Source organism: Rhinopithecus roxellana, chromosome 9 (genome assembly GCF_007565055.1).
Source record: "Rhinopithecus roxellana isolate Shanxi Qingling chromosome 9, ASM756505v1, whole genome shotgun sequence".
In the NCBI taxonomy this organism is placed as follows: domain Eukaryota; kingdom Metazoa; phylum Chordata; class Mammalia; order Primates; family Cercopithecidae; genus Rhinopithecus; species Rhinopithecus roxellana.
The window spans coordinates 123479486-123551574 of NC_044557.1; the positions used below are offsets into that span (position 1 = coordinate 123479486).

At 42.3% G+C, this 72089-nt stretch overlaps 1 protein-coding gene across 3 annotated transcripts; it reads left to right on the forward strand.

Annotated features, from left to right (window-relative positions):
• The first annotated feature begins 28899 nt into the window (after nt 1-28899).
• On the forward strand, nt 28900-32953 carry HEY1 (hes related family bHLH transcription factor with YRPW motif 1). Of its 3 annotated transcripts, none has more exons than XM_010378490.2 (5): nt 28900-29396; nt 29677-29752; nt 29873-29968; nt 30232-30313; nt 31193-32953. In XM_010378490.2, the coding sequence occupies exons 1-5, from the start codon at nt 29308-29310 to the stop codon at nt 31774-31776; spliced, it is 927 nt and encodes a 308-aa protein (XP_010376792.1). In that variant the 5' UTR covers nt 28900-29307; the 3' UTR covers nt 31777-32953. The 3 variants fall into 3 exon arrangements, with proteins under 3 accessions (XP_010376792.1, XP_010376793.1, XP_030793829.1); XM_010378491.2 differs by having other exon boundaries at nt 28903-29396; nt 29873-29956; XM_030937969.1 differs by lacking the exons at nt 28900-29396; nt 29677-29752; nt 29873-29968; nt 30232-30313 and adding an exon at nt 30330-30756.
• Nucleotides 32954-72089: the final 39136 nt, after the last annotated feature.

Sequence of the window (72089 nt, forward strand, 5' to 3'; positions counted from 1 at the left end):
AGTAAAACCAACTATATCTTCTCAATGAGACATTATAGTAAATGGGTGGCCCTATTTTCTGCAGATTTACAAGATCATTAATAGGCATAAGACCTATAAGAGGGCTAACCATATATTCACTTTATAGAGGATTTCAGTGCCAAAACTGTTAATAAAGTTAAAATGAAATAATTTCCATGACTATAAATTGCCTTTTTTTTTTTTTTTTTTTCTTGGAACAGAGTCTTGCTCTGACTCCCAGGGTGGATTGCAATGACACAATCTGGGCTCACTGCAACCTCTGCCTCCTCTGTTCATGCGATTCTCCTGCCTCAGCCTCCAAGTAGCCAGGCACATGCCACCACACCTGGCTAATTTTTGTATTTTTAGTAGAGATGGGATTTCACCACGTGGGCCAGGATGGTCTTGAACTCCTGACCTCAGGTGATCCACTCATCTTGGCTTCCCAAAGTCCTGGGATTACAGGTGTGAGCACCGCACCCTTCCTGGATTGTGTTTTTTTTCCTCTTGCAATCCCTCAAAAGACTCATGAGTATGTTTGTTTTTCAGTTTTTAAAAACTACATTTAACAGATGAAGAAACTAAAATAGGAAGAATTTAAAATTCAAGACTGTTACTTTCCATTTTTGAATAGTTTTCACTTAGATGATCTCATTACATTGTCATAACAATCCTCTAAGAGGGTGCTATTAGGATTAGTTCTATTGAGGTGGAAAAAGATTAGGAGAATCTGAAAGCATGAAGTGCCATACTGCCTTGCCTCTGTCCCCAGAGACATGTGCTGAAGCCAAGGCAAAGTCTTTTGCCCCTGAACCCAGGGGCATGCCCGGAAGCCAGGCTGGACTGCTTGCAGGGCTCCTCGTGACAGAGCAGAGGCAGCAATGTGGTAAGTAGGCCCCAAGCTTCACTTGCCTGCCACCAAGCTTTACTTAATTCTCAGCCCTCAGTTTTTCTGCCCTGAGTTTTTCCAAGGAGAGGCTGGTTCAAGAAAATACGAGATAAGCAAAGGAGAGGAAAAGGCGATTCTTTCTAAGCCTACAGCAGGCCTGGCTTATTTTACTTTATCAGAGCAGAATAGCTCCTAGGCTAGAGTAGCCCAGGACCTATCCAGAGTTACTAGCCATGAGGGATTTGCAATTCAAAGAGATTATAATTCTTTAGAGGGTGAGACCACACTACTCACCAGTTGGCCCAGGAATAAGCCCTTGATTCATCCTTGTCAGCCCTCATTCTCCTCAGGGAATAAAGGAGAGGGGATGAAGGAAGAATATAAGATAGACTCGAGCCCCTTATGGGCTAAAAATCATTTGTGTTTTATAACTGAACCAAGGTTCAAAAGGTCAAGTAGCTTGTCCCAAGTCATGCAGCTGAGCACAGATAGTCTGCAAACCTGGTCCTCTCACTCCAAGCCCAATACAATAATGGCATCCATCCTAGCCTTCTGTTTGACCTACAGAATTTCACTGCCTGTTCTCCCGCTCCCTATTTCCTGCCGAGTCTGGACACATGGAACAGATTGTACACACTGGGACATTGCCACTAAAGAGCTGTGAAATAGAATGGAGGGAATATATGTGAGTATAAGTTCTTATGTGCAGAGGAATGAAAGGATCTGATACATGAAGAAAGATTTAAAGGAGCTAAGTAGGTGGAACTGAATTACTTGATGACTTTGAGGGATATGACATCAGGCTGTAAACATGTGAAGGACAGAAATACCTGGAAAGATGAACTATTTAGTATGGAATATGGGATATAATGAATGAATGAGCAATAACTAATGGAGGTAATTCTCTTTTCCTTTGTTTTTTTTTTTTTTTTGGGGATGGAGTCTAGCTCTGTCACCCAGGCTGGAGTGCAATCATGTGATCTGGGCTCACTGCAGCCTCTGCCTCCCAGGTTCAAGTGATTCTCCTGCCTCAGCCTCCACGTATCTGGGACTAGAGGCGTGAGCCACCTTACATGGCCTCTTTTCCTTTCTCTTAGGGATGAGAGTAGTAACAGATTTCAGGTACCTGATACAATCTTAGAAGTTTTTTTTTTTTTCCAAACAATCCTTTATTCCAGTGGGATTAAATAGAAGAACAAATGAAGCTTTCAATCCCAGATAAATTTAACAACCCATTTTAAACAAGCTTTGCACAAATGCTTCTTCTTTCAAATCTTCTCTGTCTACTGTCAACTCTTTAACTCCTGCCTGCACTGATTCTCACTGGGCATATTGCAGTGGTTTCCAGCCATCCCCTTGCTTTGGGATTTGCCAACCAATTTACCCTCCATGTGGCCAGGGAGTAAGCTTTTTAAACCACTTACCAGAACAATGATTTAAAACCGCACATCCTGGCCAGGCACAGTGGCTCACACCTGTAATCCCAGCACTTTGGGAGGCCTAGGCGGGCGGATCATTTGAGGGCAGGAGTTCGAGACCAGCCTGGCCAACATGGCGAAACCCTGTCTGTAGTAAAAATATAAAAATTAGCTGGGCATGGTGAGGCACACCTGTAATCCCAGCTACCTGAAAGGCTGAGGTGCCAGAATTGCTTAAAGCTGGAAGGCAGAGGTTGCAGTGAGCTGAGATTGTGCTACTGCACTCCAGCCTGGGTGTCAGAGTGAGACTCTGTCTCAACAAACAAACAAACAAAAAACCCCCACACATCCTACTATTGAAGACTTTATATCGCAAGTAACAGAAAACCTGACTCACACTGCTTAAATAGAAAATTTACTTTCTGGGCACGGTAATGTATCAGGTAATATACAGGCACACTCATGCCTGTAATCCCAGCACTTCGGGAGTCTGAGGCACACAGATCACTTGAGCTCAGGAGTTTGAGACCAGCCTAGGCAACCAGGTAGAACCCTGTCTCTACAAAAAATTTGAAAAATTAGCCGGGCAAGGTGGCATGTGCCTGTAGTTCCAGCTAGCTTGGAGACTGAGGTGGGAGGATTGCTTGAGCCTGGAAAGTGGAGGTTGCAGTGAGCCATGATCATGCCACTGTACTCCAGCCTAGACAACAAAGTGAGACTCTGTCTCAAAAAAAAAAAAAAAAAAAAAAAAAAAAGATACTTTCTAGGTTCATGTGACAGGAAGGTCCAGAGATGGGAGAACTGGCTACAGGATGGTTCAATCCAGTGGCTCAATGATGTGAACAGGGACTAAGTTTCTTTGTGTCTCCCTGCCATGCTTCCTCAGGTGCCAGCTTCTTTCTGTACTGAGTCTGGCTGGGGCTGGCCCTGTACTTGCAAGGAGGCCACAGCTTGTGGACTACACATTTCCACACTTTCAAAGGGAGAGAGAAAAAGAGAGAGAGAGTTCTGTCCCAGAATGCTGGGCAAGAGTCCTGACATTCACTTGATTGGATAGGGCTGGGTCACAGGCCCAACGTCAAACCCATCTTGTGGCCAGGGGAATGGAAAGTGTTGATTGGCTTAAGCAAATCAGGAGCTACTCCGCACCTGGGTATAGGGTTAACTTCACCAGAAGTACCCAGGTTGATTAGGGATGGAAGATTACAGAATATCTATGAGGATATAGGAGGGATTGGAAGCTGGGTAGGCCACTAGAGACCCTCCACAATTGAGCTAATGACCATCTGCCCAGTGGTAATTTCCATCATATCCACTCACTTAATTCCCACCCTATACCCAGGGTGTAGGCATACACAACAGCCACATGTGACTATTTGTTTTTCCCTGAAAATCCACTTCTGTGTCTTACTCAATCTAATATGCCACCCACCCCCTTACATGTTGAATACCTACTTCATCCTGAAGGTCTAGCTCAAGACCCATTTTTCCATGATGTGATGCTTTCTCAGATCCTTCATTAAATAAACATCTTCCTCTTGCATTTTCAAATTCATCTGCTTCTTCACACCACTAGCTGTGCAATCCTGGGCAACATATTCAACCTCTTTGAGCATCAGTTTATTCTGAAAAATATAGATAATACTAGTAAGTATTTCAAGAGTCGTTGTGAGGATTTAATAAATTAATACAGTAGTCCCCTCTAATCTGTGAGTGATATGTTCCAAAACCCCCAGTGGATGCCTGAAACCTTGGATAGTACTGAACCCTATACATATTGTACTCTGTTGTTTTGATCTGATGAAGTGACTAACAGGCGGGTAGCATGTGGATAAGCTGGACAAAGGGATGACTCATATCCTGGACGCAATGGAGCAGGATACCATGAGATTTCATCATGCTACTCAGAAGAGTTTGCAGTGTCAAACTTTTAATTGTTTATTTCTGAAATTTTTCAATTAATATTTTTAGACCACAGTTGACTACTGGTAACTGAAATCATGGAAGGCAAAACCGCAGATAAGAGAGGAATATATATAAAGCCCTTAGAAGAGAGACTTGAGTCTAATAAACATCAGTACATGTTTTTATTTTGCATTTTATACACCATTGAGCCTTGTGGTAAACTATATTCATGTTTATCTCTTCAATAGATTATGTGTTGCTGGAGTACTGACTAACACATATTCACCAATATATCTTTCTTTGACTCGTTTAACAATTATTTAAATTGATACCTAGTAGTTGTACATATTTTAAGGGTACTTGTAATATTCTGATACATGCATACAATGTGTAATGTTCAAATCAGGGAAATTGGGATATCCATCATCTAAAACACTTATTATTTCTTTGTGTTGGAAACATTCCAAATGTTCACTTCTAGCTATTTGGAAATACACAGTAAATTATTGCTAACTATAGTTAGCCTATTGTGCTATGGAACACTAGAAATTATTCTTTCAATCTAACTGCATGTTTTTACCCATAAACAACCTCTGTATACCCCAACCCCCCCTTATCATTCTACTCTCTACCTCTATGACATCAACATTTTTAGCTCCCACATATGAGTGAGAACATGCAATATTTGTCTTTCCGTGCTTGGCTTATTTCACTTTTTATAATGTCCTGCATGCTCATTCATGTTGCTGCAAATGATAGAATTCCATTATTTTTTATGACTGAATAGTATTTTATTGTATATATACATATCGATGTGTATATAGATACACACTTTCTTTATCCATTCATTCATTGATGGACACGTAAGTTGGTTCCATATCTTAGCTACTGTGAATAGTGCTGCAGTAAACATGGGAGTACAGATACCTCTTTGACCTGATCTCCTTTCTTTTATATAATATATATGTATTTTATATATATTTTTCTTTATATTATACACACACACACAGACACACACACACACATATATGCATCTCAGTGGGAATGCAGGATCATATGGCAGGTGTATTTTCAGTTTTTTGAGGAATTTCCATACTGTTTTCCATTGTGGCTGCACTAATTTACATTCCCATCAACAGGGTATTAAAAAATAGACAAATGGGCTTATATCAAGCTAACAGGATTCTATGCAACAAAGAAACAATCAAAAGAGTAAAGAGATTTTCTTTATTCTTTATTCTTTAGGTTGAAACCTAAAGAATGAAAGATTCCTGGCCAAAGTGGCTTATGTCTGTAATCCTGGTGCTTTGGGAGGCTGAAGTGGGAGGACTGATTGAGGCTAGGAGTTCAAGACCAGTGTAGGCAACATAATGAGACCCCATCTTTACAAAAATAAAAATTAGCCAGGCATGATGGTGCATGACTGTGGTTTTAGCTACTTGGTAGTTTGAGGCTGCAGTGAACTATGATTGTACTACTGCACTCCAGCTTGGGTGACAGAGTGAGGTCTGTCTTGAAAAAAGAAAAAAAAGGAGAAAATATTTGCAAACTGCCCAACCACAGTTTAATAACCAGAACATATAAGGAACTCAAACAAATCAGTAGCAAAAAACTAAATAATTTGATTCAAAAATGGGCAAATGATCTGAACCGGTATCACAAGAAGACATACAAATGGCCAACAGATATGAAAAAATTCTCATCACTAACCATCATGTAAATGCAAATCAAAACCAAAATGAGATATCATCTCCCTCCAGTTAAAAAAAAATTATCAAAAAGACAAAAAATAAAAAATGCCGAGAATTGCTTGAACTCGGGCGGCAGAGGTTGCACTGAGCCATGATGGCACCACTGCACTCCAGCCTGGGCAACAGAGTGAGATTGTGTCTCAAAATAAAAATAAAAATAAAAAATGCTAGCAAGGATGTGGGGCAAAGGGAACTCTCATTAACAAATAGCTTTGAGTACCACTAAAACTATGTGTTAAATATTGGGTATTTAACTATGTGTTAAATACTAGGGTGCAGGTAACAGGATATGCTTACTGTCTGCCCTTTTTAAGGTCTGGCACATTCGCAGCAGAGTAGACAATCACCAAGTACTTGTAGAGTCTAACTAAAATCAGGATGGATAGAAACAACTGCATTTCCTACAAAGATGCCCCAGTGTATCCAAGTGAAGCCACACCATAAAGGTTGGTCCAAAGACTGATGGGAATAACTTGGACTCAACTGAAGTTGCTGTCATTTGGGATTACTGCCAAGGCAGCAAGCAACCAGTGCAAAGGATGTCTCAGAGATGAGGATATGAATGAAGTGATATGACCACCTTGAGGTGGTTCCAAAAGCCCACTCAGTAGACGATCCATTAGTTCAGAGGAGCTGAGAGTGGAGGTTTGTGTCTTTTAGGATGAACTGAGGCATGGTGTCACTCAAATTTTGCCCTATGACTAGATAAGGAAATCTTGCGCTTGTCATAGCATCATTCTTCCATATTCTTTCTCTCTCTCTCTCTCTCTCTTTTTTTAGACGAAGTTTCACTCTTGTTGCCCAGGCTGGAGTACAATGGTGTGATCTTGGCTCACTGCAACCTCTGCCTCCCAGGTTCAAGCAATTCTCCTGCCTCAGCCTCCCACATAGCTGGGATTACAGGCATGAGCCACCACATCTGGCCCATGTTTTTTCTTACTTTGTCTTCAGGTCTACTGAAATGAATGAAGGTATTTTGGAATTAGTTAGGAGACTTTGGAGTAATTCAGATGAGAGACCTCATTGGTAGCCTGATCAGGATCATTATTAGTAATGGGGACGGACAGAGGTGTATAGGTTTCCAAATACTTAAGAAGGAGAGTAGACTGGTAACATGGTTTGGCTCTGTGTTCCCACCCAAATCTCATCTTGAATTGTAATCGCCATAATCCCCACGTGTCAGGGGAGGAAGCTAGTGGGAGTTGATTGGATCATGGGAGCGGTTTTCCCCATGCTAGTCTTGTGATAGTGAGTAAGTCTCACAAGAGCTGATGGTTTTATAAAGGGCAGTTCCCCTACACTTGCTCTTCACTCTCTCCTGCTTCCTCGTGGAGAAGGTGCCCCTTCGCCTTCCACCATGATGGTAAGTTTCCTGAGGCCGTCTAGCCGTGCTTCCTGTTAAGCCTGTGGAACTGTGAGTCAATTAAACCTCTTTCCTTTATAATTATCCAGTCTCAGGTAGTATTCTTTATAGCAGTGTGAAAAACGAACTAATACAACTGGACTTGATGATTATTTGAATGTGCAAAATATATCAGTGAAGGTGCTTTCTGTTGCAAAAAAAATTGAAACCCTTTCTTGTGCTGGCAAAAACGAAGAAAATGTATTATCTCAAATAACAGATTTACCACTGGGACCAGCTTCAGGGCTTATGGGTTCATCAGCCCAACATTCCTTGTCTCTACTCTGCCATCCCTAGCATTGGCTTCATCCTAAGGCTGGTTTTTCCATCAAATCAATTCGTGGCCACCCCCAGTGACATTTTTTGATGTTGTTGTTCAGATAGAATAGGGGGGAGAAATTAGCCTCTTTTTTCTGAGATGTTTGGGACAAGTCTCTCCTCATGCTTCATTGGCTAGACAGACTTGGAGCTGCCCACCTCAACCAATCACTAGCAAGGAAGATGACATTACCATGGTGTACTCACAATCATGGCTTGGGGGAGGATGGATATTGGGAGAGGCAATCACAATGTCTGGTAGCTTAGGCAACTAGGTAATGGAAGTGCCATTTACTGAGTAAAGGAATCTGGAATGAAGAATTGGTTTGGGGAGAAGATGATGAGCTTATTTTTAGACTTGCATCATGATGTTTGTTTTCACTTCATATAGGAGTTCAAAGGGTACTTGGACCTTTGGAGAATTTCTGAGGACATAATTCTTGGCTAAAAAGAATGCGGGCTATCCACTCTTTTAGGAGTCTTCTTCCATTGCCAACCCAGATTCTATCCTAGATGTGGCAAAGACAGTCCTGCCACACTGTGAAAAAGCCATGTGTGAACAGTTTTCTGCTTCCAAGGGAATGCTCAATTATTCCTTACAAAATCTTCTCAACCTTATGCTGGAAGCTCAGATGAAATACTGAATGTGTAAAGTGCCTGTGACATTTGTTGTCATTTGGTAATTTCAGCTTTGCTAATTCAGTCTTTACTGGACCTTCCCACTTCCCAAATGCTGCTTGTGCAATTATTATGCTATCATGAGGAGATCGCAATGCACTGCAAATATTTGCTCCAAATGCAAGGTTTAATTTAAGGTGTGTTTGGAATTCACAATTACCTAGCAAAGAATAATATTAGATCTTGAGAAGCAACATAGTGTAGTGGTTAGGAACACAGATGATGGAGTCAAACTGTCTGGGTTCAAGTCTCAGCTTTACCTATATAAGCTGTGTGACATTGAATCAATTACTTAATCTCGCTCTGTACCTTAGTTTCCTCATCTGCAAAGTGAGGATGATTGTGATAACAGTAGAATCTATTTCATGGGTTTATTAGCAAGTTAATTATATGTGAAATGCTTAATAACGTACCTGCCTCACAGGAGGCACTCTTTGCTAGCTAGGTTGCTGATTATTTTTAAATAAGTAAATCCTTAAGGTAAAATTCTATACCGTTCTTCCTTTTATCAACACTTTCTAAACCCAATCGCATGCTCAGGTTTTGATTAGAATGTTTCTGTTAGCACAGTCCTGTAACTTGATATAGAATCAAAAGCCCATCCCAGAGGGTGGTGCTGACCTTTAGGGCTGCTTAACACCGAAGCCGCTGTCTCTGGGGCTCCTTAGGACTTGGCTCCATCTCAGCCACAGGTGGCCTTGTTTAACCGATTACATCCAATTAAAGAGAAGGTCTTAATTTGTCTTCCTAGCACTTAGAATTGGCTAAGATGTTTGACATCACTTCCTGAAGCTAAGATCCCCTGCTTCCTTTTTTCCCACAGAAGAAAAGCAAAAAGAAATAGAGATTCGAATGGAGGAGGACACTTCAAAGTCTTTAAAATTGTTTACTGGAAGATTATTTCTCCCTCTTTTGCCTTTGATATATTTATAAATCACTTATATAATAAATAATACTGGGGAATCAGAAATATCTGCTATAAATATTTTAGAATATTTTCTTCCAGGTTTTAAAATTGTATTTATAGACCATATTTGACATAGTTGTAATCAAAGCATAGATACAATTTTGTATTCTAAATTTTGTTTCATTTAACTTTACAAGTATTTCCCATGTTGCTATCCATTTTTTTTTGTAAAATTTGTAATAGTTTTGTAGTATTTCACAGTATTTAATTATTTATTGTTCCAGTATTGAACACTTAGTTTTAAAAGTATATCTAGGCCAGGTGCAGTGGCTCAGGCCTGTAATCCCTGCACTTTGGGAGGCTGAGGCGGGCAGGTCACCTGAGGTCAGGAGTTTGAGACCAGCCTGGCCAACATGGTGAAACCCTGTCTCTACTAAAAATAAAAAATTAGCCAGGTGTGGCGGCGGGTGCCTGTAATCCCAGCTACTTAGGAGGCCAAGACAGGAGAATCGCTTGAGCCCAGGAGACAGAAGTTGCAGTGAGCTGAGATCGAGCCACTGCACTCCAGCCTGGGTGACAGAGTAAGACTCCTTCTCAAAGAAAAAAAAAATGTATCTAATGTCTTCATTCTTCCCCAGTATTTTTGGTGTCTTGAACTACCTACCTGGATGGGCTCCAGGAGCCTGTGACACTGAATTGGAATAATTGGGTAAATAATTATTAGTTTTTGTTCATCTGTCTTTTTATTTTTTCTCCCTTATTGCCAATAATATTAATCTTTCTTAGATGTATGTATAGCTCACATTTATTCCATGTTTACTATTACAAGTACTTTGGGTCTTTATTTAGAAGTTTGTTGATGTTTTTGTAACCAGAAACATGCTGTAGGAACTTAACTCTTGCTTATATCAATTAGCCAATGGTAAAATTGCCTTCTTTATGCATTTCACTTGAAGTCACAGCTTCCAAGAACCTATTGATTATGTTAAGTGAGGACTTACTGCATTTGCAAAGCGGTGGTCACACAGGTGCTTGGTAAGGGACAGGCAAACTACACCGCCTTCCTGTCTCTTATTGCTACTGATTCCATCTCTGGTCCCACCCCTTCCCATTTGAGCTCCATATACATATATCTACATGCCTCCTGGATATCCCTATTTGGATACCTTCCAGTCACTTCTACCACAACATGGCCCGGACTAAACTCATCATTTCACTCCATGACAAGCCTATTCTTTGTCCTCCAGGTTGCTTATCCCAGTGAATGCCACCATCATGCATCTAGGTGTACAACTTGGAAACCTGGAGTCATCTCGCATTTTTTCCAGTTGCTTACTGCCAAAGTGAAGTTGGTCCCCATGCTCTGTCAGTTCCACATTCGAAGTGTCTCTTGAATCGGGCTCACCTCATTCTTCATTTCAGTCTCTTATAATATCTCTTATTGCTGGATCATTGTGTTCGTCCCCAATTTCCTCTCCCTGCCCTAGCCTGAGACCCTTCAATCGCGCCTCTAAATTGCTGCCCAAGTAATCTGTCTAAAAGACAAATTTAATTATTTTGCTCCTTTGCTTTAGGTCTATTAGGATAAAGTCCAAACTCCTCAACAAGACTTTTCATGGTTCCTGTCTCTCTGGCTCATCCACGCCTACCCCTGGAGCCCTGTGTTGCCGCTGAGCACACCTGCTTGCAGAGTGCCTCATACTCTGTCACTGACCTGGAGGCCTTTTGTACACCCTGCTACTTCTTTTTTTGGAATGCTCTTTCCTCCCTTCTTCTCTTGGACAATTGTTGCTTGTCATGTAAGTGTCAGATAAATGAATCATCCCTTCTCCAGAAAGTTTCCCCAAATTCCCCTGCCTGGGTCCGTGGCCCTTCTCTGGCCTCATAGTCTCAAGTACAGATCTCCATTCCTGAGTCATCCTTAATTGTTGCTCTACATACATATCTGTCTCCTCAAATAGATTTGTAAGCTACTTAAGGATAGCTTCTGGATGTTTTATCTCCCTGCCTCTAGCCCTAGCCCAGTGCCTAGCACACAGGAGATGCTCAAAGCATCCTTGCTAAATGCGTGTTGAATGGAGTTACTCTTGACCTCATTCCTCCACCACTTTCCAAAAGAAAGGACAAAATCTCCTCCCTTATTGCTACCACATATAAGGTGAGTTCTTTTAAATGCCCACTTTCCTCTCGTTTATAGGGAAGTATGGATATTATGGTATTTTCAAAGTAGAGACTTCCATAAGGAGAACCAGAGCGTTCCTAAATCTTGCAACCCAACAATAAGCCAAAAAACATAGCACCATTTTCTTGTAATGGGCCCATGTATATTTTTCAAACTTCTACTATCCTCCGTTAGTCTCTGACACCTCACTGCACCCCTTCTAAAAGTGTAGTGCCAAAATGAATAGAATTCAGAAGCTTAGGTCCAGAGGCAAGTCACTGACTCAAAAGTCATGACTTGCTTCGCTTTTTTTCCTCTTTTCCTAGTGTACAATGATGCCTGTGCTTGCTTTATTCAGAGGGTAAACACAGATTTTTAAAAACTGAACATGAATGGAGGAAATGAAAAAAAGTCCTCCATTAACCCAATCTTGACGAGATTAACTGATCAAAATTGTGAACGGCATTTTGTAAAGTATTAGAGATCTAATGTGAATTTCTCATTTAATCCTGTTTCTTCCACTATTCCCCGCTCTTACTCTCCCCCTTCCATTCCCCAACCCACCCCCTAACCCCGGCTTTTTGGTTGCTATTGCAATTCAGTGGCATTTGTTCGGCAATCAGCAATCAGCATTTCTTCCCCTTCCCTTCCCTTCCCTCTCCCACCTTCCTGGGAGGCCGAGAAGGAGGCTCAGAGGAGGGAGAAAGAAAGAAACCCCAGTAGTATTCAGCCTGTCCGGCTCCCTACAGGAAGTGATCTTTCTGCTTTTAGGCCAGCCACACGCCTCCCAGCCAGCCAGCAGCTCTAACTAATTAGCACACGTGATGGGAATTGGAAACAAAGTCGCCAACAATAGGAGCGTGGGAACCCGAGCTGCGCCGCAATTACAGCGCCCCCCTCCCCCGCCCGGATCGGCCGCGGGCTACGCGCCACCCGCCCGCCCAGGGAGGGCCCGCCAAGTCCGGGCGCCCGGGGCTCCGGGCCGCGTCCGTCCAGTGGGTCGCGCCGCTCGCCTCCGCCCTGTGCGGGTGTGCACACAATAAGGGGAAAGCATGTTTAGGGAACCTCAGCTCTGGCCAGGTCACGCGAGAGGTCAGTTACCCTTTGTTGGGAGAGAGCGAGGGAAGAAAGACGGTCATCAAATATCCTCCTTGTGATAGTTTAGGGGCCTGGACAGCTCAGGAGCCCGCGGGCCCCCCGTGGGGACTTGGGACTCTGCGGGACGTCTGCCTAAGGGCTGTCGGGGCGCCGCGGGGAACGCGCTTTCTTTATGGTATATGCAAGAGACATGGACCCTGCCCTTTCCGCGTCCTGCTGAGAGGGGGCTGTTGCGGGGCGCCAAAGAGCGGCGACAGCGGGCAGAACAGCGAGGGCCAAGAGCCGGGCGCTTCTAGCCTGGGCGCGTCTAACCCGGGTTCACCCTAACTAGCTGGTGGCTGCCCCGTGCGCATGCGCCTAGCGGTCGCCTCGGCCAAGGTGATTTCAGAGATAGGCTGATGGAAATTTGCGTCTGAAGTTTCCCAGTACGCTACACTCCGATAATTTTTTTTTTATAACGGCTTTATTTAGAATTCACATGCCACACAATTTACCTATTTAAAGTGTATGATTCGGCTGGGCGTGGTGGCTCACGCCTGCAATCCTAGCACTTTGGGAGGCCAAGGCAGGCGGATCACTTGAGGTCAGGAGTTTGAGACCAGCCTGACCAACATGGTGAAACCCCGTCTCTACTAAAATACAAAAATTAGCCGGGCGTGATGGTGCGCATGTGTAATTTCAGCTATTCGGGAGGCTGAGGCAGGAGAGTTGCTTGAACCAGGGAGGTGGAGGTTGCAGCGAGCTGAGATTGCGCCACTACACTCTAGCCTGGCGACAGAGTGAGACTCCGTCTCATAAATAAATAAATACATAAATAAAAATAAAAATATTTTTAAAAGTGTATGATTCAACAGTTTTTAGCATATTTACAGATAGTGCAACCATCACCAATTTTAGAACATTTTCGTCCTCAAATCCCCCAAACCCGTCCCCTTTAGCTATTAATCCACCCCATAACGCTAACCTCTCCCTTTCCCTAGTTCTAAGCAACCACTAATCTATTTTCAGATTTTCCTGTTTTAGACATTTCATATAAATGGAATCATATATGTCACCGTTTGTGTCTGGTTTCTTTCAGCATGTTTTCAAGGTTCATCCAGGTTGTGGCATGTATCCTCAGTTTTCCCTTTTTATTGCTGGGTATAAATACATTTTGTTTATCCATTCATCAGTTGATGGGCATTTGAATTGTTTCCACCTTTTGGCCACTATGAATAATGCTGCTATGAACATTTACATGCAGGTCTTTGTGTGAACATGTTTTCATTTCTCTTGGGTAAATAGATAACTTAGGAGCAGAATTGCTCAGTTGATGGTAAATTTATGTTTAACTTCTAAGGAAACTGCCAAACTGCTCCAAATTGGCAATAAATTCCCAACTGTGAGGTTTTAGTTTTTCTCCAGCTTCCCACCAATATTTGCTATTGTTTGTCTTTTGGGTTATAGCCACTCTAGTGGGTGTAAAGTCAGTCCTAAACTATAAAATTAAGAGATTCAATGAGCTCTAAGCTCTTTTCCAGTGCTAAATTTCTGAGGCACAAGAAGTGGACCTTGCATAGTATATTCTAGCAGGGTCATGAATGGTAACTTACTAAATCAGCTGCCAAAACACAATAGCATCACTATTTTCTGTGCAAATTGAAGTAGAAAGTAATTATTTACAAATATGTATCTAACTGGTATCATGGAGCTGTCCGAAAAAGCCCCAGTTAAAAGACGACTCCTTTTGATACTCTCGCTGTCCACACCCCAACTCCATTCTCAAATCTCAGCTTTTACTGTCTGTAGCAGACAAGTTATTTCCATATTATGTGATTTAAAATGACCCTGTATATTCAGAAACATCAAGTGGCAGTAAAACGTTACTCTAGGTTGTGTTGTTCAAACCCAGAGTTATTTTCTTGGGGCCAGGGTGTTTGATCAGATTTCAAGTTTATTTAGATACAAGTGTAATTTCTCATTTATAGGAAACTGCTTTTATAATAACAGTTATAATGTTTCTGTTTACACGATTGACTGCAGATCACCAAAGGGGTGGGTTACCATGTAACATTAAAAAAATTCAGACAGTAAGTTGCATTTATAGCAATAGAAGGGGTGGGCAGAATCCCCTCCTGGCTTAACCTGGTCTTTTCGTTTCCTTCCCTTTCCCTTCCTTTCCTTTCTGAGATAGGGTCTTGCTCTGTTGCCCAGGCTGGAGAGCAGGGGTATAATCATAGCTCACCATAACCTTGAATCCTTGGACTAAAGCGATCCTCCTTCCTCAGCCTCCTGAGTAGCTGGGATTACAGACATGAGCCACTGTGCCTGGCCCTGTTTCTTAAATTCAGAAATGAACATCATGATCTTACATTTATTTCAATGTAGTATATTTTTTCAATAAAGATACTGCATATAGCGGTTGAAATATATTCTGGTTAGAATAGGTCATTTTAAATTCAGATGACAAGCAAACATGACAGGTGATACATTTACTGCGTCTTCATCTTGCTTGGTTTTGCCGTGATTCCAGGTCTCGGCTGCATATTAGAATCATCTGGGGCCGGGCGCGGTGGCTCAAGCCTGTAATCCCAGCACTTTGGGAGGCCGAGACGGGCGGATCACGGGGTCAGGAGATCGAGACCATCCTGGCTAACACGGTGAAACCCCGTCTCTACTAAAAAATACAGAAAACTAGCCGGGCGAGGTGGCGGGCGCCTGTAGTCCCAGCTACTTGGGAGGCTGAGGCAGGAGAATGGCGTAAACCCGGGAGGCGGAGCTTGCAGTGAGCTGAGATCCGGCCACTGCGCTCCGGCCTGGGCGACAGAGCGAAACTCCGTCTCAAAAAAAAAAAAAAAAGAATCATCTGGGAAGTTTTAAAAACATATTTATGCCAGACCCCAACCCAAACTAATTATATCCCAATCTGGTTTTCTTTTGTTTTTGAGAATGGAGCCAACTTCAGTTTTTTTTTTTTTTTTTTTTTTTTTTTTTTTTTTTTTTTTTTTTTTTTTTTTTTTTTTTTTTTTTTGCCAGCTCTCCAGTAGATTCCAAATACAGCTAGGGTTGAAGTTGGTCTTACCAGTGGTTCTCCAAGTATGATCCCAGGACTGACTGCATCATCTGGGAACTTGACTGAAATGCAAATTCTTGGGCCCAACCCAGACTTACAGAATCTGAAACTCCATGAGAGGGGCCCAGGAATCTGTGTTTTAATAGTCTTTCAGGTAATGTGTGCTGAAATTTGACAACTACTAATATAAGTAGAAATTCTCCACTTTGGCTGCACATGGGAGACACCTGAGAACTTCAAAAACTACTGATGCCTGGGTTCACACCCCAAGAGATTATAATTTTAATTGTTTTGAGGTGTGGCCTATGAATTGAAATTTAAAAAGCAAGCTCCCCAGATAATTCTAGTATGTGACCAAGTTGTGAATCATAGAGCAAAAACAGCAATTCCTAAAGTATAGTCCCAAATATCCAGCATCAGCATCATCTGGGAATTGTGTGAACTACAAATTCCTGAGTCCACCCAGATCTGATTCACACACTCTGAGGGGGAGGGGGACCCCCAAATCTGTGTTTATTATTAAACTCTTCATGTAATTCTAATGCTCACTAATAGATGAGAACCACTGGTTTAAATATTGCAGTTCTAGGGTCTGAATATATATTCAATTTTTGGGGGTGGATCATTGTGCATTACAAAATTTTGAACTACAGGCCCTGGAGGAACACAGTTTCTCTGTTAAAATAATTTTTATATATTCTTAAATTCTCTTATTACCATTGTAATTTACACCTTAGTTTTGATTATTTTGCCTTTGTAGATTTGAAGGCTGATCTCATCTATGCTTTTGTCTTTTATTTGCTCATTTCTTTAGGTTTCAGAGGTCTGAGCATTTCATTTTGACACAGGGGAAATAATGGCTTCCTTTCTTCTCTCTGGAGCCCTTCCCTTGGGAAACATTTTGAGAGTTCATGGTTTCTCAAGATAAGCAGCAACTGTCTTAAACATCAAACCATTACCATCGACAACAAAACCACCTAACAATTCATATAGCTCAATTTAGGAATTTAACATATATCCTGAATTAATTAGGAAATTGCAAAGTTCTTATGTAAAAGAGCTTGGCTGAATTCAGAGATACATAGCTGAATACTGTATAACTCATCATGATCTTTTGATGGATAGCCTTGAAGCCAAGCAATTCCTTTCCTCCTCAGTTACTTTCTATTAGAGCCAGGTTTCTCCATTAGCAAAGACAAATGGTTTTCTAGAGCAGTGGTTCTCAATGTGTGGTCTCTGGCCACCACCAGCAGCAGCGTCTCCTCCTCCAGGTGATTCTGATGCCTGCTACCAGTTGAGAACCAGTTTTAGAGCAAGAAAACTGGGAATGATTTTTGACTCACTACCTATCAGGGCAGTATTTTCTCCATCCAATAATATGCCAAGTATTGCTCAATATTTTTTCATAATTCCTTTCCCTTATTCTTTCCATTCCTGAAGCCACAGGCTTAATCCAGGTTCATTCCTAGCAGATTCCCAACTCCAGGACTTTTTCCCTCTATGTGGGTATTCTTTTTATATCACCTCAACTATGTATGATGAACATTCAAAGTCTCCTCCTTCTGTTTATAAACCTAACTAGATTGTCTTATTCCATTTCACATTCTTTGTCCTCATGGGCTTCATAATCACTTTCCAGCGGGCCATCCCACTCCTGCCCTGTTTTCTTATGAGGCCCCCTTCTCCTCAAGTATATGGCACAGACCACCACAACCCTCTCCTGCTTTCTCTCTGAACTCCATGAATGCTATAAATAAAGGTAATGGGAAAAATGTCAACAAAGTGCTCTTGGTCCATTGTACTGAAGCGTCTAATCCTGCACAATTCTTTCTTCAGTCATCATCTGTGAACATATTATTTTTTTCAAGACGGCGTCTCACTCTGTCACCCAGGCTGGAGTGCAGTGGCGCGATCTCGGCTCACTGCAACCTCCACCTCCTGGGTTCAAGTGATTCTCCTGCCTCAGCCTCCTGAGTAGCTGGGACTACAGGTGCACACCACCAGGCCCAGCTAACTTTTGTATATATATATGTATTTTTTAAGTAGAGATGGGATTTCACCATATTGGCCAGGCTGGTCTCGAACTCCTGACCTTGTGATCTGCCCTCCTCGGCCTCCCAAAGTGCTGGGATTACAGGCATGAGCCACCATGCCCAGCCTATTAACATATTCTTACTCTCTGTCTTGCACTAAAAAATGTGGGCCCCAGAGACCAGATTCCATGAGTAAACACATGAAAGAAGCAATATAAAAATTATTCCTGGAGATCAAGATGGAGAATCAGAAAGAAAATGCTGAAGAAGATGATACTATAATGTACTCTTGTTCAGTGTTCTCTAAGGTTTGTGATACGTGTATACATGTGGGCCCAAGAGTGTCTAATTCAAGAAGGCAGAGTATTTACAGTCTCCAATATATTGCCCGTGTTTAAAACATTAACAAACATAAAGCAAGATCATGTGTTTTTGTGTGTACATGTGAAATTAAGAAATCAATCCTAGTCAAATGTCAAGGAAAATAAAAAAAAGCTCAGAAGGTATTGCAAATGGGCAATAAATAGTACCAGGACAGTAAGATAAGTCTTTTTGTTTTAAACAAAAAATTTTAGAAGAAACAAAAGTGGTTTGAATTAAGTACTAAAAAAGTTTAACATGAACTGATAGCAGAGTAAAATTTTGGTTAGTGACCAATTTAAGGAATACCTATTAACATTTTCAGCTTTTTTAACACCAAAAAATATTAAACCAACTCTTAAAACTGGGTATCAAAATTATTTTACATATATTTTACAGAGAACAAAAACTTTTAACTCAGAGCTGTGAATTCTCAGAAAACTATGCTTGAAGGTTCAGTATTTTTGATAAATCTTTTCAAAGGCACTTTCAATATTATTGTGCTAATGAGCATGGACTGAGACAATAACATATGATGGCACATATAAGCAAAGACATATCAAGCTGTCTTCAAAACGGAATATATGTTGCTTTTTAAAAATTAGGCCAGGTGTGGTGGCTAATACCTGTAATTCCAGCATTTTGGGAGGCTGAGGCTGGTGGATCACTTGAGACCAAGAGTTTGACCTGCCTGGGCCACATGGAAAGATGACTGCTTCACAAAAATTTTAAAATATTGGCTGGGCATGGTGACATGTACCTGTCGTCCTAGCTCCTCTGGAGGCTGAGGTGGGAGGATCACTTGAGCCCAGCAGTTTGAGGTTATAGTGAGTTATGATTGCACTATTGCAGTGTGGCCTGGGCAACAGAGGGAAACCCTCTCCCCCATTCCTGTTCCCAAAAAAAGAGAGATTATGGCATGTATTTGAAAAATTCTGCCAACTCATCTTTCTGTCTCTATTACTTTCTTTCCTCAGTGGAAAAATACATTACTTTTATTCTATATACTATGTGTTATAATTACTAAATATGGTGTTACAAACATAAAACCCAAACAGCTAAATTATGGAAGTATTTTTATAGTGTTTTTAGGGGGTAAAAGAAAAGGTGATTCAAGCACACAGTCTACTGAGATTCAAGGAAGTGAATTGTGGTCTTCAGCGTGTACTCTGAGGGAGGATGAGCATGCAGCCCATTGCACTTGGGAAAGTTGTTCACAGAGGGACAGTTGCAAGGCTGGAGAAAGGAAACCCCAGGAACAATGAACTCTGGGGATTTGGCTTGAGGTAGACTGGTTGAAAGCCTAAAGGGGTCCTAGGCTTATTTGTATTGGGCATTGGTGATAGGGTCAGTAGGGCCAGTTTTTCACAGTGGGAATTTCCAGCAGAGACAAACCACCCCTTCCTTTCACTGTCATTTGACAAGAAGCTCAAAAAGGACAAGAACAGGAAAGAAAATTACAGACTGAAAATGCAAGCTTCTCTTAAATGGTGATACTCACCAGAAATACCAAGCTCTTTGTCATTTATTTGGAAAGAAACTTGTCTTATTTCTTTAACTTATCATCTATAATGGATTTGAAAAAGAAAAGTCATTGAAAAATAGAAATATATATATAGCTCTAAAAATAGGGCTTTTTAAGTGGCAAAAATTTGTAGTTTTTATTTTGCTCCTTCAGTTACTGGCAAGTAAAATATAACACATTCTAAAAGCTGGGAAGCAGAACACTTATCTATAACAAAAATGCCTACTTACAAAGACACATTAAGATTTTATACAAGTTTTGAAGTAGGAATTGTCTTAGCTCAGGCTGCCATAACAAAATGCTATAGACTGTGTGGTTGAAACAATAGAAATTTATTTTCTCATAGGTCTGGAGGCTGGAGGTCCAAGATGAAGGTTCCAGCATGGCCAGGTTCTGGTGAGGGCTCTCCTTCTAGCTTGCAGATGGCTGCCTTCTCACTGTGTCCTCACATGGGGCAGAGAGGGAGAGAGAGAGGGAAAGGAAGAGAGAGGGAGAGGGACAGAAAGATGGCACAGGAAGAGAATGAATTAACTCTCTGGTGTCTCTTCTTATAAGGGCACTAGTCCCACTATAAAGACCCCAGCCTCATGGCCTCATCTAAACCTAATTATCTCCCAAAGGCCCCAACTCCAAATACTATTACATTGGGGGTTAGTGCTTCAACATATTAATTTTGGGGTAACACAATTCAGGAATGATATCTAAACATGTTTCACTTCTTTCATATCTTGTAACTAGAATGTTAGCTGGCCCCACTAGCCTTTGACTACAAATGAGGTCACATTAATGCCTAAATTCCAATGATTCTTAACCCTTCCTGCCAGACTATAGGACTTTGGCCCCTTTCTAAGTTTTCAGCCCCGCCTGGGTAATGCCTCCTTGATGTTCAATGCTGTTTGTCAGTGACATCTTCAACTTGAAGGCCTGTGCACTGCCTCTGTAGCTAAGTCCCAGTCATCACCATGTACCCTCAGAGTGCCATTTGGCAGTGTGTATGCACATGTGTGTGGGGGGCATGGGGTGGTGGCACAGAATTAACCTGTCCCAGTTCTCTGCAGCATACTGTCACCTGGGTACTGATGTAACATTATTATTATTGCTATTTTTTTACTAGAATTACCTCCCATATAAATAACTCCTTTGGCTTTTGGTCCTAAGCCTTTCCTCTAATGTGACTCAAAAATCTATCCTCTCAAGATAAAATATTTGCAAACTATGCATCCAACAAGGAACTAATATCCAGAATTTACATGGAACTCAACAACAACAAGAAACAAATAACCCTATTCAAAAGCGGGCAAGTGACATGAATAAACATTTTTCAAAGAAGACATCCAAATGCACAACAGGCATATGAAATAATGCTCAACATAACTAATGATCAAAGAAATGCAAATTGAAGCCACAATGAGATATCATCTTATACTAGTCAGAATGGCTATTATTAAAAAGTCAAAAAATAACAGATGTTGGTGAGGACATAACGAAAAGAGAACTCATATGTTGTTGGTGGGAATATAAGTTAGTACAACTATGGAAAACTCTATGGAGGTTGCTCAAAGAACTAAAAAGTAACGACCATTTGATCCAGCAATCCCACTATTAGGTATATATTCAGGAAAAGAAATCATTATATCAAAAGGATACCTGCACACATATATTTATCACAGCGCTATTTACAATAGCAAAAATATGGAATCAACCTAAGTGTCCATCAATGGATGACTGAATTAAAAAATGTGGTATATATACACAGTGAAATATTATTCATCCATAAAAAATGAAATCATGTCTTTTGCAGCAATAAGGATGGAACTGGAGGCCATTCTCTTTAAGTGAAACAATTTAGAAACAGAAAGTCAGATGCTTGTTCTCACTTATAAATGGGAGCTAAATACTGTGTACACATGGACATAGGGTGTGGAATGATAGACATAGGAGGCTCAGAAGAGTAGAGGAACGGAAGGGGGATGGGTGATGAGAAACTACTTACTGGGTACAATGTACATTACTTGAGTGATGGATACACTAAAAGTCAAGACTTCACCACCACACAATATAGCCGTGGAACAGAATTGCAGTTGTACCCCTTAAATTTACACACTTTAAAAAAAAGGGAAAAAAATCTGTTCCCTCAATTCTTTCCTCCCTCCTTTCTGCTCTGTGCTCCTGAATCAAAAGGCAACAACAACAACAACAACAACAACAACAACAACAACAACAACAAAAAACCTTTTCAACTTAAAACCAAAGCTCCAGTGTGTATCAGTTCAGGCAAACAGATCACTTAGTGGATTAGCAGCCCTCTAGTTTCAAAGACATAGATTCTGTGAATTCCAGTTTGGGCTCACATGGAACTTCCTGCTATACTTTGAAGTTTTTTTTTTTCTAGTGGTGCCAAAGGCATATACTTTAAACTTTAATAATTTAAAATCATTTTAGATTTATTTATAATAAATATCTAAGAACATAAAAAGTAGTAAATTATGAAATACTTGAAAACCAAATCCAAAGAAGTCACATACCCCAACTGTTGCAGTATTATCTCAGCATCCAGGCTACCTAGGAAATAAGCCTTCACTTCCACTAAATGCAACTTGGTACAAGGTCCAGAGAGTGATATTAACCAGCTTGCTTTTGTGACACCGTAAGATTTATCTCATGTATATCTAGAGCTGTCTTGGACGTGTAAAAATAAAAACTAAATTATTTAAAGTATGAAAATATTCTGCAAATTACTATTTTAATTAGTTTAATTGAGAAAAGTATGCTGTATGTTAATGTTTGCATCATTTTAACTGAGAAAAGAATACACTGTAAATTATTCTTTGAGGAAAAGAGGGTGTCATGGAATCAAACCAATGGCAGAGATTCAGATACAACTTTGGGCAAATCTCTTATTTCCTTTTGCGTAGGTTTCCTTTTCTAAAACTGGAGAAAATAATACCTCCCTTTTCCTGGGTTGATGTGAGAATTCAATCAGTTATATGTAAAGTTCTTAAAACCGTTTCTGGTATATGGTGCCATGAAGTGCTATGAAGGTGTTTGTTATTACAAGTATTTAAAAGGTAATACAAATTACTTTTAAGTAATTGGTCTCTTTGATTAATCAGCAAAGAACTTTCAGAAATAGAAAGTCAGATGCTTGCTCTCACTTATAAGTGGGAGCTAAATAATGTGTACACATGGACACAGAGTGTGGAATGATAGACATAGGAGACTCAGAAGGGTTAGGGGATGGGAGGGGAATGGGTGATGAGAAATTACTCAGCAAAAGTTATATTTCAGCACTTGACTTAGTAACAATTTATATTAAGTTGGTTTTCACTTGTGATTAAATTTTTGTGGGTCAGTCGTCTTTAACCAAAAGCAAAATGCAGCCACCCTTATGCTATGACAACTTCCCAAAGCATGTTCCTGGATATGCCATTTCAATGGAATATTAGCACATTATATGAAAAAAAAAAAAAAAAAAAAAAGATGCTGTAAGTGGCGAGTTTGGGAAGTGCTGGGTTAGACAAATGTAAATAAGGCTTCTTTACTAAGAATGTCTCTGAGCTTTTCATGCTGTAATGTGCCCTGAGATCTTACAGGTGGTTTTCCAGATGTATTTGGAAACAGATTCTTTTATTTACAAAGCATCTTGAGAAATTAATGTTCTGTGAAATGTATGTTGGTATTTTAAATATATATATATATATTTTAAAAAGATAGAACTGCTCATTGTGAAGGAATTCACTGGTGGGCACAAGAGGCTCAGGAAGGCTCAGGGGAGAAGGCCAGGAGTTCCAGGCTTGATGGTCCAGCAAGGCTCAGGAAGAAGCATCCCGTATTCTTACCATCATCATCATCGCCATAACTTAAAAGCATAAGGCATAACATTTGTTTGGCACTTGAAAAAATGCTTTGTGTCATTTTATCTTTTGAAAAACAAAATGAACGCTGAGCTATTATTTTATGGATGAGGAAACTGAGGTTCAGAGGGTAAAGGTGTGGTGACAAGCTCAAGGTCACACAGCTAATAAACAGTGACTTGAACCCGGGCAGGTGACTTGAAATCCCTTTTTCCACTGTACCACACCACTGCCTATTAGGGTTCCAATTAAACAATTCCTTCAAGGCAAACACCAAGGCACCTCACATCTGACCTCAATTAGGAAAGCTAATAGTGGAAGTGCAGTTTTGCATGGCATGACATGCCACAAAGCAATCTGGTATTTGAGACGCTGCATCTAGAGAAAGCGGCAAGCATCAGGAACAAAGGAAAACTGGCACTTAGTCAAAATTCCTTGTGTTCTCATGAAGAAGCCACCTCTGAACACCATGAGTACACTGCTCACTTACACATGTATTTATAGCACTACATGCTCAGGAGATGTTTCTTAGATTCAAAAAGCACAACTTTCACTAATAACGAATAGCAGATGCTTATATTACTCAAAATAATCTAGTGCTCTTAACAAGAAGCACTGTTTCCTTCTCCTGATGTTAAAAGGATATTACTTTCTAGAGACTCTTTTAATATATCCAGTTGGTACATAATTATTTATACTGCCTTTCAACCTCATTAGATGTATAACAAAGAGGATCAGAAGAAAACATAGAAGTAACTTAGTGCTCAGAGTTTATATGCTCATGTGCAGAGCCGGTATATTAAAAGCCAATAATAACAGATGTTGTTTATCGGGTGCTAACTAGTGGCCAAGCATTGTTGTAAAGTGCTTCATATAATTGGTCATATTTAATTTGTGACACTGGAAAGTAACTATTATTGATATCACCATTTTGTGTGTATGTGTGAGATGGAGTCTCGCTCTGTCGCCCAGGCTGGAGTGCAGTGGTGTGATCTTGGCTAACTGCAACCTCCCCCTCCCAGGTTCAAGCAACTCCCCTACCTCAGCCTCCCAAGTAGCTGGGATTACAGGTGTGCGCCACCATGCCCAGCTAATTTTTGTATTTTTAGTAGATAAAAATATCTACTAAATTTCACCATATTGGTCAGGCTGGTCTTGAACTCCTGACCTTGTGATTCAACCACCTTGGCCTCCCAAAGTACTGGGATTACAGGCGTGAGCCACTGTGCCCAGCCAATATCACCATTTTACAGATAAGATTATTGAGGCTTAAATGTTATGTAGCTAAGAACTTGTGAGCAGCTTGATAGAGACTGTGGCTTTTCAGCCTGATTGCTCCAGGCCTGGCTCAGTGCCCAGCACAGACTAGGGGCTTTATACAAGTTTGTCAAGCAAGTACATAAGCAAGCAAGCCCTAAAGGTTTCAGCTAGCCACTGGCTGGCTTTACCTAAAGTTGTTTTGACAAAGACCTTTGCCTCGGAATGGATACAGCAATTAGACTAAGAGGTTAGAGAGAGAGGCAGCCCCTTCTTTCTCAGAGCTGCAGGTGTAGCCTCTGGTCCTCCTGAGCACCATGGCCCATGCCTGTTCATTTGAGATCACCTGCACCTGCTAGCAAACTGACAGAGACAGGGCCTCATGAAGGGTATCCAAGTAGGGACCTCCACAGTGGCCAAAGCTCTCATGAATGATCGACAATTTGGCGTTTCCTCCAGGGCAGTCTCACACACAGCTACTGCTTGCACCCCTTCCAACAAGCTGACCACCCTAAGCCTCGTTCACAGAGAAACACTGCAGCTGGAGTTTTAGGATGAGCTGTTTCTTCCTGGAGGTTCTACCACTTTTCCTCTGGGGAGGCCCCCACCTGGGCCTGGCCTTGCGAGTGAATTCCTAAATCTGGAGTGTCTCTCTCTTCCAGGACATTTGGAGTATCTCTTCGGCAAGGGAATGCAGATAAAAGCAGCTAAGATAGAAAAGCAGAATGCTATTCTAAGATAAAAGCAGAACGCTAAGTTAAGTAACTGAACCCAGACTCTACAAACCAGGCAAGAAAATGGGCCTTTGAGTGAAATAAAAAAGGGTGATTCTTCAGGACAGATGAATTATAAAAGGCAACACTTGCCCACTTCCCCACCCTCAAATGGTAAAAGGTCCTTTTCCTGAGGGGCCAGGCCTGGGCAGTGACATTTAAGCTTCAGAATGGGTCAATTTGCAGGATGTACCTTGCATTCAGGGTAGCAAAGACGTTAAAAGTCGTTCTTTGCTCAAAGCCTCCAGGGGTAAATCCCTTCTACATAGCAGATGGGAGAAAACTGGGCCTGGTGCCCTCAGTGTAACTCTCTCCTCTGATCCTACCACTCATGGGAGGGGTCTCTACCCCTCACTTCCTGGTTATTACTGAACCACCTAGTTCACCTCTTCTTGATCTTAAGTCCCTTCCAAACACAGAACAGGCCTTCCCAGACCTCATAAAGAATCCTCACCCCCTTGTTTTTCCTTACCAAGGAGTGCTTCCAAGCATTGGAGCATCCATAACTATTTTATTGTGTATTCTCTGTCTTCTCCCTAGGATGCGAATTCTAGGAGTGCAGGCTGGATGACTTTTGGGTCACCTTTGTATTTTCAGGCCCTAGCACAGCACATGGCACATAGAAGAATACGTATTTATTGGAAGCAATGAAAAATCAGAGTCAAAGTTAAGAAGCAGGACCACCTCATTTTTAATTTTTTCAGAGACAGAGTCTCCTTTTGTTACCCAGGCTGGAGTGCTGTGGCATGATCATAGCTCATTGTAGCTTCAACCTCCTGGGCTCAAGCCTCAGCCTCCAGAGTAACTAGGACACTGGCCACCATGCCTGGTTAATTTTTAAATTTTTTCTAGAGATGGGGATCTTGCCGTGTTGCCCAGTCTGGTCTGGCACTCCTGGCCTCATGCAAAACTCCCACCTCAGCCCCCTAAGAAGTTAGGACTACAGGTGCATGCCATGCCTGGCTAATTTTTAATTTTCTTTTTTTTTAAGAAACAGGGGTCTTGCTATGTTGCTCAGGCTGATCTGGAGCTCCTGGACTCAAGCAATCCTCCTGCCTGGGCCTCTCAAAGTGTTAGGATTACAGGTGTGAGCCACTGCGCCTGGCCATAGAGAACCTCCTTTTTGACAGAAAAGTAATCATGAACAGGTGAGCAATATTTCACTTGGATGCCAATGTAGAGTTAAGCATCCCTAACCCCACTTGGTCTCATCTCACTCAACATCTGCAGCTTGTCTATGCCTCTCCACAGCAGCAGAAATGGGCCAAAGCAGGAAAGGCTGACTCACTGTAGGTGCCAGAGGCAGGGAAAATTTACAAAGCCAGAGGGGAAGTAGACACACTGGTTCTGGGGAAGGGTGGCCTGTCCCTTTGGGGAAATAAACTGAAGGTCAGAGGGACCTTCTGGAAGGCAGAGGAGAGCAGGTGGGGTGATTTCCTATGCCTGAACCATCAGGTTCTGGGAGGGAAGAGGCAGGGAGCAGTGATGGATGCCCTGGACTGAAGACTGGGAGGGCCAGGAAGGAGCCTTAAAATTTGCACTTTCAGAGAGAAAGCCGGGTGGTGGGATTGACCTTGGACTGACAACTGACAGGCAGCATGTGGTGGAGTTTCAGGAAGCCAGAGGTCTGAGGTGCCAGCAACAACAAACCCAGGATGGCGGATGGAAGGGCCCAGCCTAGACAGGGAAGCAGAGGGCTGCATGGAAAGGCTGACGGCTGGAGGTGATGTGAAGTGGTATAAGCTTCAGTGGGAGCCAGGAGGTTGTATTTCCAGTGTGTGTGGAGGGGTGGAGGGGTGGGGTTGCCCAGAGAGGAACTATGGATTAGGCCCAGGCCGGCCACTCAGAGTGCTTGGCATCCAGGGTGTGTTAAGATGGCATTGAGGCCGGGTGCGGTAGCTCACGCCTGTAATCCCAGTACTTTGGGAGGCCAAGGCAGGCGGATCACCTGTGGTCAGGAGTTTGAGACCAGCCTGGCCAACATGGTGAAACCTCGTCTCTACTAAAAATACCAAAAACAATTAGCTGAGCATGGTGGCGCGCGTCCGTAATCCCAGCTTCTGGGGAGGCTGAGGCAGGAGAATCGCTTGAACCCAGGAGGCAGAGGTTGCAGTGAGCCGAGATCGCACCACTGGGAGACAGAGCGAGACTTTATCTCAGAAAAAGGAAGAGAGAAAGAAAGAAAGAAAAGAAGGAAAAGAAAGAAAGAGAAAGAAAAGAAAGAAAGAAAAAGAAAAGAAAGAAAGAAAAATGGCATTGAGATCAATAAGGAAGTCTAGAAACCAGGAAGCATTTTGCAAAGAGAAAAGCCTTTTGTTATCCTCACCGATAGGTATTAAGCTTTCCCTCACAGACAGGACTACAACCTCCAGAGTGGATCTGAGACGAATGCGAATTGCTCTGCATGTTTGTAAGGGACAGAAGACCAGATTTTCAAATTTAAAACAACCATTCTGTTTCTGGAATCAGAAATCAGTTTCGAGATTTACAACTGTATTTTTAAAAAATCTGTCTTCTTGGTGGACTCGGGGGGGGGACTTCACGTAGCAGCCAGTACACGCCACGTCAAGCCACCGAAGCCAGAGGTGTGTGTCTGGGGCCAGAGACGTGCATTCCCTCAGCAAGGCCGGCCTCAGACGCAAACGCCAGCACCGCCACCCTGTCGCCCGCTGAGAGGATCTGGCGGCCAACGCCGGGGGTGGGGGGGGCGGGGGCAGAGACAACAAAAAAACCCCCAGCATAATGATTATCCCCAGGGACCGTTGGCTTTTTTTTCCCCCCCAAGTCAGCCGAGAAAACAAGTGCTCCACTTCCCCGGAAATGAGATGCACAGGGGTATTCATTCCATTTCGCGGCTGGGAAGCCCCTGCGGAAACGAGTCTGGCTGCATGTGCGGCCTCGGTCCCAGAAATCCAAAAAGAGCGTTCCCTGAGCCCACAGCTTGCTCCTCCATGTGACCGCCCCTGGACTGGTGGCCACTGTGGACGCGCCCGGCGCCCCCTCTTCCAGCTGGATCCGCTGAGCCGCAGGCGCGCGGCCTGGCCAGGTGCACCCGGCACAGCCCCGCCAACAGCGCGCGCCTCCAGCCGCCGGGCACTGGCGGCCACGCGGGCGAGATTTACGGTGGCGCTAGGCGGCGGCTTCGGAGGCCGGCCGGCGCCCAGGCTCCGATTACAGGTTCACACTAGGGGCCCGGCCCGCGGCCGCCCAGCCCCCGCCGGCGCGCCCTTGCGCGGCCCGACTCCCCGCCTGCCCATTCTTCTCCATTCATGCGGACGCCCAGCGCCGCCGCCGCCGCCAGCGCGGCCGCCGCCGTCGCCGGCCGCCCGGATTGGCTGGCGGCCGCGGCGCCGGCACTTTCCCACGGCCCGCGGCGCGTGCGGCACACCGGAGGCGCTGCAGGCGCGGCCCTGGCGCGCGGCCAGGCCAATCGGGGCGCGCGGGGCGGGGAGGGGCCGCGGCCGCCGGCGGGCTTGTGTCCCGGCCCGGCCTCCCGCACCTCCTCCTTCCCCTGAGTGCAGGCCGGGCAGAGCCCCCGCGGAGCCGACGCACCGCCGCCGGGCAGGGGAGGGCGCGGAGGGCGGGGGCGCGGTCCGCTCGCGCCCTCGGCCTCGCTCCCGCCCCTCCCCGGAGCGGCTGCCAGTCAGCGGCGAAGAAACCGGATTGGCCGGGGGGCGGCTGTTGCCCTGGAGCTGCCGCCCCCGCCTCTCCGCCCCCTCGCCCGCCTTCCCCGCTCCCCCGCCCTCCCCAGGGCCTTGGGAAGGGGCTCAGCGTGGGAAAGGATGGTTGAGTTTTAACCAGAGGCAAAGCGTGAGCGGGATCAGTGTGTCCTGAACGCGAGCAGCCGAGCGCGGAGACGTGCCGCTGTAGTTAACTCCTCCCTGCCCGCCGCGCCGACCCTCCCCTGGATCCTCCGGGCAGCCAGCATGAAGCGAGCTCACCCCGAGTACAGCTCCTCGGACAGCGAGCTGGACGAGACCATCGAGGTGGAGAAGGAGAGTGCGGACGAGAATGGGTGAGCTGGCGGCGGCGGAGCGGAGCCGAGCCAGAGCGGGAGGCGAGCGCAGGCCCGCCGCGGTGACAGCGGGCGAGGACCCTTGGCGCGCCGGTGCTCTGCGCTGACCTCCGCGCGTCGCGGGCTGGCGGCAGCCCGCGGCCAGGGAACCCCTGGGCGCCTTCCAGCCCAAGTGGCAAAAAAGTCTGAGTGCGGGGAGGGTGTGGGGGGCGACCTCTCAGGTCACCTCTCCTCGTTTAACGGCGATTTCAGTTTTTGTTTGTGCTTTTTCTCTTTTCAGAAACTTGAGTTCAGCTCTAGGTTCCATGTCCCCAACTACGTCTTCCCAGATTTTGGCCAGAAAAAGACGGAGAGGAGTGAGTCTCTTTACAATCTCGTTTTATTTTTGTTATTTAACGGAAATAACCACCGTTTTTGGATTTGAAATTTACAGTCTTAATGGTAATGCCTTCCTTTGTTTTGCTTGCCCTCTGCAGATAATTGAGAAGCGCCGACGAGACCGGATCAATAACAGTTTGTCTGAGCTGAGAAGGCTGGTACCCAGTGCTTTTGAGAAGCAGGTAATGGAGCAAGTAGGTAAAGCTCTCAGCGTCGCTATCCGCACCTTCTGAATCTTTCCTCCATTAATCTCATCCGCCTTGGAAAATAGCTGTGTTGCTTGTGCCTAGATGAATTCGTACAGATGCCAGTGTATTTTGTGAAGACAACTGATTTTTCTTTAGTCCATACTTCACGCTTTACAAAGCATATATCTTTGTATATATGTTTGCATATTTTAAGTTGTTCCCCAAAGGAACTTGTGCCAAATCAATCTTTTTGGCATTCTCATCTTTAGGGATCTGCTAAGCTAGAAAAAGCCGAGATCCTGCAGATGACCGTGGATCACCTGAAAATGCTGCATACGGCAGGAGGGAAAGGTACATCTAGACCTAGTGGGGGCTCTGAGTGGTTGGCATAGAGTGAGCAGCGACTGAAGGCCAGGATTGGTGCAGTAGCTGCCTGATTTTTCTTTGGGGGTGGGGAGAGAACAGTGTGCGGTGTGTGCAGTTCCCTGTCAGTACATTTTCAAATGCACATAGAATCTTCTCCAGTGAATTCACCACCCCAACTCTCTGCAGATTGAACTAGTGCATCTTTTGGAAAATACCTGTTATTTGTGAGGTCTTCAAAAGTTGTGACAGCCCTGATTCAGATCAGGTAGCTCTCACATTTGTCCATTGCTATTTTGAGAAAAAGCATTTAAAAACAATATGTGGTCTTATTTTGGTATATGGGATTTAAAAAAAAATGCGCTGCCACATGCCTCTTGAGGAAAGAAATGTATTGCGGTTAAGTAGAGGAAACCTAACAGGAGACCAAGGTCTGTGTGTCTGTCTCCAGCAGGAAAATGCTTTACTGAGGTCCAAGTGCCTAAAAGCTCCACGATGATAACTTACATCTGTGTGTCTAATGAATTTCACTGCTCTGTGGTTTCTCTGTCCTTGATGTATTTTTTGTTGTTGTTGAGGGAAAACATTAAAGGAATGAGCATAGTTTCATCTGCTGGTAGGGTATAATTCCAATTTCTGCTCTGCAGCTTCTAGTTGGGCTTTGAACTTGCATTAGCAAACACATTCTGCTTATGTTGATTAATGCAAAGATTTTGGTAGACTCCAAAATATTTAGACTTTTGGAAGAACCCTTGACTGTCGTGTTTTAAGGGATGCAGGTATCTGCCAGGAAGGGCTGTCTCTGGGACTGAAGAAATGCGGGAAACGGGCAAAGCCCTGAGATTTTTCTTTTGTTCTTTTCCTTAGGCTACTTTGATGCGCACGCCCTTGCTATGGACTATCGGAGTTTGGGATTTCGGGAATGCCTGGCAGAAGTTGCCCGTTATCTGAGCATCATTGAAGGACTAGATGCCTCTGACCCGCTTCGAGTTCGACTGGTCTCACATCTCAACAACTACGCCTCCCAGCGGGAAGCCGCGAGCGGCGCCCACGCGGGCCTCGGACACATTCCCTGGGGGACCGCCTTTGGACATCACCCGCACATCGCTCACCCGCTGTTACTGCCCCAGAACGGCCACGGCAACGCGGCCACTACGGCCTCACCCACGGAACCGCACCACCAGGGCAGGCTAGGCTCGGCACATCCGGAGGCGCCTGCTTTGCGAGCGCCCCCTAGCGGCAGCCTCGGACCGGTGCTCCCTGTGGTCACCTCCGCCTCCAAACTGTCGCCGCCTCTGCTCTCCTCAGTGGCCTCCCTGTCGGCCTTCCCCTTCTCTTTCGGCTCTTTCCACTTACTGTCTCCCAATGCACTGAGCCCTTCAGCGCCCACGCAGGCTGCAAACCTTGGCAAGCCCTATAGACCTTGGGGGACGGAGATTGGAGCTTTTTAAAGAACTGATGTAGAATGAGGGAGGGGAAAGTTTAAAATCCCAGCTGGGCTGGACTGTTGCCAACATCACCTTAAAGTCGTCAGTAAAAGTAAAAAGGAAAAAGGTACACTTTCAGATAAATTTTTTTTAAAGACTAAAGGTTTGTTGGTTTACTTTTTTCTTTTTTAATGTTTTTTTCATCATGTCATGTATTAGCAGTTTTTAAAAACTAGTTGTTAAATTTTGTTCAAGATATTAAATTGAAATAGCGAGTATAAGCCAACACTTTGTGATAGGTTTGTACTGTGCCTGATTTACTTTGTAAACCAGAATGATTCCGTTTTTGCCCCAAAATTTGAGGAATCTTAACATTTAGTATTTTTGGTCTGTTTTTCTCCTTGTATAGTTATGGTCTGTTTTTAGAATTAATTTTCCAAACCACTATGCTTAATGTTAACATGATTCTGTTTGTTAATATTTTGACAGATTAAGGTGTTGTATAAATAATATTCTTTTGGGGGGAGGGGAACTATACTGAATTTTATATTTCTGAACAAAGCGTTGACAAATCAGATGATCAGCTTTATCCAAGAAAGAAGACTAGTAAATTCTCTACTTCCTATAGCAGAAAGGTGAATGTACAAACTATTCGTGGCCCTGAATCCATCTGACCAGCTGCTGGTGTCTGCCAGGACTGGCAGTTCTGATTTAGTTAGGAGAGAGCCGCTGATAGGTTAGGTCTCATTTGGAGTGTTGGTGGAAAGGAAACTGAAGGTAATTGAATAGAATACGCCTGCATTTACCAGCCCCAGCAATGCAATGAAATTTTAATCACACAGATCTCAAATTCACAAATGTTAACATGGATAAGTGATCATGGTGTGCAAGTGGTCAAATGAGTAGTACAGTGGAACCTGTTAAATGCATAGCCTAATTTTCCTGGAACTGCCATGTTTTCTTTTAACTGGAAATTTTTATGTGAGTTTTCCTTTTGGTGCATGGAACTGTGGTTGCCAAGGTATTTAAAAGGGCTTTCCTGCCTCCTTCTCTTTGATTTATTTAATTTGATTTGGGCTATAAAATATCATTTTTCAGGTTTATTCTTTTAGCAGGTGTAGTTAAACGACCTCCACTGAACTGGGTTTGACCTCTGTTGTACTGATGTGTCATGACTAAATAAAAAAGAAAGAACAAAGTATTCTGTGGTGTATGTCTTACATACCTTGGCCTTTCCCTCTCTTGGCTAAGAAAAGATAAATTTTCCTTGGTTTTCATTTTGCCTGATTGGTTTGTATGTTTACCAGCTTCATTATTCTTGGACTTCTAAACTGTGTGAATTCGTGCCATTGAATAAGGTGACTTCATTACAATGCAGAGCTTTGCCCTGCCTCCCACAAGGGGACATAGCCCTTTTGCTCTTACGTCAGATGATCTGGCCCTAAACTGGCCATCTGTGGATTAGGAAAGCTGAAATCAGACTGAGACTTACAGGGGTGGAAAGGAGCTTGGATGAAATATTTTAAAACCGTGTTGACTATTTGACAAATATTTACTCAGAGTACCTACTGCGTGCTCATTTCTATGCGAGAGGATGGAAATTTCTTTATTTATTTTTTTAAATGGCGAAACAAGAAGAACCAAATGTTGCTATCCCTCAGACCCTGTGCAGGGTCTTGGGAATCTGTGGTCTGATGAGCAGTGGCAGGCTGTAATTCTGCACCTGCACAGCTCCAGGAGTCTTCCCTGGTCTTATTTCCAAGGAATTTAACTCTTTAGTTGCATTGGACTCCTGAGCTGTGTAGTGAGGAAGCTGACATATGCTTTAGGTTAGAACAAAACACTGCCAGCATGGAGGACATATTCTGGGCTCCAGGGGAGAGGAGTGTCTTCCCATTGCCTTAAAAGTAGCCCTCTGCCAATTAAGGAGTGTTCCTAAGGAGTTCGCCTTGATCCTGAGGGTGGTGGGGAGGAGAAGGAGAAAACTCAATGCTGGCAGATGATAAAATAAAGCCTTCCTTTTCTTTGCCCAAACATGGAGCTCCTCCTCCCATCTGGTGAAAAAACACAGTCAAAAGGCAAAGAGAAGTTTGGACTTTGAATTTGAGCATCGACTTCTGTGTCCCTGTGAAGGGATGGGAGACTGTGGCATTTTTGTGATTGTGGGTTTCCAATCCCTTCAAAGCTTTCTCTGCATGGCCTCAGACGTTGATTCCTCTGGTGATGCACAGCTCTGCTCTCAGCATTGCCTGTGCCACGCAGACACTCTTTCTGTCATAAGGCTGTGATGGAAAGTGTTATGCTAATTTCTGCCAAGTGTCAGTTTAATTTTAGCAACTGCAATTTCCAATGACATTATGGCATTACTGAACAGCATTGTACTTCGACTATCTCTTACTGTTACATAGGTTTAGATGGCTGCTAATGTGGTAAGAAGTGAAGCCTCTTGTTTGCTGGCTATGCTGAAAGAGCTGTGGGACTGTAAAACATGTAGCATGTTCCACTTGTCTCATCAATGATAGCTATATCTGGTTAGTACTTTTTTCTTTTAGCGGGAGGCCTGGCAGGTCATTTCCAGATCGCATACTTTTCCATGGAAATATTCTGGTTTATTCTCAAGCCCTTTCAAGGTGAAAAGTATCTGAGGATGGTGCAGGTGGAGTGTGAGCTTCCTAAGAAGCAGGATGGAGTATGACTATGTACCAATAGTGTATAGAAAAATTAATGTAGGAAAACTGACATTTCTATTTGGAATTGATGCAACAAGGAAAAAATAACACCAGGGTTATCAGGGCCAGCATGTTTTTTGTATTATATGTACATTTATAATGCATCTACCAGTGGAAACAAATTTTTTTCAGAGAATGCATAAGTTTACCTTATAAAGAAAATAAATAATTGGTTATAAAGAATCTTGAAGGGCCTCAATAATTACTGATTTATTTTCATTTAATGTATTACCGTGAATTAATATGATGAAGTAGATAGATGGGCAGAATTCTTGTATTTAAAAAAAGCCTCTAAAAATCCAAGAAATAATTGTTTCCAATTTATTCAGTCTAGTTAAATTAGGATGTGATTTTTATCCAGGTTTTCATTGCCCTATTCTGTGACTCACGAAAATCATGATATTTTAAAGATAGATTACTTAAATTTGAAATCCCTCAGGAAATGTTTTATCTCCTAGTTATACTTTTCCCCAGTCCTTCCCATCTATACCAGTATCATAGCTTTGATGCCTTCATTAGTTCCTAGTGATGATTTATAATTAAAATCACTTCAGACTAATATCATCTGAGATACTGCTTCAAATGTGGCCCAATTTCATTTACAACTGGAGTCCCAGGGAATGAGAGCATCTTGGAAAGGGGACCAGAATCTTGGCTCCTACTTTTATCTAATTGGGTGACACTGGATAAGTCATTATGATTCTCTGAACCCCACTTTCCTCATCTGTCAAATAAAGTGGCTAGACCGGGTGAGGGTCCCAGGTGCATGTGACAGGGACAGGCACTACTGGGGAGGAATGCACTGGTATCAGGTGAGTGATGACCCAGGGAGGACATCACATGTTCCTAGCACCCATTCTTTCTCCAAGTCTGGCTGAAGGGTCTCGCCAATTGTTCTTATGCAGAAATTTTAGTCCAGCGTTAGCAGATCTTTCAAGTTTCCAAGGGCATCTCCAAATTTGAATTTTTTATGTGAAATTGTCCAATTTTTATTGGTGGGTCATTAATTCACCAAAACCTGTCTTCCAGCAAGACTGAACCATGGGCAACAACTATTTCTCAGTTTCCAGGGCTCTAATCTGAATGACTCTCTGGAGGGCTAGAATTTTCTAATATCTTTGTCATCCATGTTTGAATACGCTACAATAAATGAGTAAACATAAGCTAAAATAAAATCAACACTGTAGTCATTAGGCAGCTGTAGGTGATACCATGCAAAGATTATGTACAGAGATTTTTTAAAAATTACTTCTGGGTCGTCCAATTTCCTCAAGGTAAAATAAAGCAAGGAGAAAGGTTTCTGCTTCACAGAAACCTCTTCCAAAGGTGTTCTCGATTGGGTCCTTGCGTTCCCTTTACCAAGGAGGAAGATGAGTTCTCAGCCTGGCACCCTGAAATGAAAGAGTGAGTGTGTAGCTCGCTTGTGACTCAGCACACTGAAGTACTAAAAGGCGCCATCTGATTTCAGGAAGTAAGACGTCTCAGCAAAAAGCAAGCTGTTTTGAACTTCAACTTGAAATATAATGCCTGCCTTGATCTTGATGAGCTGCAGGGCTTTTCTCTCAGATCCTTCAGTGTTCTGCTCTGGGGTGGGGGTGGGGAGAGGCGAGAAGAAAGCCAAAGAAAAAGAAACCCAGGCCTTTCTTTTTGAGCTGTCTGTAGGTATTGACAGGCACTTGCCACAGAACTGTTCCCCCGAGCCTGTAAATCCCAGCAAAATTCAAGGTAAACAAATGTCCCTAAGAAATGGGTCTGAGGAACACAGACAAGTTTCTGGATTTTGCGTTAACCCCCTGCCACATTATGCTTCTTTATAATTTGGCTGTAAAATTTCCCATTGAATTTACTCCTATGGTGATATTTTTTGTTACTGTCAAGTTAAAAGACCATGCGTAAATTGGAAAACTCTTAATCATAGATTGTTGGTAGGTTATCTATGGCTTGATGTAGCAGAAGAGACTTGAAAACGTTATATTTTAGCCAGAAAGAGACTGGCGGTTACCTCTGATAGAGCTGATACCTAAACAGTTTCTGTAGCTACTTTTAGTTTTGTTTGTTTTTTTAAAATACCTCCCCCGAGCATGGTTTTGTATCTGGTGCTTAGGAATGTTCCATAAATGCAGCATTGAATCATAAAATTAAAGAATGACATATCTGAGACTTTGGTCATCCTCTTTGACCTCATTTCCTACCACTCACCCCTCCTCACTGCTCCAGCCACACTTGCTCTCTGCTGTTGTGGGAACGTGCTCTACATGTTTGCATCTCCAGGCCTTTGCATTGGCCATTCCCTCTGCCTGGAATGCTTTTCCCCCAGTGGCCTGCTAACCTATCTGTAATCTCTGCTCTACTTGGGGCTCTGCTCAAAGGTCACCTTCCCATCAGGTCTTTCCTTACAACTCTATTTGAAGCAATCATCCCACTCTCACTCTCTCATCCCCACATTCGCCTCTCCCTACCTGCCTTTCTTCTTTTGTTTATCTCCACCGTACCCAGCATTATCTGACAGAATAAATATTTCATTGACTATTTGTTTATTGTCTGTTTTTGCCTGGTTTGTTCACTTCTACAGTTCTGTCACTTAAAATTGCCTAGCACATTAGAGGCTCTCAGTAAGTATTTGTTGAATGAGTGAATGAATTCTACCCAACCCCTTAGTCTCCACTAAGAAGCAGAGCAGCTGGGCACGGTGGCTCATGCCTGTAATCCCAGCACTTTTGGGAGGCAGAGGCGGTGGATCAGCTGAGGCCGGGAGTTTGAGACCAGCCTGACCAACATGGAGAAATCCATCTCTAGTAAAACAACAAAACAAAACAAACAAACAAAAAAACAAAATTAACCAAGGGTGGTAGCACACACCTATAATCCCAGCTACTCGGGAGGCTGACTGGAGAATTGCTTGAACCTGGGAAGCGGATGTTGTGGTAAGCCAAGATTGCACCATTGCACTCCAGCCTGAGCGAAACTCTGTCATAAAAAAAAAAAAAAAAAAAAAAAAAGCAGAGCAAAAGAGATCCAGACAGGCAGGTCTTTATCCTCCAGCCCCCACCTTCAGTACTCCCAGGGAAGGTAATTTCATGTTTCACTTCAGTACTTCCTCTTCACTATTATAAAATTCTGCTTTTATTTGTTTATTTTAATTTTATTTATTTTTATTTTTAGATAGAGACAGGGTTTTGGTATGCTGCCCAGGCTCGTCTCAAACTTCTGGACTCGAGCGATCCTCCCACCTTGGCTTCCTAAATTGTTGGGATTACAGGTGTGAGCCACCACGTCCAGCCAAAATTCTGCTTTAAAAAAAAGCAAACTCAAACATCATTCTTCAAGTCTATTTCCTTATTTATTTATTTATTTACTTATTTATTCCCACTGTGTGCCTAGTGGGAATGTAGGGATATTGGTCACCTTTCTTTTTTTTTCTTTTTTTGGAGGTGGAGTCTCGCTCTCTGCCTCCCGGGTTCAAGCAATTCTCCTGCCTCAGCCTTCTGAGTAGCTGGGACTACAGGCATCCACCACCACGCCTGGCTAATTTTTGTATTTTTAGTAGAGACGAGGTTTCACTGTGTTGCCCAGAGTGGTCTTGAACCCCTGAGCTCAGGCAATCCGCCCGCCTCAGCCTCCCAAAGTGCTAGAATTACAGGCGTGAGCCACTGCATCCAACCACCTTTCTTATATTCCCCACAAAAGCCCCCACTCTCTGACGATACAGGCTTTCAACTTATCTTCACTTCCACCTTCTCTCCAGTTAGGGTGTCTCAGTGTTTTTGATCTTCCCCCATTTTAGTACAACCTTTGGGATGGGGGTGGGGGAGCACAGCAACTGTATTTTTATTTATTTTGTTTTATTTATTTTATTTTATTTTTTTGAGACAGTTGCTCTGTTGCCCAGGCTGGAGTGCAATGGCACGATCTCAGCTCACTGGAACTTCCGCCTCCCAGATTCAAACAATTCTCCTGCTCCAGCTTCCTGAGTAGCTGGGATTACAGGCATGTGCCACCACGCTCAGCTAATTTTTGTATTTTTAGTAGAGACAGGGTTTTGTCATGTTGGCCAGGCTAGTCTTGAACTCCTGACCTCAGGTGATCCACCTGCCTCAGCCTCCCAAAGTGCTGGGATTACAGGCGTGAGCCATCGCACCCAGTGAACTGTATTCATAAAAATGGAGAGAAGACAGAAGTTCTATTACAACAACAGAGTACATACCACTCAGGGTTTATAGGACAGCAACACAGATGAAGCGTTTAGACTAAACGTGAAGAAATTAAAGAAACTAACATACAGTCTGTGGTAAGTTGGAGGCCGAAGGGCGACTAGAAAATTATTCGTTTCCGTATGTAAAGAGAGGGTCTTATGAAAACAGAGGCCAGAGGTTCTCAGGTGGAGACCCACATCCTCACACAGGGCAGACACCTGTGGGGTTGAGATGGGGAGAGGCCTGTAATTCTGACCGTAGTTCTGGCCATCAAGCAGTCATGGGTTTGTAACAGGATTTTGAGTACAGCTTTTTCTGTTGTCTGGTAATAAGCTGAGTGCACAGAAGCGGTAAGTACCTCACATTCTAAGGAACCAAGTCCACTTGGGACCCAATATTTCTGACAGGGTTTTTTAATAGGAGCCTAAACTATCCTTTCCATGTTCAACAATAGCCCCCATAGCTGAACCTCATCCCAGCTCACATAAGAAGATGGGGAAAGGGATGAGAAAGGAGATCATGGTCATGATGAAGAGTGGCCTAGCTTCTCCCCTGCCTGTACGGAGTAGGTGAGTTGAAAGTTTTATGAGGGATTGTAGTGGCTGCATGAGGCTCCAGGATTTATAGAAAGTGGATTTGAAGCTTGAGCTGCTGTCAGAGCTGAAGGGAAACAGCTGCCTCCTTCTCTTCGCAGGGTGTGGTTCTTGGAAATGCAGGGGATTAGGATGAAACTGAACATCTCCCCTAAAATACCACGCACATCACCCACTTCGAAAGCGTCACATCAGCAGAGGCCTCCCGCAGCGGATGAAAAACAGAGCCAAAGTGAGAACGCGGGTTCCTGGCAGCCTCCCCCAACTTATGTGGGAAGATGTTTCCTTCCCTCTTCTCTCTTCTACCGTCCTCAATGCCAGTGTAGTTAACATTGGGAAGGGAAGGCGTGGAGGAATACTAGACTCAGAACTGGCCTGGAACATGAATCCCCACCCAGACCCTCCAAGGTGCTGGAGGAGGAGGAAGAGGAGCTGAAGGGTAGACAATGTCCCTTCCCACTGCCCCCGACCCCCAAGTCCTCCTCCCACATTTTAGCTGATGACAGGATGGGGAAAGTTTTGAATGAGAAAGGAGATTGACATTTTTAAATAGACTGAATTTTTGTTTGTGGAAAATGACAAGGAAATTCTTTGGTCTGTCCAAGGCATGATTAAGAGAAAGCAAAGGGAGATTTGTCAGAATATGGTTGAAAGCAGTTATTGTAAAAATAAAACAACCCTCAAAAGTCCCACTATTTCTTATTCCTCACTCAGTGGAGAAGTGCATGTTTAGTCCAATAAATGACACCCAAGCAAATGGAAGAAGCTTGTGCACAGGATTGTCCTATCCGTGTTGATAATTTTGGGGAATGGTGAAACATGAAAGGGATGAATTTGGAATGAATGGAAGAATGAATTTTTGAAAGAGAAGATGAATTTTTTATACTATTAACCAATGAGTTTAATGTTAATACAGGGCAAAGTTTTCAGATGAATTATAAACATGGTCACCTGGAGCATGTATTAAAAAAAAAAAGTGATGCCCAGGCATGATGGCTCATGCCTGTAATCCAAATACTTTGGGACGCCAAGGTGGCAGGATCGCTTGAGCTCAGGAGTTTCAGATTAGCCTGGGCAACATGGTGAGACCCTGTCTCTACCAATCCCCACAACAAAAAACAAAAAACAAAAAAACTAGTAGCTGGATATGGTGGCATGCACCTGTAGTCCCAGTTACTGGGGAGGCCGAAACAGGAGGATCCCTTGAGCCCAAGGGTTCAAGGCTGCAGTGAGTTATGACCACGCCACTGTACTCCAGCCTGGGTGACAGAGCAAAACCCTATCTCAAAAACAAACAAACAAATAAATAATAAATAAAAGTTATGAAAACTAGCAGCTAACAAGAGTTCACAAAGAATAAGCCATGCCTTACAAACTCCATTCCTTTGGAGAAGGCTTACTGTGCTGGACTATCGGAGGATACTGCAGAATAGTGTATCTGCTCTGCTGTGAGGCGTTTAACTAAGCATTTTACCATTTCCTGGAACAGTATTAGAAATGTGAGCTGCATGATGGGACAGTTAGAAGGCTCAGGAATTAGTTAAGTGACAATAATTCTTTATTTAGTGTTTGCATCACGCCCCGCATTGTGCTGGGGGCTTTTCACACATTATCTGTAATCTTTAAGAATGGTTACTCTGAAAGGTCAGTGTTATCATTTCTGTTTACAGATGAATAAACTGAGATTATGCAAGATGATGACACTCATCCAAAATCTTCCAACACTTATGAAGCAAAGCTAGAATTTAATGGCAAATATAAAGTCCACACTTTAAAAAAATTTAACACTCAAATTTAACTTATCATTTGATTGATTTTTCACTTGGTAAGAGGCTCCTGTGATGTTTTCTAATGATTACAGTAGCCTGAAAGTGAAACAAACTTCTTGGGGAGAAGATGAGTTCCCTGAGATACAGGATTTTGAAGCAGAGTTTGGTCCACCCTGAATGTTGTGAATGGGCTTCACTAGAGTTTCTAACTAAGGCTTTCCAAGGGTGATGTATACACGGATACAGATGTTTTAAAGGCATCAATCTCCAGATGTTGAATTACCACATGTATGCAGTTCTTGACTTGCCAGTTCAGCCTCCCCACTGCTATGCTTCCAGGCAACCTTTCCCCTTAATTATAAAAGTGGTGGGAAGCCATACCCTTCCCCCATCCCAAATCTGCAGACTCAGAAACTTACAGGATGCCAAAGGGACAATTCTAAAACTTGGTTTCAGGAAAATCTTCCTTAATGATCATTGAGAAACTATAATCTCACCACTGGCTTCCTGTTTATGCCCGTTTTACACATATTTTTGTTATGGATGAAACATGGGTTAGAAAACAAGGTATTCAAATGTTCTAAATTTAGAAATATTGAAGAGGGGGTGGTGGGAATGATAGCGATGATCATTTAATAACCTTGTCTCTTCTATTTTCAAAATGTTGTCCAAGACTCTATTCTTCTCTAGAGTCAGTAAGAACAAAGCAAAGACAGCCTCAGTCAGAAATGCGAATGCCAGAGGGGAACAACACACACTGGGGTCTGTTGGGTGTGGCATTGCGGGAGGAAGAACATAAGGAAAAATAGCTAATGCATGCAGGTCTTACCTATGTGATGGGTTGATAGGTGCAGCAAACCACCACGGCACACATTTACCTATGTAACAAACCTGTGCATCCTGCACATGTACTCCAGAACTTATAATAAAAATTAAAGTGAAAAAAATTATGAATGCCTAAATGAATTATTTTTTCTCCTTCTATGTAGGTAAACTGAAGCAATTCTTTTCAGTTAATCTCAACACTCATTCTTTAGGTCTTCTAGGTAGAAGAGAAAGTGGTATAACTAAGAGTTCCTTTAATAAGACTTGGTAAAAAAATTTTTTAGCATATTTCCCAGAAATTGAGAAAGAAACTGACTAGTGACTATGTAACAAATATTTTTGAAAATTAGGTACTTTCCAATTCTTTGCCTTTGTCAAAATGAAGATCATCCTAAATTGTCAGCTACTAGAACATTACTAATAATTTTGATTATGGATCATCTAAACATGATTATTGGAAATATTTATTTATTTATACATGAACTACTTGAGAGGGAGCCTATTCACTTTAATAAGAAGAGATGCACACTCAATAACATTTTACTCCCAATAATAAAGTTATCAAAATATTATTTTATTAACTGTATAGTAATAGTTGTAATAACTCAATCCAGAACCAACCTACCTTCCTTCCTTCCTTCCTTCCTTCCTTCCTTCCTTCCTTCCTTCCTTCCTTCCTTCTTTCCTTCCTTCCTTCTTTCCTTCCTTCCTTTCCTTCCTTCCATCAATCACTTAGAACCTTATGGTCTCAAGAAATAAAAACTAAAAAATTGAATTTATATACAAATCTGTATCAGAGAGAACTATAATTTGTGATCAAGAAAATACTTTCAAGCATAAAAATGTGTTAATAGGATAAGACTTAGTAGGAACATGAAATGGCAATAGGAATTCAAAGAGAAAAAAATGATGTAACATTTCTAGAGGAACCTGTGTTTGTACTTTCAAAAAGAATAATGGCTATTATCAAATCATTATGATATTTAGTTTTCACTGGATGCCTCTAACATTTTATTAGATGTCAACATTAAACCCTAAAAATTGCATTTTTGGCCACTATTTAAACTTCAGAAAATATTTTAAATGTCAATTTTATTTTGTTTTATTTTTAGCTTTATCAGGGTATAACTGACAAACAGAAACTGTATATACATAAGGTGTATAACCTGATGTTTTTAATGTATGTATACATTGTGAAATGATTATCACTATCAAACTAATAAACATATCTGTCACCTCACATGGTTACCTTTCTGTGTGTGTGTGTGTGTGCTGAGAACACTTAAAATCTACCCTCTTAGTGAATTTCAAACATATAATGGAGTATTATTAACTATAGCCATGATGCTGTGCATTAGATCTCCAAAACTTATTCATCCTGCATAACTGAAACTTTGTACCCATTGACCAATATCTCCCCATTTCTCCCACTTCCTCAACCCCTGAAAACCACTATCCTACTCTGTTTCTGTAAGTTAGACTATTTTAGATTCCACATATAAGTGAGATCATGCACTGTTTGTCTGTCTGTGTTTGGTGTGTTTCACTTAGCATGATGTCCTGCAGATTCATTCATGTTGTTGCAAATGACAAAATCTTCTTTTTTTAAAAAGGCTGAATAATATTCATATATACACATATATATATATACATGTGTGTATATATATAATCCATTCATCCATTGATGAACACTTAGGTTGATTCCATATCTTGGCTATTGTGAGTAATGTTGCAGTGAACATGGATTGCAGACATCTCTGAGATTCTGATTTTATTTCCTTTGGATGTATACCTGGTAGTGAGATTGTTGGATGGTATGGTAGTTTTTATTTTTAATTTTTTGAGGAACCTCCGTATTGTTCTCCATAATGGCTGTACTAATTTACATCCCCACCAACATTGTGCAAGGGTTCTGTTTTCTTCACAACTTCACCAACATTTGTTATCTTTTGTATATTTTATAATATCCATCTTAACAGGTGTGAGGAGCTAATGCATTATAGTTTTAATTTGTATTTCCCTGATGATTGGTGATAATGAGCTTTTTGTGCATATACCTGTCAGCCATTTTTATGTCTTCTTTTGAGAAATGTTTTTTCAAGACCTTTGGTCATTTTAAAACCAGATTGTTTTCTTACTACAGAGTTGCTTGAGTTCCTTATGTATTTTGAGTATTAACTCCTTGTCAGATGTATAGTTTGCAAAAGCTTTCTCCCATTTAGTAGGTGGCTCCTTCATTGTTTTGATAGTTTCCTTTGCTGAGCAGAAGGTTTTTTAGTTTGATTCAATCCAACTTGACTATTTTTGCTTTTGTTGCCTGCACTTTGGTGTCATATTAAAAGAAATCATCGCCCACACCAGTGTCAAGAAGCTTTTCCCCTGTTTTTTCTAGAACTTTATAATTTCAGGTTTCACATATAAGTTTTTGATCCATTTTGAGTTTATTTCTGTGGATGGTATAAAATAAGAGCCCAATTTCATTCTTGTGCATATGGATATCCAGTTTTCCCACTATAATTTGTTGAAGAGACTATTCTTTCTCCATTGTGTGTTCTTGGCAGCCATGATGAAGAATAGTTGGCTGGAGATGCATGGATTTATTCCTGGACTCTATATTCCTGGACTCTATATGTTCCATTGGTTTATATGTCTGGCAGATGCTGCTGCTGCTGCTGCTGCTGCTTCTTCTTCTTCTTCTTCTTCTTCTTCTTCTTCTTCTTCTTCTTCTTCTTCTTCTTCTTCTTCTTCTTCATCTTCTTCTTCTTCTTTCTTCTTCTTTTTTTTGCCAGTACTATCCTGTTTTAACTACTGTACCTTTGTAATATATTTTGAAATCAGGAAATCTGATGTCTCCAGCTTTGTTCTTCTTGCTCAAGATTGTTTTAGCTATTTGTAATCTTTGGTGGTTCCATATGAATTTTAGGATTGTTTTTTCTGTGAAAATGCCATTGGGATTTTGATAGAGATTACACTGAATCTGTAGATCACTTTGGGTAATATGGACATTTTAACAATATTATTTTTTCATTTTTCTTTGGAGAGAGGGTCTCACACTGTCACCTAGGCTGGAGTGCAGTGGCACAATTTTGACTCACTGCAGCCTTGACCTCCTGGTCTCAAGCAATCCTCCCACCTCAGCTTCCTGAGTAGCTGGGACTACAGACACATGTCACCATGCCTGGCTAATTTTTGTATTTTTCATAGAGATGGGGAGTCACCATGTTGCCCAGGTTGGTCTTGAACTCCTGGACTTGGCCTCCCAAAGTGCTGGGATTACAGGTGTGTGCCACCATGCTTAGCCAAAAATTAATTCTTCTAATCCATGGGAACATGCAGTGTCTTTCCATTTATCTGTATCTTCTTTAATTTCCTCATCAATTGATTTTAATTTTCAGTGTGCAAGTCTTTTACTTCTTTAGTTAAGTTTATTCATAAGCATTTTACTTTTTACTTGTTTTGGTTGCTATTGTAAACAAGATTGCTTTCTTAATTACCTTTTTGGATAGCTCATTGTTTGTGTATATAAACACAATTTTGTGTATTTTTTTATGTTGATTTTGTATCCTACAACTTCACTGAATTTATTAGTTCTAACAGTTTTTTGGTTGAATCTTCAGGGTTTTCTACATATATGATCACATCATCTGCAAAGAGATAATTTTACTTCTTCCTTTCCAATGTGGATGTCTTTAATTTCTTTTTCATGCCTAATTGCTCTAGTTCATTCTTTTAGTACTATGTTGAATAGAAGTGGTGAAAGTACCAAAGGAACTTCAGCAGCTCAGGGGCCCAAGCCTGACTTGATGGGACCCACAATGGCTGTAGTTCTTCTTGTCATGTCTAGACTTATAAAGTATTGTGCCGTGGGAACTGAGACAGGGCTTTCCCAGCACCTAATAACACAACTCAAAATATGGGAGTTTAATGCTCCACAGACACACTTAGAGTAATGAGAATCAGGAAAATGGAAAGAACCAGCAGATAAATTCCATTCATTTCCTTCTACGTCATGCTGTGTTGAGTAGCAAGCGTTTCTTATGATCTGCTTGGAAGACCTCCTTATTGACTGTGAACACTGTGTAATGCTTTCTTCTGAAACTATGGCCTTCTGGGCAATGTGCCACCTTTTTTCCTTCAAGGACACATTTATTTTTCCTTCACTTTTGCAACCCTGGCATTGACTTTCCCAATAAAGTCTGAGGACTTAAGCTTTGTTGCAGGCCTATTTTTATTGTTATTATTTTGTAGAGACTAGGGTCTCACTATGCTGCTCTGGCTAGCCTTGAACTCCTGGCATTAAAGTGATCCTCCTGCTCATGCCTATAATCCCAGTGCTTTGGGAAGCCAAGGTGGGAGGATCACTTGAGTCTAGAAGTTTGAGACCAGCCTGGGCAATATAGCAAACCCCATCTCTACAAAAAATACAAAAATTAGCTGGGCGTGGTGGTGCACACCTGTAGTCCCACCTACTTGGGAAGCTGAGGTGGGAGGATCGCTCGAGCCCAAGAGGCTGAGGCTGAAGTGAAGGAGATTGAGCTACTGCACTCCAGCCTGGGTGATCGAGTGAGACCCTGTCTAAAACCAAAAAACAAAAAACAATGCCCCACATAAAAAGAATCATAAGAAAAAGGATCTCTTTAATGCCAATAAATTAATATCATTCAGGAGAACATCCTACTTTTCTCATAGCTCTGTGCTATGTAATGCAAAATACTAATTTAAAAAAAAACCTCAGCCAAGACTAGTGTAGAATAACATGATAAAAAGTATTTTTTAAAGAAATACAAGAAACACATTAGTTTACTTTAGTATGGAAAATATATCTTATTTATTTATTTATTTATTTCTTTTGAGATGGAGTTTAGCACTTGTTGTCCAGGCTGGAGTGCAAAGGCACGATCTTGGCTCACTGCAACCTCTGCCCCCCAGGTTCAAGCAATTCTCCTGCCTCAGCCTCCTGAGTAGATGGGATTACAGGCGCCAGCTACCATGCTTGTCTAATTTTTGTATTTTTAGTAGAGGTGGGGTTTCACCATGTTGGGCCAGGCTGGTCTCGAACTCCTGACCTTAGGCAATCTACCCACCTTGGCCTCCCAAAGTGCTGGGATTACAGGGGTGAGCCACTGCACCGGCTGATCTTATTGTTTATAAGATCTATTTATTGTTTCTTCTTTCAAATACATTTTATTGAGTATAATTTCCATACAATAAATTGCACCCATTAAAATATACGTATCAATGAGTTCTGACAAATCCCTATACCCAGATAAATAACTGCTATCACAGTCCAGATCTAGAATATTTGCATCACCCCCAAGCAGTTTCCTCATGACTTTTTGCAGCAACACTTTCCCACCTTTAGCCCCAGGCAGCCACTGACTTCATCAGCTTTCACTTTGTCATGATAGTGTAAGTTTTGTCTGTTCTAGAATTTCATATAAATAGAATCATCATCTGATGCGTGTGTACACACACACACAACATCTAGCTTCTTTGGTTTTGAGATTCATTCATCCACTTGAGTATACAAGGAGTTTGTTCCTTTTTATTGCTGAGTAATGCCATTGTATTAATATGCTACATATTGATGGACATTTGCATTGCTTCTAATTTTTGGCTATTACCACCAAAGCTGCTATGAACATTTGTGCAAATGAAAAAAAAAGAAAACAAGAGTGGGAAGAGTGGGTATCCTTATACCACATCCTAGAGGAAAATCTATCAGTTTTTCCTCACTGATTATGATGTTAGATGTGGGCTTTTCATATATTGTCTATATTATGTTAAGTTCCTTCTATACTTTTTTGTTGAGAGGTTTATTTTTTTATCATGAGCGAATATCACATTTTGTCAAATGCTTCTTCTATTGAGTGGATGTCAGTTTTACAATGTAGAGATAGTTTCTCCAAATTGCCCTAGGGAATATGCCATCCAAAAGCTTTAGTGTCCCTGATCTAAATGGCCATAAGCCTGAAACCCTTTTATTATGAAGAAGTGTCTGGGATTAAATTTGGGTTAATTCCAGGTTACCAGCTAAAACACTGGGCACGTTAATTAAGTTTTTTAAGCCTCAATATACTTAAGTATTTTGAGAAATAGGATGCGAACAGAGCCTTCTTCATGGAGTTTTTGTGAAGTTAAATAGGGATAACGTGTTTAAGGTATGCAGGCTTGCCTCTCAGTTTTGCTTAGGCTTACCAAAAGCTCTCTTCTGCAAGTGGGCGGGTTAAAGTGGTAGGTAGGTAAGTAGGGGAGTAGGGAACTGGAGCACGGACAAAAGATCAGGGAATGGAGGCTCCTCATTGTGGGATATTGGGAGGGAGAGGGTTCCCTGTGCTCTCCTGTCCACTCTCTCCAGAGCTGGTGGAAGGAAGGGTTACCCCCGACCCAGAGACCCTGGAATCCCTGCTGTAGTACTGGAATTCCTAGCAGGCCAGAGCATCCAGAATATTCCTATTGATGTTTTAGCTGGACAGTTAAACTACCACCAGATGGAATGTCTTTTGGATGGACATTCATGTTTTAGCTGGACAGTTAAACTACCACCAGATGGAATGCTTTTCAGGTTCCTGGCTGGCCAACTACAGAGGTTCACATGGGTCATTTCATTGATCTCACAATAATTTGCTCCTGAGTTTTTGGGGCATCACTTACCATCTTATGACAGAATTCTATATATCAGAAATGCCAGAGATGGGGGCAGGAGGACAGAGAGGGGAGGAAAATGACCTTGAGGAGAGGACAGCGGCCTATGGGGACAAAATTAAGCTGCAGCCGCTGTTAATCTCTCTTTAGGAAGACTTTCTCAAAGGAGAGGACAGACTACAGAATTTCTATTTATTTATTTATTTATATCATCATTTTTAAAGTGTTTTAGCGACAGAGGTCTCATTATGTTGCCCAGGCTGGTCTTGAACTCCTGGGCTCAAGTGATCGTCCCATCTTGGCCTCCCAAACTGCTGGGATTATAGGTGTGAGCCACTATGCCTAGAGGGATTTTTTTAAGGACACAAATATTTAAAATTGATTTTGAAGTTGTTTTTCACCTTCTGCCATAGTTATACCGTTGTAACTCTAAATATGCAAAAATGTCCTGTTAACAATGCTTCAGGACAGTAGCTCTCAACTGGCTGCATATTAGAATCACCTAGGGAAATTTGGATAATCTCGAGGGCCAGTTCACACAGCAGGCCCATTAAATATAAAGCTCTAGAAGTGGCATCAGTATTGTTAAAAATCTCCCAGGTGATTTTTTAATGTGCAGCCAAGGTTGGCAACTGCTGCTTTAGGAAAATGAAAGAAGGAGAGTAGTGTCGAACAAAGTGTTCGTGCAACCAGGGAGAAGCCGGTTGCTGAAAATGAGATTTGCTTTCATGCTGATCCTGAGGACGGCCAAGCGGGGCCTTTGGCCCTTTCCTTCTTTCCCCAGGAAGCTTATATTAAAAGCAGCAGATTCTATCCAGCAATTAAAGAGAATGGGTAGGAGATAATCTCTGGTCCTCACTGATTTTCACTGTTATTTCCTCTGAGTTGACCTCCCTGTTATTTTTCTGTGGAGTTGGAGCTTGACTCCTTTCCAAAGACAATGAAATCTGGTCACCGACTGTCAGCTGGGACACTGCCCTCTTGCCCATCTCTAGGCATTTCTAGACATCTTCCCAGGGAAGCGTGGTTCATAGCTGTGAAGGAAACACAGGGGTGAAGCTGGCTGTGTGCAACTGAGCGCTTGCTGGAGAGAAAGGCCATTAGAATGAGAGCTTGGTTAACTAGTAAAATGGCTAAAGAAAGAGTCATATGGGATTAGTCCAATGCCTAATAATTTTGCAGCTGCCTGGGTTCTGCAAAGTCCAGCCTAGAAGCGTTACCTCCTTTCTTGTCTCCTCCAGCCCAGTAACTTCCCTCTGTTTTGTGCTCTTGTCTCCCTTACGTTCCGGATAATTCTCTTGGTCACTGATATGGTTTGGCTGTGTCCCCACCCAAATCTCATCTTGAATTGTACCTCCCACAATTCCCACATGTCATGGGAGGGACCTGGTGGGAGCTAATTGAATCATGGAGGCGGGTCTTTCCCATGCTGTTCTTGTGATAGTGAGTAAGTCTCACGAGATCTGATGGATTTACAAAGAGGAGCTCCCCTGCACAAATTCTCTCTTCCCTGCCACCATGTAGGATGTAACTTGCTACCCCTTGCCTTCCACCATGATTGTGAGGTCTCTCTAGCCATGTGGAACTGTGAGTCAATTAAACATCTTTCGTTTATAATTATCCAGTCTCAGGTATGTCTTCATTAGCAGTGTGAGAACAGACTAATACAGTCAATTAACTGGAAACAGGGATGTGTGACTTCGCTAATCAACCACTTCAAGTGTGTATGCTTTGTTTTATCACTAGACTGAAAAATTAATTTTCTGAGGACTTGGGGTTTGTAAGACCTCCAAAGTCAATGAAATCTATTTACTGATAAATATTTTGTACTCTTTTCATTTCTTCTCTTTCTTCTTCCCTTCCTTGCCAAAAACATAGCTATTACCTCCAAATGTTTTCTCCTGCCCTCTTTATTTTATTATTTTATGACAAGAACACCTAACATAAATTCTACCCTCTTAGAAAATTTTTGTTAACCATAGGCATCATGTTGCATAATATATCACTAGGACTTATTGCTTATGTAATTTTAATTGTCACCTGCTACATTGGTGACCTTCAGACTCTTTGACTCTGCTCCGCTCCCCTTTTCTAGAGTCCCATGTTCTGTAATAATAACAGTATCAACAACAATGACATCTGTAGCAAAGATCATTGTATGCCTACTATAATTCTCATTCTCTCCTTTTTAAGTGAGAGAATCTCAATATTTTATATATGGCAGCAAGGCACCCTGTCTTTGAAACCTCCGCTTCATTTTAGGTATGATTATGGAACTAAATTCTACCTGGTTAGCTGCCATCAGAAGTGCTGTGCAGGGTTTTTGAAATTGGAGGCAGAGGGGCGCTTTAATGCCCTTTCTGCTTCTTGCATGTGGGTGTGTTGACTGAAGCTCCAGAACCATGCTGGATCATGAGGCAATGAGCTAAGGATGGTGGAGCCCAGAGAGAAATATCTGGATATCTGATGTCCCCAGCACTGCTCTGGACTGATTGCCTCTGGCGTTTTATTGCACAAGAGAAAAAGAAACATTTGTGTTTAAGCCATTGAATCATTTTGGCTTTTTAGTTATTCTAGCTGAATCAAATCCTATACTTGGTGATATTATTTACTAGATTCTATGTGTCAGGCACCATGACTCTTTATATATATTTTCTATATGTATATAGAAAAGCTCTTTATATATATTTTCTAATTTAATCCACTAATCTTTTAAGAGATATTCTATTATTAGTCCCATTTTATAGATTTTAAACATTAGGCTTAAAGATGTTAAGTCACTTGTTCAAGATCCCTCAGCTGATACATTCTGGAGCAGTATTTGAATGTAGGCAGGCTGAGTTCAGGAATCTGACCCTCATTTCTGGTATCTTGAAGATACCACTCTTTAAGTTGTTCCCTTGATATCAAGAGCTAAGAAGGTGTATTTTCTTCCTAAATTAACCACACCTCTGTTTTCTATTTCTCTGTTATTATTGATAGGGCACAGACATGCCTGCCAAAAGATTTTAAAGTCTTCCCGCCTCAAGCTTCCTTTCTCAGGAGATGAAGGCTGGGAAGAGAACTAAGGAAATGATCCAAGGTGATGCTCCTAGACTTTTGAATTAAAGGACTAGGTTTTTAATTTAATTTAATTTATTTATTTTTTTCGGGTGACTCTATTGATGTAGAGTTTACAGCCTTATTTTTCAAAGTAGGGAAATTAATAAAGTGCAACCTGCCATGAACATAATTTTACAAAAAAGTAAATTTTCACGAGAGAGAAAATGATATAATTATTACAAAGAGCAGTTCTTCAAGCCATAAATTATAAGGTTAGCATTTTAAATACACTCCATTATCTTTTTATTTCTTCTTCTCTCATTTTTGCAGGGACTAGTGTGAATGCCATCAGGATTTGAGAAACCTTTATTTAAGATTGCAAAGGAGGCTGGGCGCGGTGGCTCAAGCCTGTAATCCCAGCACTTTGGGAGGCCGAGACGGGCGGATCACGAGGCCAGGAGATCGAGACCATCCTGGCTAACACGGTGAAACCCCGTCTCTACTAAAAATACAAAAACTAGCCGGGCGAGGTGGCAGGCGCCTGTAGTCCCAGCTACTCGGGAGGCTGAGGCAGGAGAATGGCGTAAACCCGGGAGGTGGAGCTTGCAGTGAGCTGAGATCTGGCCACTGCACTCCAGTCCGGGCGACAGAGCGAGACTCCGCCTCAAAAAAAAAAAAAAAAAAAAAGATTTCAAAGGAGGGGAAAGTGCTAAAACAGTTGCCTCAAATTCAAACCAGGCCAAACAATGATGAACAAGTGCGGCAAGATTGCTATTTGACACCAATATCCTTTCTCCTTTTCTTCCTTAGTAAAAGGACCCTGGCTTTTATTTGGGGCAATATGCCCAGTTAAAAGAATATGTATACTTTCCTGCAGGTAGGTCTGGCCAATTGACTAAATTCTGGTCAATGAGATATAAGCAACATATTAAGTAGGACTTCTAGGACAGCACTTAATTGAGCTCAGCTGCAAAGGGGACCGGCTTGTCTTCCCAGGCTTTCTTTCTCTGCTAATCTAGGAGAACACTGTGGCTGGCATGGTAGATTGCATCTATCATGGCCTGAGGATGGCACTGCTGAAAGGTGGCCTCCCATGTCCCTGATGACACCTTGGAGCCCCCCAAAATAGCCTGCCTTTGGACTTCTTTTACATGAGAAGGAATTTCATCTTGTTTAAGATACTATTCCCCTCCTCCTCCTCCTCCTCCTTCTTCTGCTTCTTCTTCTTCTCTCTTCTTCCTCTTCTCCTCCTCCTCTCCTTCTCCTCCTCCTCCCCATCTCCCTCCTTCTTTTCCTTCTTCTTCTTTTTTTTTCCTTTTAGAGACAGGATCTCCCTTTGTTGTCCAGACTGGTCTTGAACTCCTGGACTCAAGTGATCCTTCTGTCTCCGCCTCCCAAAGTGCTGGGATTACAGGCGTGAACGACTGTGCCTATTACGTGTTTCTACTTGTTACATGTTTCTACTGATAACCGACATAAAGAGATCAATGAAAATCCATTTTGGACACAGCAATCATGGTGGTGTTAGAAAGAATTCAATAGATCATCTGTTTCATTTATTGGGAAGAAAATCAGAGGCAGAGCCACAAAGTGACTTGCTCAAAGTCACATCATTCAACATTCCTGCTACAAATATTTGTTGAGCATGTCCTATGTGTGAGGCTCTTTCCCACAAGCTGGGGTCACAAAGATGAAGCAGGGCATGAATCTGGCTACTCAGACTCACAAAATGGGACTGGATGGGCTGACCACCTTTCTCCCTGCATTATGCACCCAGCGCATCTCTGGGGTGGGCTTTATGGTAGGTTCTGTCCAATGACCCCAAACCAGGGTCTAGGGCCTCACTCTGGGGAAAGATGAGTGTGGGTCAAAGAAAGAGGGTCAAGGAGCCGATCACCTGGGGCTGTCTCCTAAGTTGGAGAAAAGCAAAAGGAGCAAGAGAAGAAATTATAGCATTTACTTTTGTTGTATTCGAGACTAAAGAAAATGCTTGCAGAAAACCACACAGACTTCCATTTCTCCTGAAGTAACATGCACACATGGGTGTCAAAGCACCTCCAATCACAAATGCACACTCATAAATGCACATATTCCCAGGAAACCTTTGCAGGATTACATTTCTTCTGCTCCTTTAAAAACATCTCGTGTGTTTGGGTGCATGTTTATGCGGTTTATGTGGAAAGGGGGTGGAGTGGAGGCAATAAAACAATACCGTTTCTGGGGGCCCCTGGGGAGAATTTCTGAATTCCCTGGGATAGGAAGTTCCCTAAGAAAGCAGGAGCCACTTAAATTCCCACCAAACAACAAAGCTCAAGCAGCCAAGATAAAAGGAGAGTGGGGGAGGAGAGAAAACACACGCACACACACACACACACACACACACACACACACACACACACACACACAAAACACCTCACGCTGGTTTAGGGAAGCAGGTGCACCCAATACAAACAATATTATTTCTTCTATTATTTGTGGAGTTTAGGAACAAAACAAAACAAAACAAAACAATACTCAACTCCTCCCCTCCAGGGTGGGGGGAACCTCCAAAAATGCTCAACGCAACAAGATAAAAAAGGTCGTTCCACCATATGTAACAGCAAAGAAACTAAATTTAAAACTAACAAACACAAAGAAAAGCCCAGACTACCAGACAATTAAGAACATTGGTCTAAATCAAGTTTAAAGGACACATTTTACCTTTGTGTGTTTGTGGTCAGCCTCCCATACTGTCATCAGGGTTAATGAAGCTTAAGTGGTGCATTTCCCTGCTACTTACAGGCTATCTGCAGCTTTAAAACAATCAACTGAAGTTCTGAGTCATTTCTGTTTGTATTTACACTGTGCTTGCTGCAAGTATGTAATGCATCAGGGGAATGTGGCCATCAGGAACACAGCTAAAATCAGAAGCAGGTGTACAGTGGGGCTCCAGGGCCCCCCACTTGCACAGACTCCTTCTGAAACCTGGGAGGGCCCTGGCAATGTGCCCACTGGTCATATGTTTTTGTACAATTTGTAAAAATAAATTATTTCTTCTTTGGGGGAGGAAAGCATCAGGATAAACAGCTAAAGTATATGGTGCTTAATACATAGGTGATGGGTTGATAGGTGCAGCAAACACACCACCATGGCACATGTGTACCTATGTAACAAACCTGCACATTCTGCACATGTATCCCAGAACTTAAAATAAAATGGTGGCTCACGTCTATAATCCCAGAACTTTGGGAGGCTGAGGCACGTGCATCACGAGGTCAGGAGATTGACACCATCCTGGCTAACACGGTGAAACCCTGTCCCTACTAAAATACAAAAAATTAGCCGGGTGTGGTGGTGTGTGCCTGTAGTCCCAGCTACTTGGGAGGGTGAGGCAGGGGAATCACTTGAACCCGGGAGGCAGATATTGCAGTGAGCTGAGGTCGAGCCACTGCACTCCAGCCTGGCAACAGAGCAAGGCTGAAAAAAAAAAAAAACAAGAAAAAAATAATTTTTCTGCATTTTATGTGGACCCCCAAATTTCAAGGCCTAGAAAACCTGGATCTATCCTGAGTGGGCTTTGTTCAAACTTCCACAAAAAGCTTTTTCTTACTGAAAAATCCCTTCTGTTCTTAGGGTGTGGAATTATAATGACATATACACAGTGTGTAGCCAAGAAGTTGGGGAATGAGAAGATTGAAGAACTGTTACACGGGGAACTCGGGTGAATTTGGGGGAGAGGTCCCTTTGGATAAAGGTAGTAATGGAGGCTTGGATCTTTCACCTGCTAAAACCCTCTAATTCTTGTGCAGGGATCTAGGCTAGCTCTTTGGCATTTTATCGCATAGTATTTTAACAATACTTTAACCCAAAATTTCCGGCTTGAGGAATTGCTCTTCATTTCTGCTGCAGGGTTGGGTGGGGACAAGAGACCACAGCCAGATAACCCCAGCTGGCTCTGCCCAAGCATGCAGGCAGGGGAAGTAGCCGATTTATGGAAAGGACTCAGGCACCTTCCGGAAAGCACTCAAGAGGAGAGGGAACTGAGAAAAACAAGGACAAGCAGCCTTGGAAAACGAGGCGTTGTTTAGAATACAACCAGTGTCTGTTGTTTGGATTCTCTTCCAGCTCAGTCCCCAGGGATGCATGCCAGGGCCTCCAACAAAGAAGGCCCAGAAAATTTAAAAGGCATTTTACTAGGACCGTATGGCGCTGCAAACCCCAGGCTGAACCACAATCTAATGTGATCTGAGAGGAAAGGTATTTTCTCCACAGGTCATTCTCAGAGCTGGGTGGAGAATGGAATAGCCTAGACCCCGAGAATGGAGTCTTCTGAGCACAGAGGATCTGGAAAGCATTCAGGGAGGACAAGACACCCCTGTGGTCTCTGCAGCTTTGAGGTGACACAAGCAGCTTGGTAGCAGCTGCTAAGCAGGAGAGGAGAAAAACATCATCTTGAGGTTAGAGGAGCATGTGAGCCATCCCTGGGCCACTAAAAGAAACTGACCCAGAAAAATCAGTCTTGAGAGTAACGACCACAACTGGCACAACAACATCGTGATGATGATAGTTTAATAATCTATACCATATCATACTGTAATCGTTCATAACAGTATATGATTGCCATGGGCCAGGCATTAGGTTAGCTCGCTGTAGCCTTCATCTCCTTTAACCTTCCCTGAACAATGAGGTAGGTTCTGTTATTGTAGCTGGTCTACAAATGAGGAAACCAGAGAAAGCAAGTAAGTTGCCTAGAACTAGCACACACCTAGTAAGTACAGGAGCTGAAATTCTAACATGTATGTCTCAATCTTGAGCCCACCTTCTTAACTGCTATTTACATGGTAGTGGGAGCAAATGAAGCCAAAGAAATAGTGTTTTGTTGCTCTTATTGCACATTTATTTTCACCACCAGACTGCTGGTATGACCTGGGAAACATATAATATTACTATAAAAACTAATGTGATCATACATCCATTCATTCAAAAACGTTTACTGAATGCGTGTAACTGAGCTCTGGCCTATGCTGACTGGTGGAAGCTCTGGGCTATCCTTCCACTTTAAGGAGTTCTCATGTTAAAATTCTAAAAAATCCATGTGATAGCTGAGCTCTTAGATGTTTCCTATTATGAATTTGTTACATTTTCTCCCTTCTAGGCATTTTTATTTTGTATAATCATAGCTTTTGCCCAATTCATTCTGAAGTAGAAACCACCTTCTTCATTGGGTATGTTTAAGCAATTGGACCAAGGGTAACCTAAGTTTATGTCCAGAAAAGCAGGCCAAATTGTAAAGGTTGAATTGTGCCTCTCTGACTGAAAGGAGGAAATTGAAAAAATGTTCTGCCAAAATGTGCTTACTGATTAACTGCCATTGTATATATGAGTCAAGGTTTATTGTCCGCTTGGAGAACTCAGTCATATATAACTGAAAGTCATCAGCCTATACAGGTAACTTATACTGATTAGTGAATATTGCATCACCATTCTAGCAAAAAGGAACTTATTTTAACTTCATGGAGGCTGAGAATTCTTTTCTATGTACCATCCGGGCTGATAAGATAGAATCCATTGAAAATGTAATGATTGCTCCAGAATTTCCACAATTCAAAACGTGATAGCTAGTAACAGTTTGCCTGCTGAGTGAGAACATAGTTTGGCATTTAAGTTGTCCTATTGTTTATGACTTATTGCATGGAAACTTTGACTTTGGAAAGGCACAAGCTGTGATTCTGACTATTGGGGGTGGGGGAATCAAAAGTTTAGGGGGAACCTATTCTGTTCTGGATAAAAATAGTCCTACTCACTCTATTGCTTTGCAAGGAAAACATCAATTAGATTGAACAATGTTCCATGCAGAACGTAGATGCCGCGTTGTCTCTGGATAACTCCTTTGAATTTGCTTTGGACTGCGTTGTGTCTTCTGTTGGGAGGAAATTATCAACAACAAGAGGAAATCCTGTACTAGTATTGAATAGTCCTTATTTTAAAGGTACTTCCCTTCTTGTGGGAATTGTATGTAATCAGAACAACACTATAAAATGTCTGAATTATTGTACAAAGTTTGACTTTCAGCCCTATTTTTTTTCTTAAAGATCAACTTATTGTGCTTGAGATATAGTCAATTGTTGGGTTAAAGAGCATTCTTCCCGAGCGGCATGAACCTCACCAAGGTGGGGTGGAGGTTAAAGCAGCGGCTGCAGGAAGCAGGAGGTCCTTAGAGACACTCGTGTATTCTAGAGCACACAATGACTAATAAATGCTAAAATTACTCTGGAAAGAGCTCTTTGAGTCACAAACATTTGCCCCTTTCTGAGCAGAGCTGACATAGCTTCAAACTGGGGGGAACTGGGTAAGGCTGCCTATGATTCTCTGCCTTTTGGTTTGGCCCAGCCAAAGAATGGGGGGATTTGAGACAAATGGGTCTTGAAGACCTGGGGTAGAAAAAAAGTTTCACTTACTTTTCTCCTTCTGAGAGTAGCTAAGTATTACCTGTGGGCAAGAAGCTGCTTAGAAACAGAAAGAGCCCAACCAGCAATTCCACTCCTGGATATTTATCCAAAGGAAATGAAATCCCTATGTTGAGGTATTCTGCACTCCCACATTTGTTGCTGCACTGTTCACAATAGCCAAGATTAGGAAACAACGTAAGTGTCCATCAACAGATGAATGGATAAAGAAAATGTGGTACATATACACAATGGAGCACTATTCAGCCATGAAAAAGGAGAGATCCTGTCATTTGTAACGACATGGATGGAACTGGAGGACATTATGTTAAGTGAAATAACAGGCACAGAAAGACAAACTCCGCATATTCTCACTCATTTGTGGGACCTAAACATGAAAACAATTGAACTCATTGAGACTAGAGTTAGAAGGATGTTACCAGAGTCAGGGAAGGGTGGAAAGGGGTGGGGATGGTGGAAATGGCTAATGGATATAAAAATATAGTTGGACAGAACGAATAAGATCTAGTATTTGATAGCACCACAGGGTGACTACAGTCAACAATAACTTACTGTACATTTAAAAATAACTAAAAGTATAACTGGAATGTTTATAACACAAATAAATAATAAATATTTGAGGTGATGGATACCTCATATTTACCCTGATGTGATCATTATGCATTGTATGCCTGTATCAGAATATCTCACATGCTCCATAAATATATACACCTAAAATGTACCCATACAAATAAAAAACAAAAAATAAAATTATATAAAAAAGAAGGAACCCACAAGAATAGTCTTTAGCTCAAAATCTTACTTCTCTGGTTCATGAAAGTGATAAGCAGTGTACAAGGGAGATGCCTGCTACCATGGTCTGGGTGCTAACCCATAAACGTAATGCGTCTTGAACTTTCCTGCTGAGGCACTCCCAGCAAGAGGAGGATAAACTGGTACACTGTAAGGTACACTTGGCTCAAAGCAGCCAGGTATAAGCACAAAGTTCTTCGAGTTTTGTCTCTTCTCTTAAAATTCATGAGGCTCTGGTATTCCGCTCTATCATATATCAATGTTGACTTGAATACAAGTTCAATAAAGCTTCCTGCAATGATGGAAATGTTCCATATTTGCACTGTATGATATGTAGCCACTAGCTACATGTGACTATGGAGCACTTGAAATGTTGCTGGAGTAACTGAGGAACTGAGTTTCGATTTTAATTATTTTAAATTTGAATAGCCACATGTGGCTAGTGGCTCCTCTAGTGGACAGCACAGCACAAATGGATACATTGTCTTTAGCCTCGGATTTCTTAGTTCAACAGTTATCTCCCAGGATAAGTACTGGCCTAACAGCTCAGTCATAGTCTGCCCATGGGTAGATCTAGAAATGCACAAGCCAGTTGCAATGCTGACTACCTTGCCTTTTCCCCTTGTGGCTCTTGGACTTCAGACAGAGGTGAACACCCACCTGCTTGCAGCTTCTCTGTGTGTTGATCAGCTCAACTCTTTCTTCTGAATCCCCTCCCAAGTAGCAACCATGTGATTTCAGGAAACCCAGAGGAACTCTTAAGAAGGGCAACATGAGTGATCCCTGCACAGGGTGCTGACCTGAAACCTGAAACCCCTGTGGTCCTGTCTTTTGTTTCTCAGGGTGAGGGTGCCTTGTATTTCCACCATAGTTCCTGCTGCCATTGACCTCTGCAGAGAGCATCCTGCAGCTCCCACGGCAGGACTCCCACTGCACTTAGGCCTTACCAACATTCTTCTGACTTCCAACCTCTCTTCAGCAGCAGGTGTGCTGGTTTCCCTTCATATTCTTCGCTCATGGAAAGACCCAACCCGACTTATCTGTAGACTGGGCCATTCTCAGTTACTCTTGAGCAGTCTGCCGGATTTCTTTTCTTTTTTTTTTGAGACAGGGTCCCACTCTGTCACTCAGGCTGGAGTGCAGTGGTGTGATTTCGGCTCATTGCAACCTCTGCCTCATGGGCTCAAGCGATCTTCCCACCTCAGCGTCCCGAGTAGCTGGGACTACAGGTGCGCGCCACTAGGCCCAGCTAATTTCTTTTTTTGTGTGTGTATTTAGTGGAGATGGAGTTTTGCCACATTACCCAGACTGGTCTCGAACTTCTGGGCTCAATGATTGGCCCACCTCCACCTCCCTCCCTGCCGGGATTATAGGCGTGAGCCATGGCTCCCAGCCTTGCAGGATTTCTTTCTCTTCTTACCAGTCTCATGAATTCTGTTCTGTAACTCCCAGCCCCCACATTGAAAGGGTAAGCTCAGAGTGAGGAAGCCTAGAGGCGTTTTATACCCCCCACTTTCTGAACAATTCTGATGACTATATAGCTAACTCAAAAGCATCAGGGAATAGAGCATCCTGATTAATAGACAATTTTAGCATACTGAAACTAACTATACCTGCCAAATGTAGGTTAGCCAATTTCCAGAGAATTCAGCACAATAAAACAGTCTTAGCAAGGAAGCTATGCTAAATGGAATGCAATCTTTCTTTGGTGGCTTAGAAGGCATTTCGGGGTCTTGCAATGCCTTAGAGTCCTCATTATGAACAGTAATTACCCTTCAGTTGTGCAGCATGGAATAATTATGTTTATCTTAGTTTTCCAGTGGGTTGGATTCAAGATAAACGGATGTTTGCTGCAAATAAAACAATTTCTAATATTATTTCTAATACTAATTACGTTTTAACTGTTTGGGCTCTGTGCGAGTTAAATTTATTATGTTACATTACTAACATTAAGATTGTTCATAGGAACATTTTAAAATTTACTTATATGTTCTAGGAATTAAACTAAAAATGTGAAAACACTCCTTTTAAATAAAGGTGTTTTTCTGGCCAACATGGTGAAACCAGGTCTCTACCAAAAAAAAAAAAAAAAAAAAAAAAAATTACAAAAAATTAGCCGGGCATGGTGGCAGTCTCCTGTAATCCCAGCTACTCGGGAGACTGAGGCAGAAGAATCACTTGAACCTGGGAGGCAGAGGCTGCAGTGAGCCCAGATCACACCACTGCACTCCAGCCTGGGTGACACAGCAAGACTCCGTCTCAAGGCAAATAAATAAACTAAAGTAAACTAAACTAAAATAAAATAAATAAAGGTGTTTTTGATGCAACATGTGCAATCTAGAAAGCTGAGTAGAAATCAGGCTTTTGAAGAATGAATCATGTATAAGAAAATGTATTTTTTAAGATGATGAAAATAATGTGTTCATCATAATAAATATGAAAAGCATTGAAGTAATTTTTTAAAAGATCTGTAATCTCATCACAATAAATAACACTAACAACTGTGTGTTTATTTCTCCCAGTGCTTTTACTATGCATGTATTGTAAACAGGTTTTTATATTTTTATAAAACAGATTTATATGAAATATACTTTTCTTTTTTGAGATACAGTCTTGCTTTGTCACACAGGCTGGAGTGCAGTGGTATGATCTCAGCTCATTGCAACCTCTGCGTCCTGGGCTCAAGTGATTTTCATGCCTCAGCCTTCTGAGTAGCTGGTACTACAGGGTGCGTGCCACCATGCCCAGCTAATTTTTATATTTTTAGTAGAGGTGGCGTTTCATGTCAAGTTGCCCAGGCTAGTCTCAAACTCCTGACCTCAAGTGATCCACCCATTTTGGCCTCCCAAACTGCTGGAATTATAGGCATGAGTCACTGCCCCCAGCCATATGAAATATACTTTCATATCATACTTATTTTATGTAAGATTTTGCCATGTCATTGAAAACCATTTTAAATAGAAACAGTGTAATTTATTTAACCATTTCCCTTCTTTGACTTGATTTTTCACTTTTCTCACTAGAATATATAATGATGCTGTGAACATCCTGTTCATACATTTTGGAGTACATCTCAGGTTATTTTCTCAGCATATATTCTTAGAGATATTATTTGTAAATAATGTGAACATTTTTAATACCCTTGACATGTCTTGCACAATTGCTTTCTAAAAAGATTGTACTAGTTTACTCTTCCAGCCACTGCATGTGATAATGTCTCCTAGCACCATCTGCAGGACAGGAGACAGTATACCTAATGGTCACAGCTGAAGCAATGGAACCTGAGACTATGGGTGGGCCGGCCTCTACCATTTCGTAGCTGTAGAACCTGAAGCAAGTTATTTAATTGTGAACCTCAGTTTCTCAGCTGTAAACGAGTTGACAGGACTAAATGAGGCAATGATAAATCACTTAGCACATTATTCGCTATATAGTAAGACTTTATATTAGGTATATTGGTAGTAGGCTGGGTGCGGTGGCTCACACATGTAATCCCAGCACTTTGGGAGGCCGAGGCGGGTGGATCACGAGGTCGAGGAATCGAGACCATCCTGGCCAACATAGTGAAACCCTGTCTCTACTAAAAATACACAAATTAGCTGGGTGTGGTGGCGTGTGCCTGTAGTCCCAGCTACTCTGGAGGCTGAGGCAGGAGAATTGCCTGAACTCAGGAGGCGGAGGTTGTGATGAGCCGAGATCACGCCACTCCAGTCCAGCCTGGCAACAGAGTGAGACTCTGACTCAAGAAAAAAAAAGAAGAATTATTGGTAGTAAAAAGATCTATTCTGCCATTCTAATGGACAAAATGATATCTCATATTATTTTATTTTGTATTTTAAAACCTTAAAATTAATAATAGTATTTACTTCTATATTATTACAAAAGCAGTCCTAGAAAAATTAGGAAATACAAATCAGCACAAGAGGGGGAAATTCATAATCCTGAAAATCTCAACTTTTTGCTATATTTGCATTGCACTTGCTTTTTAGAGGATGGCATTATTTTATGGACAACTTTTTAAATTTATTCCACAGTTATCATTCCATTCTTTTTATGTTGTTACTTTTCCTGTGTTAATATCAGTAATCAAACTTTCCTGGACAGACACTAATTTTATAGAGACTTCAAAATTATCTCGTATAGAGGTATACATAGTATTCTGTTTAAAAGATATCTCATAATGGCAGTGCTATTTTCTCATAACTTGCATTTATGACCTGATGTTAGAGAGCAGGAGGGATTGAAATCTTCCTACCTTCTTTCAGATGGGCAGGTTTATTCTGTTTCAAGTGGTTTTGCGTTTGTGGGTCAGGGAACATGTTTCTACATCCAGTTCCACTGGTCTTGAAGAACTTGAAAATGCCTCCCTATTCTGGTGGTCACTTGCATGTGGCCCCCATCTTCAATATGCTATGCTTTCCTTTCTTCCCTACCCTCCACTGGCTTCTTCACCTCCACCCCCATGACTCACCTCCTGCTACTTTTCTGGTAAGTTGGGAGAAGCTGTCTCTAACTGTGAACCTGATGGTGTGCTTTACCAAAACCCAGAATATATCTTGAAAAGATATTTTAAAAAGGAAAGAAAAATGGTATTTCTCTATTCTCTTAATTTATCTAGGTTAAATGCATTTTACCATAATTAATACATAGAGAAATTTAAAAAATTAGTCTTCTTAAGAATTTTACAGTTTACTGAAAAAAGAAGACACATATACACATAAATGTAATTCAATGAAGAAAGTGTGATATGCTATCAGAGAAGATGCTAGGTGATATAGTTTGGATATTCGTCCTTGCCCAAATCTCATGTTGATTTTTTTTTTTTTTTTTTTTTTTTGAGACAAGGTTTCACTCTGTCTCCCAGGCTAGAGTGCAGTGATGATTGTGATCTTGGCTTACTGCAACATCCATCTCCCAGGCTCAAGCCATCCTCCTGCTTCAGCCTCCTGAGTAACTGGAACTATAGGCACATGCCATGGTGCCTGGCTAATTTTTTTTTTTTTTTTTTGGTAGAGATGGGGTTTTGCCATGTTGCCCTGGCTTGTCTTGAACTCCTGAGTTCAGGTGGTCCATGTACCTTGGCCTCCCAAAGTGCTGGGATTACAGGCATGAGCCACTGTGCCCAGCTCCATATCTCATGTTGAATTGTAATCCCCAGTGCTAGAGATGGGGCTTGGTGAGAGGTATTTGGGTCATGGGATCCCTCATGGCTTGGTGCTATCTTCATGACAGTGAGTTCTCATGAGATCTGGTTGTTTAAAAGTGTGTGGCACCTCCCCTCCCCGCCCCCCCCCACTCTCTTTCTTGCTCTTGCTCTACCATATGAGATCCTGGCTCCCTCTTTGACTTCTGCCATGAATGTAAGCCTCCTGAGGCCTCTTCAGAAGTAGATGCCAGTACCATGCTTCCTGTGCAGCTTGCAGAACTATGAGCCAATTAAGCCTCTTTTCTTATAAATTACTTATTTTCAGACACTTCTTTATAGCAGTGCAAGAATGGCCTAACACAGAAAATTGGCACCAAAGAGCGAGGCATTGCCATAAAGATATCTGAAAATGTGGCAGCAGCTTTGGAACTGAGTAATGGGCAGTGACTGGAAAAGTTTGGAGGGCTCAGAAGAAGACATGAAGATAAGGAACTTATCTAAACTTCTCTAAGAAGTTTGGAACTTCCTAGAGACTGGTTAAATGATTGTGACCAAAATGCTGATAGTAATATGGACAGTGAAGTCCAGGTTGCCAAGGTATCTGATGGAAATGAGGAACTTATTGGGAGCCGGAACAAAGGTAAGATGTAAGATGTGGCCACATCTTACGCCTTAGCAAAGAGCGTGGCTGCATTGTGTCCATGCCCTAAGGATCTATGGAAGTTCGAACTAAAGGGTGATGATTTAGGGTATCTGGCAGAAGAAAGTTCTAAGCATCAAAGCATTCAAGATGTGACCTGGCTGCTTCTAATAGCCTATGTTCAAATGTGGGAGCAAAGAAATGACTTAAAGTTGGAATTTATACTCACAAGGGATGGAGAACACAAAAGTTTGAAAAATTTGCAGAATGGGCATGTGACAGAGAAAAACAAAGCTTCTTCAGGAAAGGAATTTAAGCAGGCTAAGGAGCAACCACTTGCTAGAAATGTGCATAACTAAAAGGGAGCCAAATGTTAATATCCAAGATAATGTCCCAAAAGGCCTCGAAGGTGTTTCAGAGATCTTCTCAGCAGTCCTTCCCATTGTAGGCCCAGAGGCCTGGGAGGGAAGAATAGTTTCATGGGCCAGGCCCAGTGATCCACTGCCCTGTGCAGCCTTGGGACACTGACTCCCACATCCCAGCCACTCCAGCTCCAGCTGGGGCTCGATGGGGGCCAGGTGCAGCTTGAGCTGCTACTTTGGAGAACATAAGCCATACAGTTTGGCAGCTTCCACATGGTGTTAAATCTGTTGGTGCATAGAGCACAAGAGTGAAGGGTTGTCAGCCTCCACCAAGATTTCAGAGGATGTATGAGAAAGCCTGGATGTTGAGGCAGAAGCCTGCTGCAGGGGCAGAGCCCTTACAGAGAACCTCTACTGGGGCAGTGCTGAGGGGATATGTAGGGTTGGAGCCCACACACAGGGTCTCCATTGGGGCATTGCCTAGTGGAGCTGTGGGAAGGGGGCCACTGTCTTCCAGACCCCAGAATGGTAGATCTACTGGCAGCTTGCTGGCTGTGCCTGGAAAAGCCACAGGTACTCAACTCCAACACGTGAGAGCAGCTGTGGGGGCTGCACCCTGCAAAGCCAAATGGGTGGTATGGCCCAAGGCCCTGGGAACTCACTCTTGCACCAGTGTGCACTGGATGCAGGATATGGAGTCAGAGGAGATTATTTTGGAGTTTTAAGATGTAATGACTACTTTTCTGGGTTTTGAACTTTCATGGGGCCTATAACCCCTATCTTCTGGCTGATTTCTCCCTTTTGAAACAGGAATATTTACCCAATGCCTGTGCCTCCATTGTATCTTGGAAATAACTAACTTGTTTTTGATTTTACAGGGTTGCAGGTAGAAGAAACTTGTCTCAGATGAGAGCTTGGATTTTTGAGTTAATGTTATAATGAGTTAAGACTTTGGGCAACTGTTGGGAAGGCATGATTGTATTTTGCAATGTGAGAAGGATATAAGATTTGCTAAGTGCCGGGGCAGAATGATATAGTTTGGATATTTGTCCTTGTCCAAATCTCATATTGAATTGTAATCTCCAATGCTGGAGGTGGGGCCTGGTGGGAGATGTTTTGGTCATGGTGGTGGATCCCTCATGGCTTAGTGCTGTCTTCATGATAGTGAGTTCTCATGAGATCTGACTCCCACTGTCCCATATGAGATGCTGCCCCCCGCTTCACCATCTGCCATGATTGTAAGCTTCCTGAGGCCTTCCGAGAAGCAGATGCCAGCACCGTGTTTCCTGTACAGTCTGCAGAACTGTGAGCCAATTAAACCTCTTTTCTTATAAATTACCCAGTCTCATAGCAATGCAAGAATGACCTAATGCATTAGGGGAATTTCAAGGGAGAGCTTATTTTCAACTGTAGAGATTAAGTTTTCATAAGAATTGTCATTTGTGCTAAACCTCAAATGATGGATTGGATATGACAAAGCTGTGCATGGAGCAGGAAGGGCATGCCAAGAAATAATAGCAGGTACTGGGTCCAGAGGTAGCAGTGAGTGCTGTAGGTGTGGGAGATATTTGATTGTTCCTCTGGAGGAGTGTTTGGTGGCTCTTTGGGTAGGTGTTTGGTGGTTTCTCTGGAGAGGTTTGGTGGTTCCTCTGGGGAGGTGTTTGGTGGTTTTTCTGGAGAGGTGTTTGGTAGTTCCTCTTGAAAGGTGTTTGGTAGCTCCTCTGGAAAGGTGTTTGGTGGTTCCTCTGGGAGATGTTTGGTAGTTCCTCTGGGGAGATTTTTTGTGGTTTCTTGGGGAGGTTTAGTGGGTCCTCTTGGAAGTCTTGGGTGATTCTTCTGGGGAACTGTTTGGTGGTTCCTTGTGGAGGTTTGGTGGGTCCTCTGGAGAGGTGTCTGGTGGTTCCTCTGGAGAGGTATTTAGTGTTTCCTCTGGAGAGGTGTCTGGTGATTCCTCTGGAGAAGTGTCTGGTGATTCCTCTGGAGAAGTGTCTGGTGATTCCCCTGGAGAGGTTTTGGTGGTTCCTCTGAAGAAGTGTCTGGTGGTTCCTCTGGAGAAGTGTCTGGTGATTCCCCTGGAGAGGTTTTGGTGGTTCCTCTGAAGAAGTGTCTGGTGGTTCCTCTGGAGAGGTATTTGGTGGTTCCCTGGGGAGGTTTAGCGGATCCTCTTGGAGGTGTTTGGTGGTTTCCCTGAGGATGTGTTTGGTGGTTCCTTTGGGGAGGTTTGGTGGTTCCTCTGGGGATGTGTTTGGTGGTTCCTTGGGGAGGTTTGGTGGTTCCTCTAGGCAGGTGTTCGGTGGTTCCTTGGGGGATGTTTGGTGGTTCCTCTGGGGAGGTGTTTGGTGGTTCCTCTGGGTAAGTGTTTGGTGGTTCCTCTGGGAGGTGGTTCTTTGGGGAGGTTTGCTGGTTCCTCTAGGGAGGTGTTTTGTGGTTCTTTGGGGGAGGTTTGGTGGTTCATCTGGGGAGGTGTTTGGTAGTTTATTTGGTAAGAATGTAGGAAGTATAAAGTAAATACTGATTATAAAGTACCTTGATGCTAACGAGGCTGGTCTCTTTAAAGGTTTTGAGGGAAATAAGTGGAGCTTTGCTCTAGAAAAGTTAACCTGAAAGGCATTCCCATATTAGATCAGGGATGGGACAGCCTGGAGCTGTACTCTGTCATATAGGCTTGTCTGGAGCTTCCAGACAGGCAGTGACTGACTGAAGCTAGCTGGTGGTTTGCTTATTAAACATGTGTGAGTGAATTTTCTTTATTCTACAATGAAACATTCTCTCTCTGTCTCAGTTTTCTTAAAACACATGGCCCTCTCAATCCATCCCCTCACACTGTTTTGAATAAAGACATGGATTTTAGAAGTTAACAGTAATTGTAACCTTACTTTGTGCCAGACACTATTCTAAGTGCTTCTAAATCTTTTTTCCTCACAACCATTCCACAAGCTTGGTATTGTCCTTTAACAATGAGGTTTTGAGGCACAGGGAGGTGAGTGAAGCTGGCTGAGGTCAAACCTGTGATCAGAATGGTGGCCGAGGGTTTGAATCCAGGCAGTGCCTGGCTCCAGAGCCCTTTGTTCTTCACCATTGCAATGGAGGGTAGAAAAAGTGCCTAGATTACAAGCTAATCAACTGAGCAAGCACAAGTTTAAAAGGCCACTGACATTTGCTCTCAGTGTCCAGAACCTCAGCGGAGGGCTCATGGGAGGCTGGAGAAGTTATGCCCTAGCTGAGAGGCAACCTTGCCTCAGCGCTAGCTGGTGGCTGCCATGTAGGAAAACAGGCCACTGTCACCCAAAATTTCTAAATTTAAAAGAAGCTGGAAACCTAGATTTTCATGTGAAATCTCTTGATTGTTAAATGGTGGTTTAAATGAGTTTAAACATAATGATGTTATATAAGGTACCATTCGTGGGAAGTAATTAAGTGTTGTCATGAGTTGTGATTGATTCCTATGCCTCCCTCCAATTCATTGCCAATTCTCCTTTTCTTTCTTTAATTTGGCTTTAGCTGCCTTTTGAGCATTAGGATTTCAGTTAGACAAAGTGATAAGAACCGTAACATTACATTGCTTATGAGGAATGACTGATGCTTGATTTCTGTGAACAGCTGAAGATGAATATTAGGAGTAGTTTTATATTAGCACACTGTATAATTATAATTTTAAGGTACCATTATTATACTATACAGTGTGAGGGAATGGTGTGATTCAGAAAATTCTCTTAAAATTTTTATCTCAAATTAGAAACTATAACCCCCTTAGATATAGCCTTCAGCATTTTTCCAGTTTGGGACTGTATTGGTCCATTCTCTCACTGCTATGAAGAAATACCTGAAACTGAGTAATTTATAAAGAAAAGAGGTTTAATTGACTCATGGTTGTGCAGGCTGCACAGGCTTCTGCTTCTCAGGAGGCCTCAGGAAACTTACAATCATGGTGGAAGGCAAAGCCTTCTGGAAGCAGCCATGTTTTACATGGCCAGAGCAGGAGGAAGAGAGTGAGGTGGGAGGTGCCACATGCTTTTTAAACAATCAGATCTTGTGAGAATTCTTTCACAAGAAGAGTACCAAAAAGGGAAATCTGTTCCCATGATCCAATCACCTCCCACCAGGCCCCACCTCCAACATTGTATTACAATTCGACATGAGATTTGGTGGGGAGGGTGACACAGATCCAAACCATATCAGGGTCTATGGTAATACCCTGCTCTTCATTCAGGTACCTCACCCCTGCTTCTCTCCTCTGGCTTCCCCTTCCTTCTGATCCAGTGCAGAAGACATCTGGTGTTGGACATCTGGTGTTGGACATCTGGTCTCACTATCTCTTTCCATAGCAGAGAAGCAAAGGATTCTTTTTCCTCTTTTATTTTTTGAGTGGTGTTGTCCAACCCCAACCAACGTACCTTAAACTTTTTATGTTTGTTCTACAGGAAATTACAGGGTTCAGGTTATGGAAGCTTTTTGTTGGAACACATAACATTTCCATCAACAAAGTTAGCTTCCTATAAAACAAACAAACAACCCATACTAAGATGGCCAAATAAGAGACATTTTTGGACTGGACTTGGCCTGCAGACCATCAATGACTGTCCCTATGTGAGGGTCAGGGAGGCCAGTTCAGAGGCCACCATAGTGGCCCAGGCAGGGGGTAAGGAGGGCCTGGGCCTATGTTCTGGGTGTGAGAAGTTAGGAGAGCTCTGCTGTATGTCAGGAACCTCCCTCTTTTTCTTAGCATAAAAGGAAAGCCAGGCATAATTATATTGGTTCCTTGTGAGATAAGGCTTTTCTGACACCCTGGTATAACTGAGAAAATCTTTTTTCTCCTGTCAGATGTCATGTCAACCCAATTGTTCACAGCCCGGTCCAGGCTCACTGGAAGATGGACATGGAAAGAATGGAGACTTTGCACATTTGTATTTAGCATCATGTTCAGAAGCACCAGTGAATGGGAGTTTGTATCAGTGATTGTACCTGCGGGATTTAAATTTATAATAGAGGTGATTGAGTGATGATACTCATCAGAGGCTAACATTGAAAGATTTTCATTACTTACATTTCCTAAAGAAGGGGTTCAAGGAAGGGGCACACCATACCACGCAGAGCCACATGATGCTATGGACTGAACGTTTGTGTCTTCCCTCAAATTCATATGGTGAAACTCTGATCTCCAAGGTGAAGGTATCTGGAAAGGTATGTGGCCTTTGGGAGATAATTTTGTCCTGAGAGTAAAGCCCTCATGGTGGGTTTAGTGCCCTTATAACAAGAGACAAGAGAGAGCTTGCTTCTTTTCTCTTTTTTTTTTTTCCCTCTCTCTCTACTGTGTGAAGATACAGCAGGAATATGCCCATCTGCAAACTAGGGAGTGGGTCCTCCCCAGACAGTAGATCTGCATCTTGACCTTGAATTTCCCAGCCTCCAGAACTGTCAGAAATGCGTGTTTGTTGTTTATGCCACTTAACCTATGGTATTTGTGTCATGTAGTCCAAGTGGACTCAGACCCAGGAGTGTTGGTCAGGATACAGAAAGGAGTGAGGGTGAAGCATGAGCCAGAGCCTCTATTGTGTTTTCTGCAGGAAAGGTAGGGCAGCTGGGAGAAACAGTTTAGGATTGGCTACTTCCGATACTCCAGTGAGTTTTAGGAATGGGGCTATCCTTAGTTGTCTGGTACCTGGCTTTGGGTGGATTTTGGGCAGAGGAAATATTGACTTGACATGTGAGGTCAAGGAGGTGGTTGTTGGGTAAATAAAGGAGGTGGCTGTGGGGTATGGACTCAGGACACTGTTTGCATATGAAGGGTGTATAGTAAGGCTAGTTTATTATCTTGGAAATAAGTTGGTCACGGGAGGGCAGTCTCTCCCTGACCAGCTGGACCCTCCAAGATGTGAAAATATTATAAAATATAGAAAATAAAAAATATTGGCCAAGCACAGTGGCTCACACCTGTAATCCTAGCACTTTGGGAGGCCAAGGTGGGCAGGTCGCTTGAGGCCAGGATTTCAAGACCAGCCTGGCCAACATGGCAAAACCCCGTCTCTACTAAAAATACAAAAACTACCTGGGCCTGGTGGTGTATGCCTGTAACCTCAGCTACTTGAGAGGCTGAGGCAGGAGAATTGCTTGAACCTAGGAGGTAGAGGTTGCAGTGAGCCAAGATTGAACCACTGCATTCCAGCCTGGGCCACAGAGCAAGACTCTGTCTCAAAAAAAATATGATTAATATAGAGTTCCATCAGGGTTTTTGCACTTCCAATAGAAGTAGGAATTAGTTAAAGGGCTAACTTCTTTCTTTTAATAATTGTTTTCTTTTAAAAATGAACATTTAACAACCAGCAGTGAAAAGGGCTAACTTCGCAAAGAGACCTAAGCACGCTGTCTATCTTGTAGGTCTTGCTTCATTTAGATGAGATAATGAGAATAGATGGGAGCTTGTGCAATTTGTAGTCAGCTTCATTTCCTGGTTCTCACACACCAGCCTGACATTGTTGTGTTTGGATTCACAACATGGCCAGGGGATGTTTACATCCCCACCCAGACAGCTGTGCTCGTTGAAATAGAAGGAATGATGATGATGTTTATTTCCGGAATGGTAAAACACTGAAACCCTTGGTCTCTAAAAATAGGTCACTGTTTTACTTAGAGGTGAACTGGCATTGTTTACCTAAATGCAGAAGTGTCTGATAATAGTTGTCCAAAGTTAGTTTAAGTTGAAAAAGATCTTACATTATTTCAAAAGTGTCAGAAATGGTAAGTCTTTGAAATTCTGCAGATTTTTATTCCTGGCATAATCAGAAAATTTGGAATCACGATTACAAGACTGTTTGCATGTATTTACTCTAAATTGGCCAAGTTTGGGAAATCATGAATGTAGTTGATTCTTATCTCATCAGTTCTCTAAATCAGAACTGCTTTGTTGATGCCTGAATGCTGACCCTGAAAAGTTTCTAAGACCGCCTCAACCCTAGACTTGACTGGCCCATTTAGGAATAAAATAAAGTGTGTAGAAGAGTCCACTTTACCAGTGACAGTCTTTTTCTTGTGGTTCTAGGGAAGCCAGGTAACTCCATGGGATGGCCTTTAAAAACATTACAGAAATCTCCATTCTGCAAATCTAAAGATAAAACTTCGTTCTCTGGACAAGCTGAGCTCTCACACAAGAGTGCAAGG

Bases quoted from the DNA above. Each gene is read 5' to 3' on its own strand.
- HEY1 (XM_010378490.2), top strand. From the start codon at position 29,308: ATGAAGCGAGCTCACCCCGAGTACAGCTCCTCGGACAGCGAGCTGGAC. The intron at 29,397-29,676 runs GTGAGCTGGCGG...TTCTCTTTTCAG, and splicing joins GAGAGTGCGGACGAGAATGG to AAACTTGAGTTCAGCTCTAG. The intron at 29,969-30,231 runs GTAGGTAAAGCT...TCTCATCTTTAG, and splicing joins AGAAGCAGGTAATGGAGCAA to GGATCTGCTAAGCTAGAAAA.